Source organism: Gossypium hirsutum, chromosome A01 (assembly GCF_007990345.1).
Source record: "Gossypium hirsutum isolate 1008001.06 chromosome A01, Gossypium_hirsutum_v2.1, whole genome shotgun sequence".
Classification (NCBI taxonomy): Eukaryota; Viridiplantae; Streptophyta; class Magnoliopsida; order Malvales; family Malvaceae; genus Gossypium; species Gossypium hirsutum.
In genome coordinates this window covers 31450439-31522527 of record NC_053424.1, presented here as the reverse complement: position 1 = coordinate 31522527, position 72089 = coordinate 31450439, and the positions used below count along the sequence as shown (strand labels likewise).

General features: G+C 36.5%; 3 non-coding genes across 3 annotated transcripts; 1 reads left to right on the top strand and 2 right to left on the bottom strand.

Moving 5' to 3' along the window:
• Window positions 1–29445: 29445 nt before the first annotated feature.
• On the top strand, window positions 29446–29552 carry LOC121208004 (small nucleolar RNA R71). Its single transcript, XR_005903051.1, has one exon. It is a non-coding gene; the product is annotated as a small nucleolar RNA R71 (small nucleolar RNA).
• A 16142-nt stretch (window positions 29553–45694) lies between these two features.
• LOC121206691 (small nucleolar RNA R71) lies at window positions 45695–45801 on the bottom strand. The gene has a single exon (XR_005901839.1). It is a non-coding gene; the product is annotated as a small nucleolar RNA R71 (small nucleolar RNA).
• A 17306-nt stretch (window positions 45802–63107) lies between these two features.
• LOC121207507 (small nucleolar RNA R71) lies at window positions 63108–63214 on the bottom strand. Its single transcript, XR_005902602.1, has one exon. It is a non-coding gene; the product is annotated as a small nucleolar RNA R71 (small nucleolar RNA).
• Window positions 63215–72089: the final 8875 nt, after the last annotated feature.

Below are 72089 nucleotides of genomic sequence, written 5' to 3'. Positions count from 1 at the left end.
TTGCTTCTAGAATCCAAGTTTTGCAATTTATTCAATTTAGTCCCTAATTTCCAATTGGACACCTTATGCTTAGAATTTCTTCATGAAACTTTAACACATGCATATACTCATATTCTAGGCCTCATAATAATCATAAAATAAATAATTTGGTGTCAGATTTGTGGTCCCGAAACTACTATTCTGACTAAGCCTTATTTCGGGATGTTACAAAATCCTTATTGCACCCATACTCTTCGGGAGGCTCGATCACTCAAGGAAAACTAGTTTGGGCTAGATCTTTTCTATTTTGAGATCATCGGATTACTTGTTCGGGCTAAATCATTTTTTGCAGCACATGCAGGACTCATGTCATGTAAGCCATAATTTATCCATCGGATTTCCCTTTTTATTTCAACGGGGACATTCATCATCCTTTTCAATTACACCACCACATTTCATGGATTATCATGCAATGAATATCTAAATTTTCATACATTCAAGAACACATATATTTAAGTATATTAAGAGTTTACTTAGGGTTATACGAACTTACCTGGTAGTCGTTTCGGATCCGTGTCTTGGTTATTCCAAAACCTTTTGTTTTTCACGATCGACCTCTGGAATTGGTTCCTCGGGGTATATATCAGTAAAAATAAATTATTAATACTTCACATTGTTCATTTTCAGCTTAAGACTCACCCTCAGGCAAAATGACCAATTTGCCCCTAACCTTCCACACTTTTACAATTTAGTCCTAAGGCTCGTATAATGAAATGCATGAAATTTATAAGTTAGCCAAGCCTAGCCGAATGTTTTTCTTGCCTATAGCAGCCCACATTTTCTTCCATTTCACATTTCTACCCCATATTTTATACCTTTTTCAATTAGGTCCCCTTTTGGTGTTTTCATGAAAAATCACCTAGCAAAAGATGTTTATATATCATCTGTAACACCCCGTACCCGAGACCGTTGCCGGAGTCAAACACGAGGTGTTAACAGACTTATTTCATTGTAAAACACAGTTCATTTAAAATTTCCAGACAAGGTGGCTAACTGCGTCACTGTCACCTTAAAAATCATATCTCGAGTTCCAAAACTCGAAAACAAGTTCTGTAAATTTTTCCTGAAACTAGACTCATATGTCCATCTACAAATTGTTTTCTAGAATTTTTGGTTGAGCCAATTAGTACAGTTTATTAGTTAAAGTCTCCCCTGTTTCAGGGTTCGACTGCTCTGACCTTCATGCATTACGACTTATTTATCTCCCTGTACAGGGCTTCAATACTTATGCCGTTTGTTTCTAAGAAAACTAGACTCAAAAAGGAGTCTATAAATATATGGAATGACCTCTAATTATCTCTGGTTAATTTATAGTGAATTTCCAAAGTCAGATCAGGGGATCCAGAAATCGCTCTGGCCCTGTTCCACGAAAACTTAAATATCTCTTAAAATATGACTCATATGATTGTTTCGTTTCTTCCATGTGAAATTCGATTCATCAAGGTTCGATTACATAATTTATTAACTATTTAATTCCATTCCTACTAGTTTTAGTGATTTTTCTAATACACACCACTGCTGCTGTCAGCATCTGTTTTTAAGGTAAACTTTACCTATTTCATGGTTTTCCATGAATCAACTAGAATTTGTCATACAAAGCACCAAAATGATCATGATTAACCATTCCAATGGCCAATCATTGCCAAGCATATCCACACCTCTCATTAACCATATACATACAAAATGATTATAACAATATGCTCAAAATATATAAGCCATTTTCGCATGGCTATCCAAATATATACAACACCAAGGTACTTGACTAACAACAAAAGGGTAGTCCTATACATGCCATTTTCAGAGTTCAACCAAAAGTGTACCAAAAGGGCTTTGATAGTGTGGACGACTTCGACTTCGATAATCCCGAGTCCGATAGCTGACGAACCAAAATCTATAAAACAGAGAATCAAAGAAACGGAGTAAGCATTTAATGCTTAGTAAGTTTTGAGCAATGAAATTAGGCACAATTGAAGTATAGCATTCATATGACTAAACGGATAATTTCATATACACACATTCCCAAAATCATAGCTACTTCACATTACCAACCCTTATACTCATACATAAGAAATCAACTTAACCAAAAGCCGGAAGCTCATTAATCGACTGAGCGAATACTATTTAAAAGGAATTAATTAATTTAATGCATATACGAAACATACCTCATCGTTGGGATTTTACGAGCATATCAATTGAAATTATTACAGCAAGATCGCTCATTCCCAAACCAAGTACCTTCGGGATTTAACCGGATATAGCTACTCGCTCAAATGCCTTCGGGACTTAGCCCAGATATAGTAGCTCGCACAAATGCCTTCGGGACTTAGCCCGGATATAGTAACTCGCACAAATGCCTTCGGGACTTAGCCCGGATATAGTAACTCGCAGAAATGCCTTCGGGACTTAGCCCAGAATTAGTCACTAGCACAAATGCCTTCGGGACTTAGCCCGGAATTAGTCACTAGCACAAATGCCTTCGGGACTTAGCCCGGAATTAGTCACTAGCACAAATGCCTTCGTTATCATCCGAATATTCATGCACATATCAGTAAATCATGACACATCTTTATTTCATTTTCATAACTAGAATTCAAACACAAATCAATTATTAAGCATTCCCATTTTCGGCTCAATAGCCACATACAAACAGCATGATTTGGTTTGCTTTGTGACATGATCTCTATGCACATACGGCTACCCATCATACGTATAGACTAATTAACTCAACATATAATTCAATAGAATCATTATATCACCGTATATTTGTTATGATTATACGTCATGACTTAATCAAATCGTAAACTAAGTTTCATTACTCGAAAACTTACCTCGGATGTTGTCGAACGATTTCGACGGCTATTCGATCACTTTTTCCTTCCCTTTATCGGATTTAGTTCCCCTTTGCTCTTAAGCTTAATTTAACAAATAAATTGATTTAATCATTTGAACATCAAAAAGAGAAACTCAAGGTACTTAACCCATATATACATTAGGCATTAGAGTTACATATATATGAAATCATGATTCAACTCAACATATTAGCCCACACTCTCTTTTAGCCGATTATCTAAGCCAAGATAAAAGCATCAATATGCTTGCCTCTAACAGAATACATGCAACATCAATCTACCTCATGTGGCCGAATATGCATGTCTATGTTGAGGCCGATTCTATACTTAATACATTCTACGAATATGGTTACTTGTATTGACTAAATACCATTTTGTTTCAAGTTCAAAACTCGGCTAATACCCATATATACACTAGCAATCAAATATTAACATTTGTACTTCACCTTAATAGCTAGCTTAGCAAACCTTAATTTAACATATAATTGTTCATAACACAATTAAAGCATCCTCTCCATTCCATCAATTCAAAACACATACATTAACCTAATATCAATTAACTAAGCACTTTAACAATTTTTTCTTTAACTACACACATTCGGCAATGACAAAGACAATTTAACAAACCTTAAATTCAACTTATAACAACATATACTCAATAGTCAAAGCATTTAACATCACTTCATCATGCTTTTACATCATGGCCGAATGCTCCTTTTAACCCATTTACCCTCACAAAGCATGAATTTCATCATCCAACTTACAAGCTTACAATCCCATGAATTTTAACCTCATAATATCTATCCAACTCTCACTCATTAGCTTCTATCATCAATCTCCAACAACACTAAATAAAAATATACTTTGTGGGTCTAAGGTAGAACCAAGAAAGGAACTCATAAATATCAAGATGTAAGCAACTACCATTGTTCATCTATATTTAGCATGAAACAACAACCATCACCCTTATTAATCTCCATAGCCGAAAACCTTACTCATTCCACACTCAAAATTTCAACATGGGTTACAAAAATAACTTGATATCTCACTCCATATCAACTAAAATTTCAAGAACTAGTATAAACTTTCTTACCTTAATATTGACCTAGGATAACCGAATGCTTCACTCCCTTCTTCCTCTTTTCATTTCGGCCAAGAAGAACCGATTTCTTTTTTTCTTTCTTCCTCAAGTCACGGCAATAGGGGGGAAACATGGATGAGACAACTTTGTTTTCATCACCCCTCCCTTTTCATTACTTTATTACTAACCTTTTATTTTATTCTTTCTCCCATAAAACACTAACACAAAATATTTATAATAGGCTTTAACTTATAGCATGGCCGGCCACCATCTTGTTCTTTGGTTAATTTGACATGCAAGTACAATTATTTTGCAACATGCATAAATAGGCCACTTTACATTTGCCTAGCACTATGACACCCCTAATTTGACCCTAGTCGGAAAGCGGTTTTGGGACCGCTAAACCGAGTAACCAAATTATTTGAACATGATATTTATTGTCTAAAATAAATGTGTGAAAATTTTAAGCTTCGATTTAGTAAATTTCATGTGAATTTAGTCAATAGGGCTTATGTGTGACATTTTTGAAATGTGATAGATCAAAACATAATGACCTATTAGTGCATGTTGAAAAAGGGGGGACTTGCATGTCAATTTCCCCCCCATCTAGTAGTGGCCGGCCATGACATTAGGATGGACAAAGGGTGATGGGCAAAACATGTCATAGACATGTTGTGCTGGTGCATCATGGGAGGAAACAATAAAATAAAGAGCATGGGCAATAAAATATTAGTGTTAGTAGGATGAGAAACAAAAAAAAGAAAGAAAGGATATGTGTGATTGTCCCCCCCTTGCCGTGAGTTGAAGGAAAGAAAAACAAAAAAAAAGTGTTCATCCTTTGGTTCATCCTTGGCCGAAAATTTTAAGGAGGAAGGAAGAAGAAAGATTGAAGAGGTTCGGCCATGCATGTAACTAGGCTAAGGTATGTTTGATGATGTTCCATGAGATGCATGCATGTTTTAGTTGTTAGCTTGAGTTCTACCTAGCCCATGGTCTAAATCTTGCTATGTGATGGAAATGACACTCGGCCATGGATGCATCATTCTTGCTTGGTGTTGATGTTGTGTTGGTGAGATATCAAGTTATTTTTGTGACCAAGTCGAGATTTGAATTTTTGGAATGAGTAAGGCTTTCGGTTATGTTGTTTTGTATGAGTAATGGATTGTTGAGTTCATGCTATTATGAATAAAATTGATTAAGAGAGGCTTGAGATAATTAAATATGCATGTTGGTGGTAAGATGAGCATTCGGTTTTTATCATGGAAGCATAGGAAGCTTGTTAAAGTTGAATTTTAGAAAAGTTAAATGTGTGTGTGCTTGTGCTAGTGCCGAATGTGCCTAGGGTGATTTAGCATTGAGTTTGGTGTTATATGAATTGAGTTTTATGGTTTTGGATTTTTAAGTGTTGTTAAATACTTTGAATAATATATATGTGGCTTTGAAATGTGAAACTCGGCCAAGTGGTTATAAGCATGATTTTAGAGATTCAATGATATTCGGCCGATTTGAATAATTCATGGCACCCCAAGCAAATTAGTTTAGATGTTAATAAATATTGAAATTATTTAAAAGCATATTACCGAATGTGATTTTAGTCAATGATTCGGTTATGAGTGCTGATTTGTTTTATAATTAGCCGAATGTGTATATGTATACTATGAGGTGGTTTAGCTTAAAGAAAATTAAGGTGCTCGGAAGGTGATTGTCGTGGATAGTTTAAGTAATGAAATTTAATTTCTGTTATGTAAAGTGATGACATTGCTGTTTGCAAATTTGAAGTTAAAAATTGTTGATTGAGCATCAAGAGCTTATGGAAACAAAGTCGGATCGTGGAAAAAGGGAAATTGGTCGAATAGTCGGAATTGACGTACATTAGCGATCGAGGTAAGTTTTAAGTATTAAAGCCTATAATGTGATTGAGTATGATATGTTAAGCACATATTAAAAGAATCATAACTCTATTGTAAATTTTTATGCATATAGCCTAATGGCTATTATGAAGTATAGGTAAGTTATTGATATGATATGTTGCCAAATGGATATGATATTATGAAGTGCTAAAAGGATATGTCAGAAGAGTAAAATTGTGATAAACCTGCTCAGGACAGCAGCAGTAACATGAATTTAGAAAATCATTATAAATTGTACAAAAATGGTTATAAGATAAAATTTATATGCTTAGACTCCTTAATGAGTCTAGTTTCAAATGAAATCAAATACAACACATTTTGAATTCTGTAAAATGAGAAATATGATTCGTAGTGAAGAGTGGTCAGATTAGTCAAACAGTGAAACAGGGGAAACTTTAAGAAAAATCTGGTATTGATTGGCCAAACCTAAAATTCTGGAAATTTATGGATGGAAGATATACGAGTCTATATCCAGGAAAAATTAACGGAAAGTGATTTGGAGTTTTGTAGCTCCAGTTATAAATGATTTAGTGACTATTGCTCAGGAAAAACAGCTTGTGCTGAATTTGAGATTGTGTTGTAAACCTTGATAAACTTGTTCTAGTTGCTCATAAGCTATTGATTAAACCCATACGTGAATTCTAAATTGTGATATTGGAAAATGATAGATGTAGATTCAGCCAAGACAGTGTATATATGTGATAAGGCCTAATGGCCGATGTGATGAATGTGAAAGTGTATATATGTGATAAGGCCTAATGGCCGATGTGATGAATGTGAAAGTGTATATATGTGATAAGGCCTAATGGCCGATGTGATGAATGTGAAAGTGTATATATGTGATAAGGCCTAATGGCCGATGTGATGAATGTGAAAGTGTATATGTGTGATAAGGCCTAATGGCCGATGTGATGAATGTGAAAGTGTATATGTGTGATAAGGCCTAATAGCCGATGTGATGAATGTGAGAGTGTATATATGTAATAAGGCCTAATGGCCGATGTGATGAATGTGAAAGTGTATATATGTGATAAGGCCTAATGGCCGATGTGATGAATGTGAAAGTGTATATATGTGACAGGGCCGAGTGGCCAACGTGATGGATGTGAAAGTGCATAAATGTGATAAGTCCCGAAGGGCATTTGTGTCAGTACTATATCCGGGTTAAAACCCGCAGGCTTTATGCGAGAATATTATCACTGATTAATGTCCGTAAGCTTTGTGCTCGTACTATATCCAGCTCTAAAGACCCGATGACTACGTGTGGAGATTATGTCCGGGTAAGACTTCATAATAAGAATTGCTTATAAATATATTCAATGCGAAAGGTTAAACAGGTATGTACTCCAAGTTTATATGTGAGCTTGATTTGCACTAAATCATAAGGTAGTTATGTGATGCATACGAGAGCAATCTATGAGACTATTCCTATGATTATATGACATCGGATCAGTGTGAGAGGCGATGTGAAATCATACGATATATCTATGTCACATGAGCTCACTTTTATGTGAAAGTTTATCTGCCTATTGTATATGATGAGATGTGCATATTCGGTAAAGGGATGGTATGCCCGAAGGAAGAGTGAAATAAAAATACGAACAACTATGTTATAATTTGATTGTTATCTGTTGACACTGCTTAAAACTTACTAAGCATTGTAATGCTTACTCCGTTTACTCTGTTTCCTCTGTTTTATAGATCTCATTGCGAAGCTACAGGCTCGGGGATCGTCAGCAACTAGTCACACTATCACTATCCACTGTTTGGTACTGCTATGTTTTGGATTATCTTATGGCATGTATAAAATAGACTAGTGGCGGAAGAATATTTTGGTTAATGTATATAGCCATGCGAAAATGGCTTATATATGTTTGAGCATAATGTTATAATCATTTGGTATGGAATGGTTAATCACTATCATAATTTGTGCTATTTATGCTAAAAGGGCTAGTTGAATCATGGAAACTATGAAATAGGTAAAGTCTACCTTAAAGGCAGATGCTGGCAGCAGCAGTGACGTAGATTTGTAAAATCACTAAAAATAGTAGGATTGGAATTAAATAATGAATAAATTATGTAAACGAACCTTGATGAATCTATTTTCATAAGAAAGTAACGAAACAATCATATGGACAGTATGTTAAGAGATATTCAGGTTCTCGTGAGACAGGGCCAGAACGGTTTCTGGATTCCCTGTTCCGACTTTGGAAATTCATTATAAATTAACCAGAGATAATTAGGAGTCATGCCATATATGTATAGATTCCTCTATAAGTCTAGTTTCTATAGAAACAAACGGAATCAGTATTGAAGCTCTGTGCAGGGAGATATCCAAGTCGTAATGCGCAAAGGTCAGTGTAGTCGATCCCTGTAACATGGGAGACTTTGACTAATAAACTGTACTAATTTTCCCGACCAAAAATTCTAGAAAAAAATATGTAGATGGGCATATGAGTCTAGTTTCAGGGAAAAATTACGAAACTGATTTTCGAGTTGTGAAACTCAAGATATGATTTTTAAGGTGACAGTGTCGCAGTTAGCCAACTGCCTGGAAAATTTTAAAATGGACTGCGATAGTAAGCGAATTTAGTCTGTGAACCCCTCGTGTCCGACTCCGGCAACGGTCTCGGGTACGGGGTGTTACAAGCACATTTCTAAATTTTCCCACATAAGTCCTATTTAATAAAATTCACTTACAATTAACAAAATTCCAATATGAAATTTTTATACATGCATACATACATATAATAAGCATCAACTATGACGGTTAATTATTTTTATGACTCGGTTTAGTGGTCCCGAAACCACTTTCCGACTAGGGTCACTTTAGGGCTGTCACATCATCTAACTTTCATAACCCTCTATAAATCATCAAAGAACAACCATCTCATACATGGGTTAAATTTCTAACATGAACCCTAGCTTGAAATATGGATATAAATGGATAGAGCATGTTACGAGGGTTTCAAAAATACGAAGAACATTAAAAACGAGGCTAGGGAACACTTACTATTGAGCTTGAAATGTTGGAAAACCCTAGCTATGGTGACTCCTTCAAATTTGGCAGCATGGAGAAGAAAATGAGTGAATTTTTGCTTGATTTTTCTCTTTTTATTTCATTAATTAACCAAATGACCAAAATGCCCTTCCTTACTAACCTTTCCAAATTTTCCATGCATGCCCATTTTGTCCAAAAACTTAGAAGTTGGGCAAAGTACTCTTTAAGGACCTCTAATTAACATTCCAAATAAATTTCATACAAATTGCTTCTAGAACCCAAGTTTTACAACTTATTCAATTTGGTCCTTAATTTCCAATTAGACACCTTACACATAGAATTTTTTCATGAAAATTTAACACATGCATATTTTCATATCCTAGACATCATAATGATCATGAAATAATTATTTTAACATCGGATTTTTGGTCTTGAAACCACTATTCTGACTAGGCCCTATTTCGGGATGTTACAAAAAACAAGACTAAATTTGACGGAAGAAACTAGGTTAATGCTTCTGTGTCTTTAGCATGTGCTAAAGGGGTCTATTTATAGCCTTCAAGTGGCCGTTGTCCTTAACCCTAGGTTAGCTGACGTTCCTGGGCTTAAAGTTCGATTGTGTAGACTAGAATGCCCCTACTTCGTGTTTTATTCTCGTAACAGAGTTAATGTCTCGACACACTAGGACCTGTGTCATGACATAGCAACCAGTATGTTCCTATGTAACCATCTTCAAGGATATGTCACAACACCCTCAGCCTATGTGGTGACATTGAAGGTAGTTTCTCACTTTCTCTATTCTGCTCTCTATGTTGCGACATCGAATCCCCCATGTTGCAGCATAGTGTCCGATATCGACCCAAAATACCTTCTAATGGTCTCCTGCACGCTCATGAAGTATGTTAGCTCTCCCTTAGGCCTCATTTAGCCCTTAATATTATTGAAAGACTCAATGTGCACATTTTATTGAATGTAAATAAAACTAAAAAAACTTAATTAAAACATAATGAAAATGCATGTATTCAAGCTCCTTAAATGTGAAAACTAGTTTAATTTGCTACATCAAATCACAACAGATCAAATTCCCTCACATTTAAGTCATTGATTATCCTCAAGGAACATAAACAAAGATGACAAAATAAAAATGATGACCTTTGAGTAAGTATGGTCAAGTATTAGTTTCGAAGCATAAGACTTAGAAATTTCATGCTTACTAATAATTTCAACGTGATGAGTAGTCGACTTACCACTTTTGATCACAAACATCTAAGTTTAGTATGTTACAAAATGTATAAATATTAATTTTCTCACCTATATAAATCCATCAACAAACCAATCAAGTACATTGATTATCTGAGTAGAATACAAGTAGTCATTTATACTATGTTCAGTATGATGTCCATTCATGTATAAGGATACTTAGGTCACATAGGGCTTTTCGGCATGTAATGGTGATGTGAACCAATCGTGATAAGTTTTGTAATTTATAAATCATCGTTCTTGAAAACTAACTATTATCACGACAAAGGCAAGCGCACCTATCGAACAGTAGTATAGCTTATGGCAAGACCGGAATGTTAAACCCGAAGGAACTAAAAGTACTAGTATTAACTTTTTTTATTATTATTATCTAGCCTAAAAATAAAGGGATTTGTTTTATCTAAACTAATTACTAAACTAAGAATGCACAGAAAGTGAATTGGGGAAATAACTTTTGGGAAAACTGAATGATTTGGACAATACCTAAGGAAAAATCCACCTAGACTTCACTTCTTATTGACTCTAAATTAGACGATTTATTCATTTGACTTGATCCATAGAAATCCCTAATTTATATTATTAAATTTATATTATTATCTCTCTCGAGACTAACAACGTCTAACCCTAGGTTGATTAATTAAAATCTCTTTCTAATTAAAACCCTTAGTGTTGCATTAACTCGATTTATGGATTCCCTTATTAGGTTTCACCCTAATTCGACAAAATTATGTCACCCTATCTCTAGGCGTGCAATCAACTCCGCTTAATTATGTTAAATCTACTCTTAGGTAGGGACTTTTGCTACTCTGAATAAGCACATCAAAACTTGAATTAATATCCTGGAATATCAAAGCAAGAATTAAGCACACATAATTAAGAACAAATCAAATATTTATCATATAATTCAGATAATAATAACAAGATCCGTCTTAGGTTTCATTCCCCTTAGGTATTTAGGGGGTTTAGTTCATATTTATGAAAGACAAAATCTCAAAAGAATAGTGATAACAAAACATAAAGAAAACCCAAGAACTCTTGAAGGGAATTGAAGGGAGATCTTTAGTCTTGAAGGTGAATCTGGCTTTTGAGATGGATCAATCGGCTTCCTTCGAGTAATTCCTTGCTTCCTACCCTCCGTCCCTTTTCTAGGTACCTATTGGGGTGTTTATATAGGCTTTAGGATGCTTCAAAACCCTCAAGAGTGGCCTTTTCTGAATAGGACTAGACATGGGCTCGATAGGGACACGCCCGTGTGCAAGTGCTTCAACCCGTGTTCGAGTCTGTTGAATAGACACGAGTGTGTGGTCTACCTGTGTAAGGAAGTCCAGGCCGAGTTGATTTCCCACGTTGGCCCATTTTCTCTATTTTCGACCCGTTTCTCGCTCTTTTTACTCTCTTAAGCTCACCTAAGTATAAAACATGAAATTAAAGGATTAGGAGCATTGAATTCACCAAATTTAAGGAGAAATCATCCATAAATGCTTTAAGCCTGGGATAAAAATATGTATAAATTACGGTTTATCAAATACCCTCACACTTAAGCGTTTGCTTGTCCTCAAGCAAAATCCTCAACTCACAATTAAGAATTCATTTTTATCAACTTATAATTCCTTTCAATAATATCTCAGAATAATCCATAAGTAATCATACATTGAGAATTCGACTAAAAGAACATCAAAGTTTCAAGCATTCCAAGTTCAACATTTTATCACGAAAATATTAGGCGTCTCCTCTCATCTAAGAAATCACTTTTGATTCAAAATATCACATAATTCAACATCCTGACTAAAGATTCACTCAAATCACTCGAGGTGTTTAAGGACAACAAATTAAGCACTCATCAGTCAATATGAAAAGTTATTACCATAAGCTTGCGTGAAAAATCAAATCTCCACTACTATATATTGAGATGATACATTAATCAAAAGATCTTTAGAGGGTTGTAACTTGGCATGGGTTAGGGGATGTGGTCACAATCTAAAAGAAAGGTTAGAATCGAGATTGAATTGAAAAATTACCTACTAGAAAAATACTACGATTGACAATTTACATTCCTAATTGAGCTTTTCTTCATGGATAACATCGTTTTAATCTAAGCATTACATAATTTCATAATAATTTTTTTAATAATAAGTCAAATATTATAGAACTTTGCTAAAAATAAAACATAGCTAAGCAGTTTATTCAATTCAAATCTCGACAAAAATAGGGATCAAATTAATTGGGGGGATTTCAACAATAATGGGTTATGGGTTAATATTAAGGGTAAAACAATGAATGGTTTGTTAGGCTCAAGGGGGGTTCACTGAGGGTTAATTATAAAGGTAGGCTTTTATAGAGTGAGTGGGTTAAACCTAAGTGCCTTTATCAGCTTGACATATCAAATCAAAGGTGTGGTCTTGACATGCATAATCAAGCAAGTTCTAGAATAACAATTCGATATTGAAGCACTCAAAGCAATAATAAGAGTGAGCATGAAAGAATAATATATGCTTTAAAGGTTCAAGATCTCACAAAAATTATTGCTTTTTGATGTTAAACCTGTGAATTTCAACTCAAGATAATACCTAAACTTAGGGAAACAACCTAAAAATTTTTAATTTTCAAGAATCAAGTTATCTTGCTTGATTCTCTAATTCCTTAAAGTTTAAACAATCAATTCATGAATGCCTATGTTTTAATCCAAGAAATATCAATAAAAATCATAAGTTAATCAAAATTCATTTCAATAGTGATATGAGTAGATTATTTGAGAACAAGATAAAATTCAGGGATTTTTCTGATAATGATATAAATAACCCCCCACACTTAAGATGTACATTGTCCTCAATGTACAAAGATATATAATAGTGATATAAAGATAGTATTGAAAGATAGGAAGAGAAGTGAAACTCCCTGAGATTGTGGATGAAATCCTTGGATTAGCTAGAGCGATAACTAAAGATAAAGCTATAGGAAAGGCATGATTCTGAGGGATAAATGAGAAGACACTACTATGAAGGAGAATTAAGGGAATAATTCGATGATTACCATAAAGATAGGTAGAGTTTAAAAAATATAAAACATGAGTCTTCAAAAATAAATAGAAATAAAAGTAAAAAATAATTATAAAAAGAGTTTAAAAAGAGGCACGACTGTGTCACCCAACACTGGTCTCACACGGTCGTGTCACATGCCTATGTGGCTCGCGTCCAGCCCGTTTTTATCACGAAATGAGGAATTGCCACACAGCCTGAGGACACGCTTGTGTGTCTAGGCCGTGTGGTCACATGGTCGTATCGTACGACCGTACGCGATGTGGTTCGCTTCTCCAACGCCCGTGTATATATGCGCACGCCCGTGTTCTCTTGACAGTCTCGACCATAGGTGGTGACACGGGCGTGTCGTACGCCCGTGTTAATTTCTTAGTTTCTTCCGTGGGTGTGACGCACGCCCTTGTTATTTTGGCAGGATTGCCTACGGTCATGGTAATGTATTGAATCCCGTGCTTTGGGAAAATTTTTGCTCTGTTTTCACACGGCCGTGTCACCGCCCATGGTATGAGCACTGCCTAAAGCACGCCCGTGGCCTAGGCTGTGTTTGCCCCTGTCAAATGTCAAAATTTCCTACAGTTAAACTATGAACAGTTAAAGAAAAATTAAACCCTATTTAGTGAGGTTAGTGCTTGGGTTGCCTCCCAAGAAGCGCTTATTTAGAGTCTAAGCTCGACTATACCTTGTGGGTATATTTAGGGAAGTTCATGGAGCCATAGCTCCTCTCTATCGTCTTTGAAATTCTCATCGTTGTAGAGTTTGAGGTGATGTCCATTTACCTTGAAAGTGCCTTGTGATGGGTGACTTACCTCTACTGTGCCATATGGAAAGATAGTTTGGACTACGAAAGGACCTGACCATCGTGATTTAAGCTTCCCAGGGAACAATTTGAGCCTCGAGTTATATAACAAGATGAGATCTCCAACTTCAAGTTGCTTGTGTTGTCTTAAACGAGCGTCGTGATGGCGCTTCGTTGCTTCCTTGTATAGGCATGAATTTTCATATGCATTGGTTCGCCACTCATCTAACTCGTTTAATTGCATCAACATGTTTTTACCTGCAAGTTTGGGTACAAAGTTTAGAAATTTTATAGCCCAGGATGCCTTGTGTTCTAACTCAAATGGTAGATGACAACTTTTTCCATAAATAAGTCTGTAAGGGGATATTCCTATGAGGGTCCTAAAAGCAGTTCTATAAGCCCATAAAGCATCATCTACTTTCATCGCCCAATCTTTCTTGTTTGATTCTATTGTCTTTTCTAGGATACGTTTGAGCTCTCAGTTTGCTACTTTGACTTGTCCACTAGTTTTAGAATGATAGGGGGTAGCTGTTCTGTGGTGAAATCCGTATTTCTTAAGGGTCTTATTAAATTGGCCGTTACAAAAATGAGTACCCTTATCACTGATAATTGCTCTTGGTGTTCCAAATCGAGAAAAAAGTTTCTTAAGGAATCGTACTACCACTTTAGCATCATTAGTAGGTAAAGCTTGGGCTTCCACCTATTTAGACATATAATCGATGACTACTAATATATATTTATTCCCAAACGAGATGGGGGATGGACCCATGAAATCAATACCCTATATATCAAATATTTCACACGAGAGCATGTATGTTTGGGGCATTTTGACACGTTTAGAGATATTACCTGTTTGTTGGCTATTATCACAAGTAGCAACATACCTGTTGGCGTCCGTGAAAAGTGTAGGCTAATAAAAACTTGATTCGAGTATTTTATGTGCGGTCCTATTTCCATTGTAATGTCCTCCAGTTGGTCCTGAGTGGTAATGTTCCAAGATATTCAATGCTTCTGACCTTGTAAAGCATCTCCTAATGACTTGATCTGCACATATATGGAAAAGGAAAGGGTCTTCCCAAAAGTAGTTTTCACATCAAAAAAGAATCGCTTCTTTTGCTGATGTGTCAACCCTTTTCGGATAATGTTAGCGGCTAAAAAATTCACAATGTCTGCAAACCAAGGTACCTCTAAATCAGATATAGCAAAAAATTGTTGTTCAGGAAATGAATCATTTATTTCAACTTCATCCGGCTCTTTGGTACTTGAATTTTCGAGCCTGGAAGGATGGTCAGCTACGAGATTTTCAACTCCTTTCTTATCCTGAATCTCCAAGTCAAATTCCTACAATAACAAAATCCATCGAATGACTCGATGCTTTGCATCAGTCTTAGTTAAAAGGTAGTGAAGAGCAGAATGGTCAGTATAAACGACAACTCTAGACAATATTAGATATGGCCTAAATTTATCGAATGCAAAAATCATAGCTAGCAGCTCTTTCTTCGTGGTGGTGTAGTTTTCTTGTGCGGCTGTCAAAGTTTTGCTAGCATAATAAATGGGTTGAAAATGCTTGTCTCTTCGCTGTCCCAAAACTACACCTACTGCAAAATCACTCGCATCGCACGTTAGTTCGAAAGGTAAATTCCAATTAGGTGCAATTATAATTAGAGCTTTAGTCAATTTATCCTTTAAAGTATTAAATGCTTCTAAACATTCCTGATCGAAATTAAAAGGCACATCTTTTTCTAGTAATTTAGTCAAAGGCTTAGCTATTTAAAAAAAATCTTTAATAAATCTTCTATAAAACCCAGCATGTCCTAAAAATCTTCTAATAGCCTTAACCGATTTAGGGGGAGGTAGTTTCTCAATGGCCTCAATTTTAGATTTATCAACCTCAATCCTTTTACTAGAAATTTTGTCTTAACACAATACCTTCTTGAACCATAAAGTGACATTTTTCCCAATTGAGTACAAGATTTGTTTCCTTGTATCTTTTTAAGACTCGTTTTAAATTTTTAAGGTAAAGATGGAAAGAGTTACCAAAAATCGAGAAATCATCCATAAATACCTCCATGATGTCTTCTACGAGTTCATCAAAAATGGCCATCATGCAACAATGAAAAGTAGTAAGAGCATTACATAATCCAAAAGGCATTCTATGATAAGCAAACATACCGTATGAGCATGTAAATGTCATTTTTTCTTGATCTTCAGGAGCTATTGGAATTTGAAAGTAGCCAGAGAGTCCATCTAAGAAGCAGTAGTACATGTGCCCTAATATTCTTTCCAACATTTGGTTAATGAATGGAAGGGGGAAGTGATCTTTTCTAGTGGCATCATTCAGCTTCCTATAGTCAATGTAAACTCTCGAACCTATGACTGTCCTTGTTGGGATTAATTCATTCTTCTCATTGGCTACAACAGTCATGCCTCCTTTCTTAAGAACAACCTGCACTAGACTTTCCCAAGAACTGTCAGAAATAGGATAAATAATTCTAGCATCTAGGAGCTTAATTACCTTAGCTTTAACAACTTCCATCATGTTGGGGTTCAGTTGTAACACCCCATACCCGAGACCGTTGCCGGAGTCGAACATGAGGTGCTAACCGACTTAATTCATTTACTTTCACAGTCCATTTTAAAAATTTCCAGGCAGTTGGCTAAGTGCGTCACTGTCACCTTAAAAATCATATCTTGAGTTCCAAAACTCGAAAATCAGTTTCATAATTTTTCCTTGAAACTAGACTCATATTTCCATCTACAGATTTTTTTCTGGAATTTTTGGTTGGGCCAATTAGTACAGTTTATTAGTTAAAGTCTCCCTTGTTACAGGGTATGACTACACTGACCTTAATGCATTACGACTTGGATATCTCCCTGTACAGGGCTTCAATACTGAGGCTGTTTGTATCTATAGAAACTAGACTCAAAAATGAATCTATACATATATGGCATGACTTCTAAATGTCTCTGGTTAATTTATAATGAATTTCCAAAGTCAGATCAGGGGATCCAGAAACTGTTCTGCCCTGTCCCACAAAAACTTTAACATCTCATAATATACTGTTCATATGAACGTTTCATTACTTTCCTATGAAAATAGATTCATTATGGTTCGATTAAATAATTTATTCACTATTTAATTCCATTCCTACTATTTTTAGTGATTTTTCACATCCACATCACTGCTGCAGCCAGCATCTATTTTTAAGGTAAACTTTACCTATTTCATGATCCTCCATGGATCAACTAGAGTTTGTCATACATATACCAAAAGTGATCATGAATAACCATTCCCATGACTAACCGTTACCAACATTTCCATACCTCTCGACGGACAACATACAAAACGATTATAATGCTATGATCAAAGTATATTTAAGCCATTTTCGCATGGCTATCCAAATTTACACAAAACCGAAAGGTACATGACCAACAACAAAAGGGTAGTCCTATACATGTCATTTCAAAGTTCAACCAAAATATACCAAAAGGAGCTTTGATAGTGTGGGCGAATTCGACTTCAAAAATCCCGAGTCCGATAGCTGAAGGACCAAAATCTATAAAACAGAGAATTAAATAAACGGAGTAAACATTAAATGCTTAGTAAGTTTTGAGCAAAGAATTTAAGCACAACTGAAGTATAGCATTCATATAACTAAATGGATAATTCCATATATACATATTCTCAAATCATTCCTACTTCACATTCCAACCCCTATATTCATACATAAGGGATCATCTTAGCCAAATACCGGAAGCTCATTACTCGACTGAGCGAATATTATTCGAAGGGAATCAACTATTCCAATGCACATACGAAACATACCTCATTGTTGGGATTTTACAAGCGTATTAACTGAAATTTTTACAGCAAGATCGCTCATTCCTGAATCACGTACCTTCGGAATTTAACCGGATATAGCTACTCGTTCAAATGCCTTCGGGACATAGCCCGGTTATAGTAACTCGCACAAATGCCTTCGGGACTTAACCCGGATTTAGTAACTCGCACCAATGCCTTCGGGCTTAGCCCGGAATTAGTAACTCGTACAAATGCCTTCGGATCTTAGTCCGGATATAGTCACTTAGCACAAAGCCTTCGGGACTTAGCCCGGACATCATTCGAATAACCATGCACATTTATCAATAAATCATGACACATCCGTATTTCATTTTCATTACCAAAGCTCAAACACAAGACACTTATCACACTTGCAATTTCGGCTCAATAGCCACATACAAAGAGCATGATTTTGATTTGCTTAAAACATGATCTAATCAAATCATAATCTAAGTTGCATTACTCGAAAACTTACCTCGGATGTGGTCGAACGATTTCGGCGGCTATTCGATAACTTTTTCCTTTCCCTTATCCAACTGTGGTCCTCTAAGCTCTTGAGCTAATTCAAACAAATTTAACTTATTAAAGTCTCATTATGCTAGCTTATGGCCGAATATGACAAGGAGTTTAATAGGTCATATGGCCACCCTTTAGCTCAAATACACAATGGTCATGCGCATTTTTAATCACATTAAGCAATTTAACACAATTCATTTGAACATCAAAAGAGAAGCTCAAGGTACTTAGCCCATATATACATTAGACATTAGAGTCACATATGTACGAAATCACGAATCGAATTCAACATATTAGCTAATATTCCCCTTAGCCGAATTTTCTAAGTCAAGATAAAAGCATCAATATGCTTGCCTCTAACTGAACACATACAACACAAATCTATTTCATGTGGCCGAATATACATGTCTAGGTCGAGGCCGATTATATGCTTAATACTTCCTACAAATATGGTTGCTTGTATTGACTACATACCATTTTGTTTCAAATTCAAAACTCGGCTAATACACATATACACACTAGTAAATCAAACATTAACATTTGCTCTTCACCTTACTACCATTTCTCATCCAAATAACGTGAATAACAACCATATTTCTCCTCTACTTTCTACTATGGCCGAATGCATCACAACACCATACCATTTCAATTTTGGTCATGGTTAAACAAAGAACTTAATGTCTCACTCAAAAATGCTAAAAAGAAGATTCAAGAGTCATCAATCCACCATCACATGCATCATTACAAAGCTTCATTTTTAGCATGTAAATGACATCAACACCAATCCACTTTAGCCGAATACCATCTCCATGACATAGCAAATATTTGAACCATGGGCTAGCTAGAACTCAAGCTAACAACTAAAACATGCACGAATCTCATGGCACAACATCAAACATACCTTAGCCTAGTTACATGCATGGCCGAACCTCTTCAATCTTTCTTCTTCCTTTCTGCTTAAAATTTTCGGCCAAAGATGTTCAAGGATGAACACTTTTTTTTTGTTTTCTTTTCTTCAACTCACGGCAATGGGGGGGAACAATCACACACATTCTTTCTTTTTTTTTTCTCATCCTACTAACACTAATACTTTATTGCCCATGCTCTTTATTTTATTATTCCTTACATAATGCATTAACCCAACGTGTTTATGACATGTTTTTAGCCATAACATTTTGTCCACCCATGCTCATGGCCGGCCACTACTAATTAGGGGGGAAAATTGACATGCAAGTCCTCCCTTTTGATTACATGCACTATTAGATCCTTGTAGATTAGCCTATCACATTTCAAAAGTGTCACACAAGTCCTATGTACTACATTCACATACAATTAACTAAATCGAAGCTTAAAATTTTCAGACATTCATATTCACATATTTTAGACCATAAATATCACATTCAAATAATTTGGTGACTCGGTTTAGCGGTCCCGAAACCGCTTTCCGACTAGGGTCACTATAGGGCTGTCACAACTCTCCCCCACTTAAGAAATTTTCGTCCCCGAAAATCTTACCGGTAAATAGGTTTGGGTATCGTTCTTTCATGGCATTCTCGGTTTCCCAAGTAGCTTCTTCGATCCCGTGTTTGAGCCATAACACTTTCACTAACGGAACCCTTTTGTTTCGCAACTCTTTCACTTCACGAGCTAGGATATGAATCGGTTCTTCTTCATAACTCATATCAGCTTGAATTTCGACCTCGGAGGGGTTTATTACGTGTGAAGGATCGAATCTATAACGTCGAAGCATCGAAACATGAAAAACGTTGTGGATCCTTTCGAGTTCAGGGGGTAAAAGCAACCTATATGCAACTGGACCAACTCGTTCGGAGATTTCGTACGGCCCAATGAATCTCGGGCTCAACTTGCCCTTACGGCCAAATCTGAGTATCTTTTTCCAAGGTGAGACCTTAAGAAACACTTTGTCTCCCACCTGATACTCAATATCTCTTCGTTTTAAATTCGCGTACGACTTCTGACGATCTGATGCTGCCTTCAGACTTTCACGAAATATTTTTACTTTCTGTTCAGCATCTTTAATCAAATCCACTCCGAAAATTTTACTTTCACCGAGCTCGGTCCAAAACAATGGTGTACGCCATTTACACCCGTACAAGGCCTCGTAAGGTGCCATCTTAATACTTGATTGAAAACTATTGTTGTAAGCGAATTCAATCAAAGGTAAATACCGCTCCCACGAACCACTGAACTCGAGGATGCAACATCTCAACATATTCTCAAGTATCTGAATTATCCGCTCGGATTGACCATCGGTTTGTGGATGAAAAGCGGTACTAAAATGCAGCTTGGTACCCAAAGCTTCTTGTAATTTCTTCCAAAATCGCGAGGTGAATCAATTCGAAACTCTGATTCCATGTTCGAAACACATTCAGCCCGTTTTGCAACCAATTCATCGTCGACTTTCTGAGCTTCACGAATTTGATGAATCAATAATGTCTTGGCCTTTAATTCAGCTACTAACACGTTGTCGGGTAAAACAGACAAGTGTACATTCATCGCTCGTAAAGCAAACAGTGATTTTCGGCTTAAGGCGTCTGCAACCACATTAGCCTTTCCCGGGTGATAATCAATGACAAGCTCATAATCTTTCAACAACTCAAGCCAACGCCTTTGTCGCCGATTCAAGTCTCTTTGAGTCATCAAATATTTGAGACTTTTGTGATCCAAAAATACATGGCACTTCTCACCAAATAAGTAATGTCGCCATATTTTCAGGGCGAATACGATGGCAGCTAATTCGAGATAATGGGTCGGATAATTTTTCTCATGTGGCTTTAATTGTCTCGACGCATAGGCCACAACTCGACCTTCTTGCATCAATACGCAACCTAACCCAAGTAGGGAGGCGTCACTATAGATGACAAACTCTTTGCCTGATTCGGGCTGCACTAAAATTGGAGCTTCAGTCAAATAAGTTTTCAGTTGATCAAAACTTTTCTGACATTTTTCCGTCCATTCGAACTTAACATCTTTTTGAAGTAGCTTCTTCATGGGTGTGGCTATCATCGAGAAACCTTTTACAAACCGTCGGTAGTAACCGACAAGTCCCAAAAAGCTCCGAACCTCAGTAATATTTCTCGGAGGCTTCCAGTTAAGTATGGCTGAAATTTTGCTCGGGTCAACTCGAATACCTGATGCGGATACCACATGACCCAAGAAGCTAACCTCTCTTAACCAGAACTCACACTTACTGAACTTAGCATGTAACTGCTTATCCCATAAAATTTGCAATACTAATCCCAAGTGTTCAGCATGATCGGTTTCATTTCTCGAATAGACCAAAATATCATCAATAAAAACAACTACAAACCGATCCAAATACGATCTAAAGATCCGATTCATCAAATCCATAAATACCGCAGGGGCATTAGTGAGCCCAAATGGCATCACTAAGAATTTGTAGTGACCGTATCTCGTTCTGAAAGCAGTTTTGGGTATATCCGAATCTCGAATTCGCAACTGGTAATAACCCGATCTCAAATCTATCTTTGAAAACACTGAGGCTCCCTTTAGTTGATCAAACAAATCATCAATACGCGGTAACGGATATTTATTCTTTATCGTCACTTTATTCAGCTGACGATAGTCAATGCACAACCTCATGGTTCCGTCCTTCTTTTTCACAAACAATACTGGTGCACCCCAAGGTGAGAAACTTGGTCGAGCGAAACCTCTATCCGTCGATTCTTGCAACTGAGCTTTCAACTCTTTTAACTCGGTTGGTGCCATACGATACGGAGCTATCGAAATCGGCGTAGCCCCAGGTACAAGCTCAATACCAAACTCTACCTCCCGAACAGGTGGTAAACCCGGTAATTCTTCAGGAAAAACATCCGGGTATTCACAAACCACCGGCACAGATTCGGGTTTCTTTTCTAACTCTTTGTCATCAAGTACATACGCAAGGTATGCTTCGCACCCCTTTCTTACATATTTCTGGGCCAACATTGCTGATATTACAGCTAGCAACCCCTTTAAGTCCGTAGACTCAACTCGGATTATCTCATTATTTGCGCACCTCAAATCAATAGTCTTGTTTTTGCAATTCACAACCGCATCATGCACGGTCAACCAATCCAAACCAAGAATAACATCAAATTCATCAAACGAAAAAAGCATCAAGTCCACCGGAAAACAGGAACCTCGAATTACTAGGGGGCATTTCTTACACACTTTGTCGACAAGCACGTAACGACCCAAGGGATTTGACACCCGAATTACGAACTTAGTAGACTCAATAGGTAAAGTCTTACTGGATGCTAAGGTTTCGCATATATAAGAATGAGTGGAAACAGGGTCAATCAAAGTAATCACATTAGTATCAAAGAGAGTAAAAGTACCGGTAATAACATCTGGCGAGGAAGCATCCTCGCGTGCGCGTATAGCATAAGCCCTAGAAGGAGCACGAGCCTCAGATCTGGTCGTAGCATCTCTAGATCCTCTCTGACCACCACTAGCATTTCCCGTGTTTCTAGATGGTCTACCTCGAGCAGTGGTAGCACTCGGTTTCCCACTCTGATTTACATTCTGTTCAGACAATCTCGGGCAATCTTTGATAAATTGGTCAACTGACCCGCACTTGTAACAGGAGCGGTCATGGAATCTACAACTTCCAGAATGCCATTTGCCACAATACTGGCACTCCGTTCTGTCTCGACGATCATTTCCAACACTGGCAATGGAAGTGACTCGTGCGCTCACAGGGGGGTCGATCGCGATCTCGTCTAGAAAAGCCCGAAGTGTCTCTAGACCGGCCTAAGCCATCTCTAAACTTCTTCGATGACTGTGGGAAGGGCTTCCCTGAAGACCTCTTACGAAACTCCTTTGCTCCCACCTCAGCTTTTCTTTTCTCCATACTGAGCTCTTCGGCTTTGCAAGCTCGCTCGACAAGTGCCACAAATTCTCGGATTTCCAAAATGCCAACATACAGCTTTATATCATCATTCAGCCCATCCTCGAAACGTTTACACATCACGGCTTCTGAAGAAATGCATTCTCGCGCGTACTGGCTAAGCCTTACAAATTTTCGTTCATAGTCGGTAACCGACATGGAACCTTGTTTGAGTTCAAGAAATTCCTTCTGTTTTTGGTCAATGAATCTCTGACTGATATACTTCTTTCGAAACTCGATTTGGAAGAACTCCCAAGTTACTTGCTCTCTGGGCACGACAGAAGTCAACGTGTTCCACCAATAGTAGGCAGAATCACGTAGCAAGGAGATGGTACACTTTAGGCACTCATTGGGTGTGCAAGATAGCTCATCGAGTACCCGGATAGTGTTGTCCAACCAAAATTCCACTTGCTCGGCATCATCGCTGTCCGTAGCTTTAAATTCAGTAGCCCCGTGTTTTCAGATTCTGTCAACTGGGGGCTTATTGGACCTTATTTGGTCAGTTACCGGAGGTATGGTAGGTGCGGGGGTGGTATTTGTCGGGAATGGAGGTTGTGGAACAGCCGTATTAGTTCGAATGTATTGGTTGAACCAATCATTCATCACGCTATAGAAAGCTTGTCTAGCTTCATCATTCGGATTACTAGCAATAGGTTGAGAGTCCACCGGAGCTGTCCCCTGTGCGGGAGCAGGCGCTACACTCTCAAGATCATCAGCTACCGCTCGGTCGGGATCGGGATCCATTACTATAAACACATTTGCAAATGTCAGAAATCACCACACTATCAAATAATCACATGAGAATGGCATGTATAGCTAGACCCAAACGTATTACGGTAGTCCTAGAATCGACTAAACCGTAGCTCTGATACCAATTTAGTTGTAACACCCCATACCCGAGACCGTTGCCGGAGTCGAACACGAGGTGCTAACCGACTTAATTCATTTACTTTCACAGTCCATTTTAAAAATTTCCAGGCAGTTGGCGAACTGCGTCACAGTCACCTTAAAAATAATATCTTGAGTTCCAAAACTCGAAAATCAGTTTTGTAATTTTTCCCTGAAACTAGACTCATATTTCCATCTACATATTTTTTTCTAGAATTTTTGGTCGGGCGAATTAGTACAGTTTATTAGTTAAAGTCTCCCCTGTTACAGGGTGCGACTACACTAACCTTCATGCATTACGACTTGGATATCTCCCTGTACAGGGCTTCAATACTGATGCCGTTTGTTTCTATAGAAACTAGACTCAAAAATGAATCTATACATATATGGAATGACATCTAAATGTCTCTGGTTAATTTATAATGAATTTCCAAAGTCAGATCAGGGGATCCAGAAACTGTTCTGCCCTGTCCCACGAAAACTTTAACATCTCATAATATACTGTTCATATGAACGTTTCGTTACTTTCCTATGAAAATAGATTCATTAAGGTTCGATTAAATAATTTATTCACTATTTAATTCCATTCCTACTATTTTTAGTGATTTTTCACATCCACATCACTGCTGCAGCCAGCATCTATTTTTAAGGTAAACTTTACCTATTTCATGATCCTCCATGGATCAACTAGAGTTTGTCATACATATACCAAAAGTGATCATGAATAACCATTCCCATGACTAACCGTTACCAACATTTCCATACCTCTCGACGGACAACATACAAAACGATTATAATGCTATGATCAAAGTATATTTAAGCCATTTTCGCATGGCTATCCAAATTTACACAAAACCGAAAGGTACATGACCAACAACAAAAGGGTAGTCCTATACATGCCATTTCAAAGTTCAACCAAAATATACCAAAAGGAGCTTTGATAGTGTGGGCGAATTCGACTTCAAAAATCCCGAGTCCGATAGCTGAAGGACCAAAATCTATAAAACAGAGAATTAAATAAACGGAGTAAACATTAAATGCTTAGTAAGTTTTGAGCAAAGAATTTAAGCACAACTGAAGTATAGCATTCATATAACTAAATGGATAATTCCATATATACATATTCTCAAATCATTCCTACTTCACATTCCAACCCCTATATTCATACATAAGGGATCATCTTAGCCAAATACCGGAAGTTCATTACTCGACTGAGCGAATATTATTCGAAGGGAATCAACTATTCCAATGCACATACGAAACATACCTCATTGTTGGGATTTTACAAGCGTATTAACTGAAATTTTTACAGCAAGATCGCTCATTCCCGAATCACGTACCTTCAGAATTTAACCAGATATAGCTACTCGTTCAAATGCCTTCGGGACATAGCCCGGTTATAGTAACTCGCACAAATGCCTTCGGGACTTAACCCGGATTTAGTAACTCGCACCAATGCCTTCGGGCTTAGCCCGGAATTAGTAACTCGCACAAATGCCTTCGGATCTTAGTTCGGATATAGTCACTTAGCACAAAGCCTTCGGGACTTAGCCCGGACATCATTCGAATAACCATGCACATTTATCAATAAATCATGACACATCCGTATTTCATTTTCATTACCAAAGCTCAAACACAAGACACTTATCACACTTGCAATTTCGGCTCAATAGCCACATACAAAGAGCATGAGTTTGATTTGCTTAAAACATGATCTAATCAAATCATAATCTAAGTTCCATTACTCGAAAACTTACCTCGGATGTGGTCGAACGATTTCGGCGGCTATTCGATAACTTTTTCCTTTCCCTTATCCAAATGTGGTCCTCTAAGCTCTTGAGCTAATTCAAACAAATTTAACTTATTAAAGTCTCATTATGCTAGCTTATGGCCGAATATGACAAGGAGTTTAATAGGTCATATGGCCACCCTTTAGCTCAAATACACAATGGTCATGCGCATTTTTAATCACATTAAGCAATTTAACACAATTCATTTGAACATCAAAAGAGAAGCTCAAGGTACTTAGCCCATATATACATTAGACATTAGAGTCACATATGTACGAAATCACGAATCGAATTCAACATATTAGCTAATATTCCCCTTAGCCGAATTTTCTAAGTCAAGATAAAAGCATCAATATGCTTGCCTCTAACCGAACACATAGAACACAAATCTATTTCATGTGGCCGAATATACATGTCTAGGTTGAGGCCGATTATATGCTTAATACTTCCTACAAATATGGTTGCTTGTATTGACTACATACCATTTTGTTTCAAATTCAAAACTCGGCTAATACACATATACACACTAGTAAATCAAACATTAACATTTGCTCTTCACCTTACTACCATTTCTCATCCAAATAACGTGAATAACAACCATATTTCTCCTCTACTTTCTACTATGGCCGAATGCATCACAACACCGTACCATTTCAATTTTTGTCATGGTTAAACAAAGAACTTAATGTCTCACTCAAAAATGCTAAAAAGAAGATTCAAGAGTCATCAATCCACCATCACATGCATCATTACAAAGCTTCATTTTTAGCATGTAAATGACATCAACACCAATCCACTTTAGCCGAATACCATCTCCATGACATAGCAAAGATTTGAACCATGGGCTAGCTAGAACTCAAGCTAACAACTAAAACATGCATGAATCTCATGGCACAACATCAAACATACCTTAGCCTAGTTACATGCATGGCCGAACCTCTTCAACCTTTCTTCTTCCTTTCTCCTTAAAATTTTCGGCCAAAGATGTTCAAGGATGAACACTTTTTTTTGTTTTCTTTTCTTCAACTCACGGCAATGCGGGGGGGGGGGGGAAACAATCACACACATTCTTTTTTTTTTCTCATCCTACTAACACTAATACTTTATTGCCCATGCTCTTTATTTTATTATTCCTTACATAATGCATTAACCCAACATGTTTATGACATGTTTTTAGCCATAACATTTTGTCCACCCATGATCATGGCCGGCCACTACTAATTAGGGGGGGAAAATTGACATGCAAGTCCTCCCTTTTGATTACATGCACTATTAGATCCTTGTAGATTAGCCTATCACATTTCAAAAGTGTCACACAAGTCCTATGTACTACATTCACATACAGTTAACTAAATCGAAGCTTAAAATTTTTGCACATTCATATTCACATATTTTAAACCATAAATATCACATTCAAATAATTTGGTGACTCGGTTTAGCGGTCCCGAAATCGCTTTCCGACTAGGGTCACTATAGGGCTGTCACATCAGTCGTCTTTGGGCTTGCACACATGGCTTATATTCATCTTTCATTAAAATTTTGTGGGTGCAAAAAGAAGGGCTGATCCCTTTAATGTCAGAAATTTTCCAAGCTATGGCCCTTTCATGCTCTCTTAATACTTGGAGTAATTTCTTTTTCTCCTTGGGTTGCAAGTTGGAGTAATTCTTCTTTCTCCTTGGGTTGCAAGTTAGATGCAATAATTATCGGTAATGTAGTATTATTTCCAAGGAATGCATATTCCAAGTGATTCGGTAATTGTTTAAGTTCCAGTTTGGGAGGTTCTTCAATAGAGGGTTTTTGCTTAAATTCTTCGTTTACCTTAATACCCTCATATTCTGCTGGTCTTAGAGGTTTCATTGGAATTTAGTTCGGTTTCTACCTCAGAGTCATCATCCAACCCCTCTCCTTGGGCAAGACATGGTTCCATCGTGTCCTTATGTACAATTTCCTGAAAAGAATCTTGAGTAGCATGATCAATAGAGTCAATAAAATAACATGAGTCATCCTGTTCCCTAGAAAATCTCATGGCATCATAAATTTTAAAAATAATCTCTTCGTCACCTACTCTAAGTACCAATTTACCATCACCTATATCAATAACAGCCCTAGCAGTGGCTAAAAATGGTCGACCTACTACTAAAGGCACTTCAACATCCTCATCCTTGTCAAGCACAACGAAATCAACAGGGAGTATAAATTTATCTACTTTTACAAGTACGTCTTCTATAATTCCCCCAGGATATTTAATACATCTACCAGCTAATTGAATACTCATCCTAGTGGGTTTAGGTTCCCCAAGACCAAGTTGTTTAAACATTTTATATGGCATCAAATTAATGCTAGCGCCTAAATCAACTAGTGCCTTATCAACATTCAAACTACCAATTAAGCAGGGAATAGTAAAACTTCCTGGATCTTTCAATTTGGTTGGCAGTTTATTTTGGAGTATGGCTGAGCACTCATCATTAAGTTCAACTATAGATAGGTCTTTAGACTTCCTTTTGTTTGTTAGAAGCTCCTTTAAAAATTTTACATATGTAGGCATCTGTGATATAGCTTCAACAAAAGGTAAGTTAATATGCAATTGTTTAAAAAGTTCAAGAAATTTACCGAATTGTGCATCCATGCGGTCTTTCTTCAACTTTGCTGGATATGAGATTGGTGATTTTTATTCCTTTGGCATTGGATTGTCATTGTTTTCGAATTTTACCTCCTCTCATTTGTTTCCGTCAACTTCTTGTAGTGGCTTCTTTTCAGATTCAGCTAGCACTTTCCCACTCCTTAGTGTAACTGCTTTTACATGCTTTTTTCGTTTGGGTTCGGTGTTACTAGGTAGACTTCTTGGTGGTCTTTCTAAAATCATCTTAGCCAGCTACCCAATTTGATTCTCAAGATATTGGATTGACGCTTGCTAATTTTTAAGTGCAGTTTCAGCGTTCTGAAAACAGGTTTCTGCTACTGAAATAAATTTTGACATTATCTCTTCAAGGTTCGGCTTTTTTCTCTTACTGGTAAGGTTGTTTTTGGAAGCCTGGAGGGGGTGGTGGTCTCTGACTCCCTTGGCCTCCCCATAAGAAATTTGAGTGGTTTCTCTAACCTGCATTGTAAGTGTTACTATAAGGGTCATTATGAGGTCGAGGATTATTACCCATATAGTTTAATTGCTCGTTTTCCATATTGTGGCCATAGGGTGGGTATCTTGAATTGCTCGTTCCACCTCCACTTGCATCGCATTGCATTACTGGATGAACCTGTGAAGAGCCAAGTAAACCATCAATTTTTCTTTTCAAAAGTTCTACCTGATTAAAGAGCATAGTGACTGAATCGACGTTAAAAATGCCGGCTGCTTTCGTCAGTTTTGTCCTCATGACTTGCCACTGATAATTATTCAGTGACATCTCTTTTATAAATTCATAAGCATCTTCAGGTGTTTTATTATTGATAGTTCCACCAGTAGCTGCATCAATCATCTGTCTAGTCGAAGGATTAGGCCATTGTGAAAAGTTTGAACCTATAGCCAGAGTGGTAACCCATGGTGAGGGCACATTCCCAATAGATCCTTATACCTCTCCCATACATCATAGAGTGCTTCTAGATCCATTTGCAGAAAAGAAGAGATATCATTCCTCAACTTAGCCGTTTTAGCCGGTGGAAAATATTTAAGTAAGAATTTTTCGGTCATTTGCTCCCAAGTAGTAATTGACCCTCGTGGTAATGAGTTCAACCACTATTTAGCTTTGTTCCTCAACGAAAAGGGAAAAAACCGAAGGCGAATGGTATCGTCAGAAATGCCATTGATCTTAAACGTGTTGCAAAACTCCAGAAAATTTTCCAAATAAGTATTTGGATCCTCATCCTGCAAACCATCAAACTGAACAAACTTTTGTATCATTTGAATTGTGTTAGGTTTCAGTTCAAAATTATTTGCAGCAATAGTAGGTCTAACCATGCTCGATTTGGCTCCTGTTAAGGTAGGTTTAGCATAATCATACATAGTACGAGGAGCAGGATTCTGATTTACTGGATTAGCAGCAATCGCAGGAGGTAGTGGATTTTCTTGATTTTCAGCCATCTCCTCGGTTGTGGTGGAAATATTGTCCTCCTGTTCTTTCTCTGTGTAGCTTAGGCTTCACCTTATTTCTCTTCGGTTTTTGCGAGCTGTGCGATCAACTCACTGTCAAAAAGCAATGGTCCCAACGGGTTTCTTCTAGTCATAAACTATAAAAACTTGCCAGAAGGAAAAAGAAAATTTAGTAACAAAAATCAAAATAAAATTTAAATTGCAATAAAATAAATGGCTAAAGTAATAAAACTTAAGTGTTCCTAATATCTTAGTTCCCCGGCAACGCGCCAAAAACATGATGTGAACAAATCATGATAAGTTTTATAACTTATGAATGACCGTTCTTGAAAGCTAACTATTATCACGATAAAGGCAAGCGCACCTATCGAACAGTAGTATAGCTTACGGGAAGACCAGAATGTCGAACCCAAAGGAACTAAAACTACTAGTATTAACTTTTTTATTATTATTATCTAGCCTAAAAATAAAGGGATTTGTTTTATCTAAACTAATTACTAAACTAAGAATGCACAGAAAGTGAATTGGGGAAATAACTTTTGGGAAAACTGAATGATTTGGACAATACCTAAGGAAAAATCCACCTAGAGTTCACTTCTTATTGACTTTGAATTAGACAATTTATTCATTTAACTTAATCTTTAGAAATCCCTAATTTATATTATTATCTCTCTCAAGACTAACAACATCTAACCCTAGGTTGATTAATTGAAATCTCTTTCTAATTAAAACCCCTAGTGTTGCATTAACTCAATTTATGGATTCCTTTATTAGGTTTCACCCTAATCCAGAAAAATTATGTCACCCTATCTCTAGGCGTGCAATCAACTCCGCTTAATTATGTTAGATCTACTTGTAGACAGGGACTTTTGCTCCTTTGAATAAGCACATCAAAACTTGAATTAATATCCTGAAATATCAAAGCAATAATTAAGAACACATAATTAAGAACAAATCAAATATTTATCATATAATTCAGATAATAATAACAAGATCTATCTTAGGTTTCATTCCCCTTAGGTATTTAGGGGATTTAGTTCATATTTATGAAAGAAAACATCTCAAAAGAATAATGATAACAAAACATAAAGAAAACCCAAGAACTCTTGAAGGGAATTAAAGGGAGATCTTCAGTCTTGAAGGTGAATCCGGCTTCTGAGATGGATCAATCAGCCTCCTTCGAGTAATTCCTTACTTGCTACCCTCCATCCCTTTTCTAGGTACCTCCTAGGGTGTTTATATAGGCTTTAGGATGCTTCAAAACCCTCAAGAGTGGCCTTTTCTGAATAGGACTAGACTTGGGCTAGACAGGGACACGCCGTGTGCAAGTGCTTCAACCCGTGTTCGAGTCTGTTGAATAGACACGGGCGTGTGGTCTACCCGTGTAAGGAAGTCCAGGCCGCGTTGATTTCCCATGTTGGCCTATTTTATCTGTTTTTAGCCCGTTTCTTTCTCCTTTTACCCTCCTATGCTCACCTAAGTATAAAACATGAAATTAAAGGATTAGGAGCATCGAATTCACCAAATCTAAGGAGAAATCATCCATAAATGCGTTAAGCCTGGGATAAAAATATGTATAAATTATGGTTTATCAAATGTTTTGCTGCTTGGGACAGGTATGGAATTAAAAAACATTAAGCATCAAAAGGTTACAAACATAAAAATAGTCTGACATATTGTATTGATTCCTATTCTTCCTCCCTTAATGACCCTTACCTGCTCGCCGCCTTATTTCTCCTCCTCTCATCTTCCTTGTCTCTCCATATATATGAAATCATAGCATGACATTATAACTACGGCTAGCCTACAAGTTTTGGTGCACTAATGAATGAATTTTTTTTTATTGTTGTAACTTTGTCACTATTCATTTTCAATTTTCTTTCAATTAAGAATGCTTTTGGCTTTTTAGGTACTTTTTCTACTCGTATAGACTTTTTTTCTTCTTGCTTTGCACTTTTAGGCTAACCTATAACTCCCATATCACAGTAATATTTCCTATTTCACACTAATTTTATAGCCTCTACCATGATGTATCTACTTAATCCTCAATACGTATGGCCAGACACCTATAATCATGCAATATAGGACAAAAAAAGGGCATATACAAATTAACGTTTTTAAGCTTGAGGTTTGTAATGTGGTTTATCAAGAAGTGTCAAAAGGCTCAAAATTGGTACTAAAGGTGAAGTATAAATAGGATAACTTTTTGGCTTTGGATGTGTTCCAAACAATGCCTTAGGTCATCCTTAAATATCTCATCATGGACAAATTTAATCAACCAAATAAACACAAATTCAACCATTTATCATTCATTCTAGTATGCTCGTTTCCTTGTATTTTCTATATCACTTGGTACAAATGATAGCTTAATACCTATTTACAGTGTACTATATAGAACTTAGTTGTGACAGCCCAAAATTGACCCTAGTCGGGAAGTGGTTTCGGGACCGCTAAACCGAGTCACCGAAAGGTTTGAATGTGATGTTTATTGTCTAGAATATGTAATCATGAATGTGTGAAAATTTCAAGCTTCGATTTAGTCGATTGCATGTGAATTTAGTCAATAGGACTTATATGAGAAAATTTTAAAATGTGATAGGTCAATGCATGAGGACCTATTAGTGCAAGTGGAAGAAAAAGGGGACTTGCATGTCAAATTCCCCCTCCCTAAATGGTAGTGGCCGGCCATGACAAAGTGGATAGGCAATTGGTGATGGGTAAAACATATTATAAAAAGTTTATGACAACATGTTGTGTTAAGAACAATAAAATATAAGGGGAGTGGGAGGAGAAACCAAAGTTGTTTCATCCTTGCTCCCCCATTTTGCCGAAACTAGAAGAAAAAAAAAGGCTTCATCCTCTTTGCTCTTCTTGACCGAAAAATCAAAGGAAGAAGAAAGAGTTCTCTTGCTTATGTTCGGTTTGGATGAGGATTAAGAAGAGGTAAGTACCTTGAAACCCTTGGAAAATTTTGTATAAAGAAGATGGTTAGTTCAAGTTCTAATCATTCCATGGCTTAAGTTTTGATTGTTAGGAGGGTTGATGTTTGGCCAAGTAGGTTGATTTGAGCTTTCGGTTGTGGTTGTCAAGGGAGGAAATGAGATTTTGTTTGTCTTCAACAATTGGTTGGTAAATAAGTGTTAAATGTGAGAAAATTTTGTTTGGGTAATTGAAATAAATAATTAGAGGCTTAATTATCAAAAGGTTTCGGTTTGATATCATTTTTATAAGCATAATTAGTTCAATTTGATAATAAGGTATGAGGTGATAAGTAAAATTTTCATGGTGGTTTAGGTTTAATGACATTCGGCTATGGATTAAAAGTGTTAGCTAATTCGGCATAAGAGTATAAATGTTAATCACTTTATATTTGAAGCCTTGAAGAATAGGTTGTGGAATATTAAAGTGTTGAAGGTTAAATCTTTAAGCTTGGTTAATTTGGACATTCGGCTATTCTTATGACATTAGATACAAGGGTATGAAAGGTTATATATATATATAAGTTTAATTTATTCATGGTAACGTGGCATGTGGATTGGATATATGTTAGTTAATACATGCATTTGGAAGTGATGTGTTTAATAATTAGGTATACGGTTTGGTTTCATTATTGAGTATAAGGGTTAAGTGTTTTAAATTGCCTTTGATGTATACATGTTTATATTGAAATATTAAGGCTATGATAGCCAATTGAGGGTTTCGGCCAAAATATTCAAATAGATTGGTGTGAATGTTTGAGTGATGAATTTGACTCTTGTGTCGAGTTGGGATGATATGTGTATTTTTATAAATAACTAGCAAGGTAATTAAACTAGTTGATTTATTTATTTAAGCTCAAGAACCTAAAGGAGAGGCGTCCAACAAGGGGAAATCGAAGGTCATCGAGTAGCCGACTCGGAATTATTTTACCCAACATACAGTAAGTCATTAAGCATGTAGTTGGTATTATTTCAAATGGTCATAATGTTTATGTATTGATGCTGAATGGAATGAATAAATATACATATATATATATATATATGCATGTACGTATGTGATGATGAAATTGTTGAATGAAAAGAAAAGAGGTAAGATGTACTGAGTTGTTGATCTCGGCACTAAACGTGCGGGTATAACCATTTATGACCATGAGATTGGCGCTAAGTGCGCGGGATTAAATTGTACAGCACTAAGTGTGCGATTTGACTATGTTGCACTAAGTGTGCGAAATGAATATGATGCACTAAGTGTGCGAATTGACCATGCGGCACTAAGTGTGCGAGTTTGACTATGTAGCACTAAGTGTGCGATTTGATTACGTAGCACTAAGTGTGCGAGTTGATTATATAGCACTGAGTGTGCGGACTAAATATACATTCGTGAATCATTATGGACACTATGTGTGCGACACTATTGAGTAGATCGCAGACAGCGGATCGGGTAAGTGTCTTGAGTACATGGCTAATAGGTGCTATGCTTATACTTGGTGTTGAGCTCGGTAAGTTTGAACCTATGTGACAAATATACTTGAAGTCACGTACATAAAATTTATCGTAGGATGGGTGAAAGGCCGTTTAGTCGTTTGATTGTAACGAAAATAAATTGATTTATGAAAATGCTTCAATGTCCTATTGATGAGTATTTGGAATGTGAATGCATGAATTGATATGAAACTGAATCGATAGGTTGGAGGAACTATGGTATGGTTCGGTATGGATGGAGTAAATTGTCTCGTTCCATTTTGTTTCCTCTTGTGATAATGTTATTGATGGATGGTAGTGCATTGCTTATGACTTACTGAGTTATAAACTCACTCGGTGTTTCCTTGTCACCCATTATAGGTTGCTTGGACTCATCTATTTTTGCGGGGTCAAGCCGTCATAGAAGTCATCATATCGGATAGCAAGTTTTGGTACTTTCTTCTTAGTTGGCTTAGAAGAACATTTTGGCATGTATAAGCTATTACATTGTGTTTGAACTTTGGCATGTAAACTTTAAGCCATGCGAAAATGGCACGAATGTTCGATTGAGTTGGATCAAGGGTAGGCATGAAATGGACCTAGTTACTTTCGTAACAGATGCTGGCAGCAGCAGTGTCATGAGATTGAAAAATCACTAAAAATAGTAGGAGTGGAATTAATTGATGAATAAATTATGTAATCGAAGCTCGATGAGTCTGTTTTCATGAGGAAGTAACGATAAGATCATATGGGCAGTGTCTGGAAAATAAATTTTGTAAGGGGTTAAAGTCAGTTAACACCTCGTGTTCGACTCCGGTGTCGGTTTCGGGTTCGGGGTGTTACATTTGATTGGTATCAGAGCTATGGTTTAGTCGGTTCTAGGACTACCATAGCGCGTATGAGTCTAGCTATACATGCCGAATGTTAATGTTTAAATGTGTGATGACTCCTGACGGTTGAAATGTTTTTGTTTTGATTAGTAAATGGACCCCGGTGAAGAAAGAACCCTAGCGGATGACGTTGAGAGTGTAGCGGCTGCTCCTGCACAAGGGACGCCGCCTGTTGAACCTCAGTCATCTGCGAATAATCAAGGTGAGGGGGCTAAACAAGCCTTCTTTACCATGATGAATGAGTGGGTCGCGCAATATGCCCGAACCAACCCGGCTGTCCAACAATTCCCAAATTTGAATAATCCACCCCAAGAGCCTGTAATGCCATCAGTCGCTGATCCTGTGAGGCTGAGTAAGCCACCTGTAGACTTGATTAGGAAACGTGGGGCCGAGGAGTTCAAGGCCATAGTAACTGATGATGCCGAAAGGGCTGAGTTCTGGCTTGATAACACCATTCGGGTGTTCGATGAATTGTCATGCACACCCGACGAATGTCTAAAATGTGCTGTATCTTTGTTGCGAGACTCAGCCTACTATTGGTGGAGGACCTTGATTTCCATAGTCCCGAACGAGCGAGTAACTTGGGACTTCTTTCAAACGGAATTCTGAAAGAAATTTATTAGCCAACGGTTCATTGATCAGAAGCGTAAGGAGTTCTTGGAACTCAAGCAAGGCCGTATGACTGTATCGGAATACGAACATGAATTCGTAAGACTTAGTAGGTATGCCCGGGAGTGTGTAGCTGATGAGGTTGCTATGTGCAAAAGATTCGAGGAAGGATTGAATGAAGATTTAAAGCTACTAATGGGTATTTTGGAAATAAAAGAATTCGTAACACTAGTCGAACGAGCCTGCAAGGCAGAAGGACTTGGAAAGGAGAAGAGGAAGGCTGAATTTGAAGCTAGAGATTATCGTAAAAGATCGACGGGTAAAGCTCCGTTCTCAGCTGTAAAGAAGTTCAGGGAGGACATTAATAAGTCGAGGGCGACTGCGGGAATTTGCATCTGGGCAAGACCATCGATGGGCTGCCGAGCTACTTCGGTAGCTAGTGTGGGCAATAATCGTCACGAGAAACCTGAATGTCCCCAATGTGGAAGACGACACCTAGGTGAATGTTGGGGCAAGTCTACTAGCAGGGCCTGTTACGGATGCGGTTCGAAGGACCACTTCATTAGATATTGCACGGAGCTGGATGAGAAGAATAAGATTCAAGGTGCAAGACCTAGTGGAGTGACATCTAGAGGTAGACCACCGAGAATTTTAGGAGGCAGGGGTGGTAGTCAGAGGGGGGCCTCTGATACGGCCGATCGAGCCGAGAACCGTACTCTTGCTAGAGCATATGCCATTCGCGCACGAGAGGAGGCATCCTCCCCCGACGTCATCACTGGTACCTTCACTCTCTTTGATACTAATGTGATTGCATTGATTGACCCTGGTTCTACTCATTCATATGTATGCGAAACCTTAGCAACCAGTAAGACTCTACCTGTTGAGTCTACTGAGCTCGTAATTCGAGTATCAAACCCTTTGGGTCAATGCGTACTTGTTGATAAAGTGTGTAAGAGATGCCCTCTAATAATCCGAGAATCCTATTTTCCGGCCGATTTGATGCTTTTGCTGTTCGACGAGTTTGATGTTATTCTTGGTTTGGATTGGTTAACCGCGCATGATGCGGTTGTGAATTGCAAAAGCAAGACTATCGATTTGAGGTGCGCAAATAACGAAATAATCCGAGTTGAGTCTGCGGACTTAAGGGGGGTTGCCAGCTGTAATATCAGCAATGTTGGCCCAGAAATATGTAAGGAAAGGGTGCGAAGCATACCTCGCGTATGTACTTGATGACAAGGAGTTAGAAAAGAAACCCGAATCGGTGCCGGTGGTTTGTGAATACCCGGATGTTTTTCCTGAAGAGTTACCGGGTTTGCCACCTGTTCGGGAGGTAGAGTTTGGTATTGAGCTTGTACCTAGAACTACGCCAATTTTGATCGCTCCGTATCGTATGGCACTAACCGAGTTAAAAGAGTTGAAAGCTCAGTTGCAAGAATTGACGGATAGAGGTTTCGCTCGACCGAGTTTCTCACCTTGGGGTGCACCAGTATTGTTCGTGAAAAAGAAGGACGGAACTATGAGGTTGTGCATTAACTATCGTCAACTGAATAAAGTGACGATAAAGAATAAGTATCCGTTACCGCGTATTGATGATCTGTTCGATCAATTAAAGGGAGCATCGGTGTTTTCAAAGATAGATTTGAGATCGGGTTATTATCAGTTGCGGATTCGAGATTCGGACGTACCCAAAACTGCTTTCAGAACGAGGTACGGTCACTACGAGTTCTTAGTGATGCCGTTTGGGCTCACTAATGCCCCTGCGGTGTTTATGGATTTGATGAATCGGATCTTCAGGCCGTATTTGGATCGGTTCGTAGTTGTGTTTATTGATGACATCTTGGTCTATTCAAGAGATGAGACCGAACATGCTGAGCATCTGAGGCTAGTGTTGCAAATTTTGCGGGATAAGCAGTTATATGCTAAGTTCAGTAAGTGTGAGTTCTGGTTAAGAGAGGTTAGCTTCTAGGGTCATGTGGTATCCGCATCGGGTATTCGAGTTGACCCGAGCAAAATTTCAGCCATACTTAACTGGAAGCCTCCGAGAAATGTTACCGAAGTCCAGAGCTTTCTAGGGCTCGCCGGTTATTACCGACGATTTGTCAAAGGTTTCTCGATGATAGCCACACCAATGACGAAGCTACTTCAAAAGGATGTTAAGTTCGAATGGACGGAGAAATGTCAGAAAAGCTTCGATCAACTGAAAACTCATTTGACTGAAGCTCCAATTTTGGTGCAACCCGAACCGGGTAAAGAGTTTGTCATTTATAGTGACGCATCCCTACTTGGGTTGGGTTGCGTGTTGATGCAAGAAGGTCGAGTTGTGGCCTATGCGTCGAGACAATTGAAGCCACACGAGAGAAATTATCCGACCCACGACCTCGAACTAGCTGCCATCGTATTTGCTTTAAAAATATGGCGACATTATTTATTTGGTGAGAAGTGCCATGTATTTTCGGATCACAAAAGTCTCAAATATTTGATGACTCAAAGAGACCTAAATCTGCGTCAAAGACGTTGGCTTGAGTTGTTGAAAGATTACGAGCTTGCCATCGATTACCACCCGGGAAAGGCTAATGTGGTTGCGGACGCCTTAAGCCGAAAATCGTTGTTTGCTTTACGAGCGATGAATGTGCACTTGTCTGTTCTACCCGACAATGTGTTAGTAGCTGAATTAAAAGCCAAACCATTATTGATTCATCAAATTCGTGAAGCCCAGAAAGTTGATGATGAATTGGTTGCAAAACGGGCTGAGTGTGTTCCGAACAAGGAATCGGAGTTTCGAATGGATGATGATGATTGTTTGAGGTTTAGAAGTCGTTTGTGTGTTCCAAGGAATTCGGAACTTATTTCGATGATTTTGAATGAGGCTCATAGTGGCCGAATGTCTATCCACCCGGGTAGTACTAAAATGTACAACGATCTGAAACGTCAATTTTGGTGGCATGGTATGAAACGAGACATCTCTGACTTTGTTTCGAGATGCTTAATATGTCAACAAGTGAAAGCAGAACATCAAGTGCCTTCAGGATTACTTCAGCCGATCATGATACCCGAGTGGAAATGGGATCGAGTCACAATGGACTTTGTGTCCGGGCTGCCATTGTCAGCAAGTAAGAAGGATGCGATTTGGGTTGTTGTCGATCGACTGACTAAGTCGGCTCACTTTATTCCCGTGCGTACGGATTTTTCATTGGATAAACTAGCCGAATTGTACGTCTCTCAGATTGTGAGATTACATGGAGTACCTATTTCTATCGTGTCGGATAGAGATCCAAGATTCACCTCACGATTTTGGAAGAAATTGCAAGAAGCTTTGGGTACCAAGCTGCATTTTAGCACCGCTTTTCACCCCCAAACCGATGGTCAATCCGAGTGGATAATTCAGATACTTGAGGATATGTTGAGATGTTGCATCCTCGAGTTCAGTAGTTCATGGGAACGGTATTTACCTTTGATTGAATTCGCTTACAACAATAGTTTTCAATCAAGTATTAAGATGGCACCTTATGAGGCTTTGTACGGTCGTAAATGCCGTACGCCATTGTTTTGGACCGAGCTTGGTGAAAGTAAAATTTTCAGAGTTGATTTGATTAAAGATGCCGAACAAAAAGTAAAGGTAATCTGCGAAAGTCTGAAGGTAGCCACAGATCGTCAAAAATCGTATGCGGATTTAAAACGAAAGGACATTGAATATCAGGTGGGAGATAAAGTGTTTCTTAAATTGTCACCTTGGAAGAAGGTACTCAGATTTGGCCGTAAAGGCAAGTTGAGCCCGAGATTCATTGGGCCGTACGAAATTTCCGAACGAGTGGGGCCGGTTGCATATAGATTGATTTTGCCCCCTGAACTTGAAAGGATGCACGATGTCTTCCATGTTTCAATGCTTCGACGTTATAGATCCGATCCGTCACATGTGATTAATCCCTCAGAAGTTGAAATTCAATCTGACTTGAGCTATGAAGAAGAACCGATTCATATCCTAGCTCGTGAAGTGAAAGAGTTGCGAAATAAAAGGGTTCCGTTGGTTAAGGTGTTGTGGCTCAAACACGGGATCGAGGAAGCAACCTGGGAACCTGAGAGCTCGATGAAAGAACGATATCCAAACCTATTTACCGGTAAGATTTTCGAGGACGAAAATTTCTTAAGTGAGGGAGAGTTGTGACAGCCCAAAATTGACCCTAGTCGGGAAGTGGTTTCGGGACCGCTAAACCGAGTCACCGAAAGGTTTGAATGTGATGTTTATTGTCTAGAATATGTAATCATGAATGTGTGAAAATTTCAAGCTTCGATTTAGTCGATTGCATGTGAATTTAGTCAATAGGACTTATATGAGAAAATTTTAAAATGTGATAGGTCAATGCATGAGGACCTATTAGTGCAAGTGGAAGAAAAAGGGGACTTGCATGTCAAATTCCCCCTCCCTAAATGGTAGTGGCCGGCCATGACAAAGTGGATAGGCAATTGGTGATGGGTAAAACATATTATAAAAAGTTTATGACAACATGTTGTGTTAAGAACAATAAAATATGAGGGGAGTGGGAGGAGAAACCAAAGTTGTTTCATCCTTGCTCCCCCATTTTGCCAAAACTAGAAGAAAAAAAAAAGGCTTCATCCTCTTTGCTCTTCTTGACCGAAAAATCAAAGGAAGAAGAAAGAGTTCTCTTGCTTATGTTCGGTTTGGATGAGGATTAAGAAGAGGTAAGTACCTTGAAACCCTTGGAAAATTTTGTATAAAGAAGATGGTTAGTTCAAGTTCTAATCATTCCATGGCTTAAGTTTTGATTGTTAGGAGGGTTGATGTTTGGCCAAGTAGGTTGATTTGAGCTTTCGGTTGTGGTTGTCAAGGGAGGAAATGAGATTTTGTTTGTCTTCAACAATTGGTTGGTAAATAAGTGTTAAATGTGAGAAAATTTCGTTTGGGTAATTGAAATAAATAATTAGAGGCTTAATTATCAAAAGGTTTCGGTTTGATATCATTTTTATAAGCATAATTAGTTCAATTTGATAATAAGGTATGAGGTGATAAGTAAAATTTTCATGGTGGTTTAGGTTTAATGACATTCGGCTATGGATTAAAAGTGTTAGCTAATTCGGCATAAGAGTATAAATGTTAATCACTTTATATTTGAAGCCTTGAAGAATAGGTTGTGGAATATTAAAGTGTTGAAGGTTAAATCTTTAAGCTTGGTTAATTTGGACATTCGGCTATTCTTATGACATTAGATACAAGGGTATGAAAGGTTATATATATATATAAGTTTAATTTATTCATGGTAACTTGGCATGTGGATTGGATATATGTTAGTTAATACATGCATTTGGAAGTGATGTGTTTAATAATTAGGTATACGGTTTGGTTTCATTATTGAGTATAAGGGTTAAGTGTTTTAAATTGCCTTTGATGTATACATGTTTATATTGAAATATTAAGGCTATGATAGCCAATTGAGGGTTTCGGCCAAAATATTCAAATAGATTGGTGTGAATGTTTGAGTGATGAATTTGACTCTTGTGTCGAGTTGGGATGATATGTGTATTTTTATAAATAACTAGCAAGGTAATTAAACTAGTTGATTTATTTATTTAAGCTCAAGAACCTAAAGGAGAGGCGTCCAACAAGGGGAAATCGAAGGTCATCGAGTAGCTGACTCAGAATTATTTTACCCAACATACAGTAAGTCATTAAGCATGTAGTTGGTATTATTTCAAATGGTCATAATGTTTATGTATTGATGCTGAATGGAATGAATAAATATACATATATATATGCATGTACGTATGTGATGATGAAATTGTTGAATGAAAAGAAAAGAGGTAAGATGTACTGAGTTGTTGATCTCGGCACTAAACGTGCGGGTATAACCATTTATGACCATGAGATTGGCGCTAAGTGCGCGGGATTAAATTGTACAGCACTAAGTGTGCGATTTGACTATGTTGCACTAAGTGTGTGAAATGAATATGATGCACTAAGTGTGTGAATTGACCATGCGGCACTAAGTGTGCGAGTTTGACTATGTAGCACTAAGTGTGCGATTTGATTACGTAGCACTATGTGTGCGAGTTGATTATATAGCACTGAGTGTGCGGACTCAATATACATTCGTGAATCATTATGGACACTATGTGTGCGACACTATTGAGTAGATCGCGGACAGCGGATCGGGTAAGTGTCTTGAGTACATGGCTAATAGGTGCTATGCTTATACTTGGTGTTGAGCTCGGTAAGTTTGAACCTATGTGACAAATATACTTGAAGTCACGTACATAAAATTTATCGTAGGATGGGTGAAAGGCCGTTTAGTCGTTTGATTGTAACGAAAATAAATTGATTTATGAAAATGCTTCAATGTCCTATTGATGAGTATTTGGAATGTGAATGCATGAATTGATATGAAACTGAATCGATAGGTTGGAGGAACTATGGTATGGTTCGGTATGGATGGAGTAAATTGTCTCGTTCCATTTTGTTTCCTCTTGTGATAATGTTATTGATGGATGGTAGTGCATTGCTTATGACTTACTGAGTTATAAACTCACTCGGTGTTTCCTTGTCACCCATTATAGGTTGCTTGGACTCATCTATTTTTGCGGGGTCAGGCCGTCATCGAAGTCATCATACCGGATAGCAAGTTTTGGTACTTTCTTCTTAGTTGGCTTAGAAGAACATTTTGGCATGTATAAGCTATTACATTGTGTTTGAACTTTGGCATGTAAACTTTAAGCCATGCGAAAATGGCACGAATGTTCGATTGAGTTGGATCAAGGGTAGGCATGAAATGGACCTAGTTACTTTCGTAACAGATGCTGGCAGTAGCAGTGTCATGAGATTGAAAAATCACTAAAAATAGTAGGAGTGGAATTAATTGATGAATAAATTATGTAATCGAAGCTCGATGAGTCTGTTTTCATGAGGAAGTAACGATAAGATCATATGGGCAGTGTCTGGAAAATAAATTTTATAAGGGGTTAAAGTCAGTTAACACCTCGTGTTCGACTCCGGTGTCGGTTTCGGGTTCGGGGTGTTACATTAGTAGTCTAATAATCGAAGGTTTAGAATCACCTATCATCATGCCAGATTTATTCTTAAACACAAGAAACATATGTACATGCTCCTAACCAATCACTTGTATTTCTACAAGCTCAAGCACACCAAAAAACATAAAAATTTAAAAACAATCTATGTTACCCTCACGCTTTAGTTGACACATTGTCCTTATTGTGTAGCCTATCAAAAGATAAGGAAATAAGTTACCTGATTTATTATGATTGTTTTAACTGCTACTAGTGGGTGCTTCCTCCTTTGATCATGTGAAGTTTAGATATGTTTGCGCCTCCTTTGTGTTGGGTTCCTACATAGAAAGTTTAAACAGAATGCAACATACTAAAATTTACTTATTAATCCTACTTCTACAAAGTCTAAATTAAAATTATCCAAAAATTAATACAAGTCTATATAAAATTAAAAATATTTCAATCATCCTCATCCTTCCTTGTCCATCTCCTTATCCCCTTCATCCTCCTCTTATTCTTCTTCCTCTTTGCTTTTCGGTGCTTCTTCTTCTTGTTCTATACTCGTCGAACCAAACATATCTAGTGTATAATTAGGGAATCGAATGTTATTTTTCCTAACAAACTCTTAAAAAATTGGTTTTGATTCTTGCTTCTACTACATCATCCAGTCTAACTTTGGATGACTATTCTCACTAACGTCTTGTTGAGCTCGTGCCAACCTTTTTCACAAAGTGGGTGTAACTATCATTTCTTGTTGTTGTTTGTTCCAATATTTTATCTGTTTGTCCCGTAGCTCGATGTATTGTTGGAACAAGGTGTCCCCAATAATGCTTTAGGATGGTTTCAACGATTGCTTAGTGGATGTCATAGGTACACCCGCCTTTTTGCATAAAGCCTTCACTAAATGGAGAGACAAAACTCCCACCTTCTGGCTATTAATACATCTTCCCATGTTCTGGTGGATCCGTTTTCCAACACATACCTGCTTTTTCTGTAGAATAGCATAGAGTAAACTGCTCTAAAGGTATTAACTTTAGAAACATTTAAAATAGGTACAATTTCTGTGATAACGAATTGAATCCACATCTTAGCTTCAGGAAACATAATAGCTTGATAGAAAGATACTGGGATATTGGTACTTGATAACTCTTGAAAAGAGTTATATTTCATACTTTTACACTTAATTAATTGCTTGTACTTAAGTAAAATTAGCTTCAGTTTAGGTAATTGCATGATTATTTCTAGTCAATAGAGCACTGCATCTAAGAACTTGATATGGTGATTACTTTATTTTGCATCTTTACTTTTAATTGCTTGTGGAAAGGTCTTGTTAAGGTTGAATGACAGGTTTAAGGGAGAAGAATAGTAGAGGATGGAGGTTTTTCAAGGCACTATGAGAGGTTGCCATTGTAATGCTGGTGAAGAAAATGAAAAACACCTAGTCAACAATGAGAGCACTCAACATTTTGTCCCCTACATGTACGTGTAATGGAGAATATTCATCTCAAAATTAGGGAAAAATCAATCATTGGCTGGCGGCTTTTACCCTAAAGAACAACCTAAGTATAAAAGGCAATAAAAAGGGGAGAGACAAAAAAACGATAATTTTTCTAAGCTTGGGTAGAGGTCTTATTGTGGTAAGAAGGGAAAGTTGAGCTAACTGTGAACTTTGGTGAAGAAGAGCAACAAAACACAGAGTTGGGGGAATTTGAGTTTCGAAACCCAAATTTCTTCCTCTATATTTTGTTTCAATTCTTCTATTCTAAACTAATATTTTAGGATATCAATGATTTATTTCAATTGTAATCTCTACTAGTATACTCCATTACTCTCACTTCTACTGTGTTAATCCCAATTTAACTTTATTAAACATCATTCGATACATTTATTTTTTATGTTCAATTATGATAACTTAGACAAAGAGCACTCATCCAATCCTCATACGAATGATACTATAACTTAGACAAAAAGCACTCATCCAATCCTCATAGGAACGATACCCACTCATCACTTTATTACTTGATTCGACGTGTACACTTAAACAATTCTCACATCATATTCACACACGATAAGTTTTTGACACCGTTATTGGGGATTGGCGATTGGTAACTTTATTTTTTGTTATTATAATTTTTATAGTTTTAGTTGCTTTTTTATATGTTCCATGATCTCTACAGGTCTATTACTAGCTATATGCATTCCTGCTGAAAGACTCTATCCTTTAGATCCAAAAATTGAATGGACTTTGCTAAGAAGGAGAAGATAACAAAGAGCAATGAATTAAGATGGTAACAATCCACTTGCTATGAATAAGCAACTTAATCTAGGAGCTCAAAATATTAATCCTCCTGTTGCTCAGATGTTTGATGATTGGGATAGGCCAATTTGAGAGCATGTAGTGCCTATCTTAGAAAACCTGAATCCTGAAATAGTCAGGCCATAAATTTAAGCTCCACACGTTGAATTGAAACCTTTAATCTTTTAGATGCTTTGATCAATTGGTCAGTTTGGTGGTTTGCCAACCGACGATCCCATATTACACTTGAGACTTTTTTTGGAGGTTTGTGATTTTTTCACACAACAAGGTGTCCTTAAAGATGCCTTAAAACTCAAATTGTTTCCTTATTCTTTAAGTGATCGTGCTAGAACATGGCTCAGCTCTTTACCATCTTGAATAGTAGAGTCATGGGATGATCTTTGTCAAATATTTATGCTGTGATATAACCCACCCAATATGAATGCCAAACTGAGAAATGACATAACATCCTTTAAGCAACTAGAGGATGAAACACTATATAAAGCATTGGAAAGGTTCAAAGATTTGCTTAGGAAACATCCTATGCTTGGATTTTAGCATTGGACCCAAATGGAGATGTTCTACAATGGTTTAAATACACAGACACAAATGATGGTTGATGCTTCAGCTAATAGAACTTTGTTGGATAAATCCTACAATGAGGACTACGAGATTTTGGAGAGAATTGCTAATAATGATTATCAATACCCCACAAGAAGATTTGGAATTGGTAGAACAGTGGCTAGATCATTTGAACTTGATGCTATTACCTCGTTTACTACTCAAGCATCTTCTTTAGCCAACATGATAAAGACCATGCAGAAGCCTAGTGAGGTTAAAAAGCTGAAAACAGCTGGGTTATCTTGTGCTTATTGTGGTGAGGATCACGTGTTTAAAGAGTGTCCCTCGAACCCTGCATCTGTTTACTATACGGGAAACTTCAATAGGAACAACAATACTTATTCCAACATATATAACCCTGGTTGGAAACAACTCTCAAATTTTGGGTGAAACAATCAAGGAGCTAGAAATTCCAACACGGCTATTAGACCCAACGCCATGACTGTTCCACTTGGTTTCACTCAGTATATACCGCCTTAATAATGAGTTCAATAAGAAAATAATCATCTTCTTCCTCATCTATTGAGTCTTTACTGAAAGAGTATATGGACAAGAGCAGTGCTGTGATCCAGAGTCAAACATCATTATTACGAACTTTAGAGAACTAAATAGGACAGATAGTTAATGCTTTGAACTCAAAAACCCAAGGAACTTTGCCTTCTGATACTAAGCATGCAAGATCACATGGGAAAGAACATTGTAAATCAATCACTCTTAGAAGTGGCACATAGCTAGATAGAGTAGTCAATAATGTTCCTCTTGGACTAATGGATTCAGAAACAATTACGAGAAAAACCCTTAAATAACCCAATAAGAGCACCACAACTGAGAAAACAGGACCAAACAATGCCGAAGCAAACTAAGATAACACTGCCAAACTCAAAGCCTAGACAAAATAGTCATTACAACCTGAAGTTTGCCCACCCCCACCATGTCCTCAATTCTTTCAAAATCATGAAAAAGGCCAACATTTTAGGAAATTCTTGGATGTCCATAAGCAACTTCACATCAATATACCTTTGGTGAAAGCCTTGGAGCAAATACCTAACTATGCCAAGTTTATGAAAGACATACTTTCAAAGAAAAGACAATTGTGAGAATTTGAAACAATTTGAAGGACATACTTTCAAAGAAAAGATGATTGTGAGAATTTGAAATAATCACACTCACTGAAGGGTGCACCGTTATGTTGATAAATAAATTACCTCTAAAGTTGTAGGACCTACGAAGCTTCACAATACCTTTTTCAATTGGAAACCAACATGTTGGGAAGGCCTTGTGTGATTTAGGTACGAGCACAAACTTTATGCCCATGTTTGTAATAAAAAAATTGGGAATTGATGAAGCAAAACCTACCACTGTAACCTTGCAATTGGCAAATTGATAATATGCATACTTAGAAGGTAAAATCGAGGATGTTTTGGTAAGGGTAGATAAATTCATTTTTCCTGCTAATTACATTATGTTAGACTGTAAAGCTGACAAATATAATCCTATTATTCTGGGCCGACTTTTCTTTGCAATAGGTAGGACTGTGATTGTTGTTCAAAAGGGAGAATTAACTATGAGGGTGAAAGATCAACACATCACTTTTAATGTTTTCAAGGCTCTAAAATGTGATAATGATATTGAAGAGTGTCATGCTGTCAGTTTGTTAGATTCCGTCGTGGAAGAGGAATTTGAGAAAGGATACCATGAAAAAGAGCATAGTGAATAAGGTTCAATTGATATTGATGATGAAGAGCCATTAGGAAGGCCTAACTAATTCTCAGTAGACTTGGAAAGAGGTTTGACATATTAGATTTATCTACTTGAACTTTCAGACCTTCTAAATTGTCCATAGAAGAACCACCCACCTTAGATTTAAAGCATCTACCTTCACAATTAAAGTATGCATATTTAGGAAAGGATAACATACTACCCGTGGTTGTGTCTACTGAGCTGACTGATGAGCAAGAGGTCAAGTTGTTAGCTATACTTAAGAAATTCAAAAAGGCATTAGGTTGGACAATCGCAGATATTAAAGGAATCAACCCCACATTCTGTATGCACAAAATTTTGCTGAAAGACTGTTACGACAATTTTATTGACCAGCAAAGGAGGTTGAACCCCTTTATCAAAGAGGTGGTGAAAAAAGAGATAATCAAATGGTTGGATGCTGGCATTATCTACAAAATCTCTAACAGCTCTTGGGTGAGTCTAGTCCAATGTGTGGCAAAGAAGGGAAGGGATGTGTCATCGTGGTTAGTAACAACAATAATAAGCTTATACCTAAACGAACTGTCACGAGATGGCAAGTATACATGGATTACCGTAAGCTCAAGAAAGCCACAAGGAATGACCATTTTCCACTGCCTTTCATTGACCAAATGTTAGATCGATTAGTTGGAAAGGACTTTTACAGTTTCTTAGATGGATAATCTAGGTATAATCAGATTGCAAGTATAATAGCCCGATTTAGACCCTATTTGAAATGGTGGTTTTGGGACCACGAATCTGAGTCAGAAAAATTTTTAAAAATTATTTTTTGTGTTTATTATATGTGAATTTATATGTGTGAAATTTTCGTGATTAAATTTTGTCTTTTGAGTGCTTGATCAAATAAAATGGCTTAATCGCGTAAAATGGAAATTTTATGGTTAATTGAAAAAGGGCTGAAATGAATGTATCTTTATATGTTGAGGCAGTTAAAATGTAATTAGACCATTAACATATGGGATGGACGGTTGTAACCTGTTGTTATAATGGTTCCATATTTTATAATAAAGGTTAATTATGTAAATTAACTAATATGTTAATATATGTTATAATATCACATAATTAAAAAGCCATTGTTCATACTTTTTCTTTGACCGAATAATAAAAAGAAAAGAGAAAAATAAAATCTTTAGGTATTCAACCATTCTCAAGCTTGATTCAAGGTGAGTTCTAGCTCAGATTTTCATAATTTTTATGTTTTTGAGATTGTTGCTATGTTATCTACAAAGCCCATACTCGAAGTTTTGATTTTGATGAATATTTTGAGTTATGTCATTGTTGAAAACTTGTGATTTTTTTGTTTGGTGATGGAAAATAAAAGATATGTGATAGATTAACATGTTTTGTATTGGAATTTTTGATGATTTTGAATAGTTAGGACTAAATTGCAAAAATAATAAATTGAGGGACTAAAATGTGAAACAAATGAAATGTATGGACTTGTTTGAACACTAGGAACATTCAGTCTAAGCATGGTGTGTGCAAATTTTGCATGTTTTGTGTTTTATGCAATTTGGACTAAATTGTAAAAAGTGTAAAATCTCAGAGGTAAAATGATAATTTTCCCATTTATGTGTTTTTGGACTAAATTGAATGAAAATATGTTTGAATGAGTTTAATTTTAATATGTTTAGATCAATAACCAAAGAAATCGAATTTGGATCAGGGAAAAACTAAAGTTTTCGACTAATCGTCCCGTTTCGTTTTTCATCATCCGAGGTAAGTTTATAAACAAATATACGTTGTTAATTTTAATTAAATGTGAGTTATATATGCTGAAATGAAATATGTGAATATATATATATATATGAGTTAGTCGAATGTGTACAAGCTTGGCAGCTATGTTTATGAATTCGTGTCGACTGAGTTATGACTTCCGGAAGCCCCGTATGAACCATAGGATTCCGATATGTGATTTCGTGTAAGACCATGTCTGGGACATTGGCATTGATATATGTGATTTCGTGAAAGACCACGTCTGGGACATTGACATCGATGTATACGGTTACGTGTAAGACCATGTATGGGACATCGGCATCGTATTTGATTCATGTAAGACCCTGTCTGGGATAGTGGCATCAATATGAGATAGCATGTAAGAACACGTTTGGGACATCAGCATTGTATGGTATATGTGATTATCCGAGTATCCTATTCAATTCCGAATGGTTTAACGGGCAATGATAAGTTGTGAACGAAGTTGTAAATCGAGCTAAAATGATCAGGTATGAGTTAGTTAATCACCTATCTAAAAATAAGGTAAGTTGGCCATTTAATATGTTGTCCAAATAATACAAGTTACTAATGTAAACATATGTGCAATTGGTGGTATACTCGGCCATATAATATAAATATCTATGTGATTATTATACTCTGATTTATGAATATATGCATATAGGTCTATATGTACTTGTTATGATAAAGATATTTTGGCTTGGAATTTGAATGGTAGTTTGTTAATGTATATATATGTTCATTCGACCATGAATAATTTATATGGGAAAGTACACGTAATACATGAAATTGTAAGCTTAAGATTTAAAGTGATTATGATAGTATAATTTGGTTTAGTTTAAATGAATTGATTATGTCAATTAGTTGTTTATTTGCTTAAGGCTTACTAAGCTTAAATAGCTTACAGTGTGTATTCTTGTTTACCTCTGTTTTATAGATTTTGGATTCAAGTTACGAGGTCGGGGATCGTCAGTAAAGTCTATCACACTATCGACTGTTTTCGGTATTTTTATAAGTGAACTTTCGAATCTATGGCATGTATAGGCTAGATTATACTTTTGAAATGTTGGATTTTGGTTTATGTATAATTTAAGCCATGTGAAAATGGCTTAACATCTATGCTTGAATTTAGTTATGTTTGATTATGGTTTAAGTTCATTTTGGTTATAATGATATGGGCCATGGATGAATGGTATTTGTGATATGTGTTTTGTGCATTGAAGTTGGTTGATGATTTTGGTTGTGGTTTGAGTGAATCGACTAAGATATATATAATAGTATGAATTATGTTTGTTATGCTACCTTTGGTTTATATGATTTGATTATGTTTTATATGTGTTAGTAATGGTTTAAAATTAGTTGACGAGTATATTTGAATAAATGTTGAAATGAGATAATGAATATATTTGATTAATAGTTCGGCATTTGTGTGTATATTTACATTCTTGCATATGATGCATTAGTTTGACATATACATTATTTCAAAGTAAATATATATTGAGGTGATTGGTCATGTGTTTTGGTAGTGAGTTGAATGATGATTGTATAGAGAAAAAAATATTTTAGTTGTGGTTTTATATTGATGTATTGGGAAGATGTGATTTGCATTATAAGTAGTTCAAGTTAATGAGCTCAATACAAAGAACATATGTGTTTGATATGTTTGTTATATAATTCGATAAAGAAGTTATGTTAGTTATAATGTATATTCAGTTATGTTATTAAATATTTTGATGTGTTTTTATGGCATATTTTATGAGATGAATTGGTATGCTTCTTGTGTATATATATTTGGTGATTTAAATTATGACCACTTGAATAGTAAAAAGAAATGTAATGTTAACATTATAATCGAATGGCCATAAGTAAAATTAAGTATATTGATCAATGATATGAGAATGTAAATTTGGTTATATGAGTGTTAATTATGTATGAAATTAGCATGTGAATGGGGTGTATCATGGGTTGTATTTTATGTTTAATTAATGGTTTATAATGGTATACTAAAATGTGTATTATATATTGTATTAAAAATATATTTGTTATTTATTAATTTAAAGTGACATGTTAGCATGTATTTGATATATGTATCTAATGTCTTAAGATATGTGCATGAAACTATCATATAATAATCTATGTTATAATTTTTTTTAATAAATTGGATGTTAAAGGAAAAGCACATTTGATTTGTATAATTGAAATTGTATTATCTTAAACATGAATAGTAATGTTTAACTTACTTAAGCTGTGTACGGTTTGGTAATGCCTCATAACCCCACTCTGGTGATGGATACGGGTTAGGGGGTGTTATAGCAAGTTCCCTAGATGAGAAAGAAAAGACAACATTCACCTATCTGTATGGTACATTCGCCTTCAGAAGAATGCCCTTTGGTCTGTGTAATGCTCTAGCAACATTCCAAAGGTGCAGGATTTCCATATTCTCGGATATGGTTGAGAATTTCCTTAAAGTGTTTATGGATGATTTCTCAGTACATGGGAATGATTTTCAAGGTTGTTTGCACAACTTAGAATTGGTACTTCAACACTGTGAACCTCATCTTAAAATGGGAGAAGTGTCATTTCATTGTAAGAGAAGGCATTGTCCTAGGGAATCAGGTTTCCCATAAAGGAATCAAAGTTGACAAGGAAAAAATCGAAGTGATTGAGAAGCTGCCACCTCTAACGAGTGTTAAGGGAATGGAATTTCTTAGGCCATGTTGGATTATGTAGGAGATTTATCAAAGGCTTCTCCAAGATAAACCTTTCATCTTTGATAAACCTTGTTTGTTAGCTTTCGAGGAGTTAAAAAATTGACTAGTGGCTGCACCGATTGTAATAGCTTCTGAGTGGACACTACCAGTCGAGCTCATGTGTGATGCTAGTGATTATGCTATGGGCGGATTATTGGAGTAAAGGAAAGGCAAAATATTTCATGCGATCAATTATGCTAGTTGGACTCTAATTGATGTGCAGCTTTACACCACCACTGAAAATGAACTATTGGTTGGTAGTTGTATTCGATAAATTTTGATCATAGTTAGTTGGTACAAAAGTCACATTTTACATAGACCATTGTGCCATTAGGTATTTAGTAACTAAAAAATATGCAAAGCCAAGACTAATTCGATGGATACTCTTGCTGTAAGAGTTTGATTTGGAGATTTGAGACAAAAAGGGAACCGGAAATTGAGTGGCAGATCATCTATCAAGATTAGAAGCTGGAAATGAAGATGACAATATCAAGCTTATTAAAGATGATTTCCTAGAAAAGTAGTTGTTAATTGCCATGGCATTGCATTCGTATGTTGATATTGTAAACTTCTTAGTCAGTGGACTATTGCCATCTAATCTGAATAGCTAGGGCAAATGGAAATTCTTGAATGATGCAAGGTTCTACTATTGGGATGAGCCTTATCTATATAAGTAATGTGATGATCAAATAATTCAAAGATGTATTCCTGATGAAGAGATGAATAGTGTATTGCAGCATTCTAATTTAGCCCCGTATGGAGAGCATTTTGGAAGTGTAAGAATCGTAACAAAGGTACTCCAATTTGGGTTCTATTGGCCTAATTTGTTCAAAAAAGCTCATGAATTTTATAAGACATGCGATCATTGTCAAAGAACATGCAACCTATTAAGGAGGCATGAAACGCCATTGCTAAATGTTTTAGAAATCAAGTTGTTTGATGTTTGGGGGATAGACTTTATGGGTCCATTTCCACCCTCATTTAGCAATTTATTCCTACTTATGGCAGTAGACTATGTCTCCAAATGGGTAGAAGCCATAGATCTACCTGCCAATGATGCCAGATTAGTGATGAAGTTACTGCACAAAAACATCTACACGAGATCCGATATGCCTTGAGCCATCATTAGTGATAAGGGATCTCACTTCGATTGCAAGCTAGTTGCCAATGCCCTGCAAAGTGGAGAAGTGGACATTGAAGCAAGATAAAATATGGGTTGGAAAGAGAGAAAAATTCAAAGGAAAACATTTTGAATAGCTAGACTCTATCCTGATTAGGAAGCCTATGAAGAAAGTGCCAAAAATTTTTAAGGCTAGGTCATTCTAGGGTTCCCTCCAAAACCGTTTTTACTTTTCCATCTCCCCTCATTTTCACACTACTTACCCTGTAAGTTTCTACAAACTACCCAACCCATTACCCCCATTTATGTCTCTCCAACTGCCAACACTTTTTCATTTACTTGTAGTTACATAGTGTTTGTAACACCCCAAACCTGGCCTAGACGTTAGGGCCGAATCTGTGATGTGACATTAGAGTGTTTCTCCAAAACACAAATCGAAAAAAGATCCACTTTTCATTATAACTTATATAGACTCTAAGTAAAAGGTTAGGATGACTAGTTCCTTGTGAAAACTCAAATTATTTAATAAAAATATTAATTATACTAGTTTCTCAAATTTTAAAACAGGGATTGTTGCGGAAGATTTTAAAATGTATGGCGTAAAGCGTGATGGTTTTAGAAAAACATTGGTTTGTGCTTTCTTGAAAATAAGGGTCCTATTAATAATAGGTAAAATTAAAGTAATTAAATCCCCAAATTAAAATAAACTTTAAAAGGCCTTATTACATAACGAAAACCCAATATCAAATAAAATCTAACTTATAATATTTTAAATAAATTAACTACGTCGAGTCCTCCGTCGCCTCGATCCGTCTAAGCCTAGGGGATTTTCTGCATAGATAACAGATGGGTGAGTTTACGAAAAATCAGTGTGTGAAATCCCAAAGTAACAAACAATCAGAGTAAACGCAATCTAGGCCTAGGCCTGTTAGTTCTAGTTAGGGCCTTAGCCCATTTTTCAGAAATAGTATCAGTCTGGGCCTGAGCCCATTTCAGTACCGGAGGTAGTCTGGGCCTTAGCGCATTTTAGTACAGTATACAAACAAAGATTCCTACCCAATCCATCCGCTACACACCACCTCCGTACCAGCCCTACACACCATGTGGGGATAAAATCGATCCACTGAACCCTACACACCAAATCGTACCGATTTCGGTACTAAAAACAGTATTTGCAGTAGAGCTGCCAGTAATAGGCTTATAGCCTTTCAGTACACTTCCTTCAAAATCATAAATCCCACCCCATGTAATGCAACATAATAACATACGTGTATGCAGAAATATCATGCTCAGAAAACAGGCATACATAATACAGGGGTATTTCAGTCGATTTACCTCACAGGGGTATAATGGTCATTTCATCAGTATAGGGTCTAAGTATACTTACCGACCCAACAGTAGGTCCACAGTCATGTTAGACGACCGGTGCAACCTTAATAGTCATCCACAAGTAATGGGCCTACGGCCCATTTTGCGGGTCCATGTGGGCCCACATGCTCGTATGGCTTACATAGCCTAATTCGGTCCAGATTGCCCCAAAAATGTTCTGGCCGATGAAAGCGCTCATGGCCATCTCGTTGACCACATGGCCATGTTTCGTTACACGGCCTGCCACACAGGCGGCCACACACCTGTGTGGTGTCGACATCCCTTTTTTCGACTTTTCGGCTTTTGCTATCATACATCTACTAGTAGTGTGCACACACATGTAATGAAACTATTGTCGCAACACCTCCGAGATCAAAGCACCTATGATTCACAATGATCCACCATTAGTCACATACGTGGTAAATCCAAAACCGAAGTATTAAAATCACTCTAACTTATTAATTGCTACTTACCAATCCACCAATCATCGGACCCTTCTTGCTCCACACTCCACGAACTCTCTCCCAAAACTTTAACCTTTATCTAAAATAGTTAACCTATTCATTAGAAATTATAATCCATTGTAAATATAAATAATACCTAAAGTACTTACCATGAGTGACAGGATTACTTATTGTAAAAGGACAATCGGCCTAATCCCTCTTAGCCATGGAGATCGCGCCCCTAGCAACATTCAGCAACCACAGAGTTAAGTGACAGTCATTAAGTTGAAATAAGGGTGAATGAGTAGGATACATTCAGCCTATAAAACAAAAAGAAATCACATACCTAAGAAGAAAAAAAAAACTAACCAATAATCGGCCTAGACTTCAATCTAGATATTGCACGAGTAACAAAAGAGATATTCGATTTTAACAAGAGAAAATAACACGATTGGGAAGAGAGGAAGAAATGAGTCAGCTACAACCCAAAAAGAGCAAGCAGAAATCAGCCCCAAGTATCTGAATGGAAGAAGGAAGAGAAGGTGCAATCGGTTAGGAGGGATTGATTGAGAAGAAAAAAGGGGAGAAGAGAGGGGAAATGAAAGTTCGACTAATACCAGAAGAGTGATGGAGAGAGGGAAATTTTATCAACATAAGTACCTTACTGTAAGATAGAATCAAGGTAGGTTAACCCGAAATGTACCCAAAAGATCACAAACAAATTTGGCTATCACATAAACAATAGAGAAAGAGGAGAAAAAGAAAGAAAAGTCACCGGTAAAGAGTAAGAACTAAACCCATTTGACACTTAGTGCCTATGACCGATTTTAGCTCAAAAAGAGTCACATTTTCAACAGACAACTCCTCACTCCCCTATTCCACGATTCACTCCTCAATTCTCTCATCAAAACTCTCCTTTGAGCAATTAAAACTCTCTCAACCACTCCTAAATTCAGCTACACACTTTCCACTTCCCCCAACAGTCTCAACTGCCCCAAGAGCCATGGTCTCCCACTATCAATCAACCTCTTACATGACCAAAAACAAAAAGAACACCCTTTGCATGACATAGGACTCGAACTTTGGTCTCCTAGCAGAAGTAACACGCCACCTGCCACTAGACTAGCAGTCGTCTTATGTTCTGCAACCTTCACATAATTTTAAAAGTCTACTGGCTAAGGACAAAGGTTTACTCAAATAGGAGCAAAAAATTGTTCAAGGCAAGGCTTGAACCCATGCCTTCCTAGACAATCCCAGAGTACTAAACCACAAAGTCAGTCACACATCTATGGCACAACACACAAAAATAATTTAACATGGGTTTTTAAGATTTGGGACGTTACAGTGTTTCCCTTTTCATCTTTTTTAACCTCCATTGCAACCCTTCTTGAACTCTAAACCTCCTCCCACTAACTTCTCTTGAGTAGTTTCGCAAACCATTTTCCTATTTCGATTATAGAAAACTCACAAGGATTCTTCAAGACTAATCAATGGCAAGAGTCAAAACAACTTCTAAGGGAGCCAAAATCTTCTCACGCAGGTGCTACCCAACTAAAAACTTTCTTCAACAATACTATTGCATCGAAATATGACAAAAAAATTTCAAGGAGAGCATTCTACTTTGAGCAAGGCTATTTTTTTAAGGATGGGCCACACATGGGTTATGACAAGTCAGTTTCATCTATTGTGGAAATACACAATTGGAAAATCTTCTGCTTGCACCCAGACGATGTCTTAGGAATAGTTGTTCGAGAATTCTATGGATATATAACTTCCCCTGATAACCCTTTCATTTATGTTCGAGGAACATCGATCCCATTTGATGAGGGTAGAGTCAATGCCCAATTTGGGCTGGCAGATTGTAAATTGAAAAATATATAGGATTTTTCCTATGTAATTTATCTTCTTTTTACTTAAATTCATTGTTAAAACTAAGTAATTGTTTAATAAATTAATGAAATATGTGAAAATATGAAATTAGGACATAAAAATTATTAAAATGTGATTTTATGCTTTATTATATAGTCTTCTTGCATAAAATGGCTTATTTTATATTGATTTGAGCATATTATATTTTTAAGACATAAAATAGGCCATGCATGATTAAATTAAATAATAAGAATATAAAATTATATTTAATAATTCATTTTAAAATATTTCATTAATAATTTGGGTTTTAATTAATTATTTAAATTAGTAAAATTTTATTCTTTGGTCCTTTAACTTATTAATTTATTTTGGATAGGTCTAATAGCTTTGTTGGATTACAAAACTGTCCAAATTGAAGACCAAGTCAACCTAAATTCAGCTACACATGATTGTTCTTTTAAGTCACTTTTTGGTTTAATTACACAAGGTCCTTGCATTGTTGAAGAAATTAGAGATTTTCCCGAAGATTTACGATTGATTGAGTCTCAGTCCTGAGTTATTATGGCATTTAATTTGCTTAAAAATCAAGAAAAAATCAGCTCAAATTCCACTAATTGTGGCCGGCCATCCAAAGAAGAGATTTGAAGAGACTAGACCTACCTATTTTTAGCAAACTACCCAGCTCTCTTCACCTATAAATATGACCCCTTCATTCCCTCATCCATCATCATTCTATCTTCTCTCTCAATTCTCTTAATGTAACACCCGTTACCCGTATTCGACGCTGAAACAGGGTACGAGACATTACCGGACATAAACTCACACAATCATACAAACCAAGACATGAATTTCCTTCAAAATTTAAAACTTTTCATTCACATGCATATCGTACCTATTACGGGCTTACGAGGCCCAAAACATGCATTGGAGGTGGATCGAGACTAAATAAAGAACTTTGGAAAACTCAGAAAATTTTCATCAAAATAGGGGTCACACGCCCATGTTATTTGGGACACGCTTGTGTGGGTAGGCTGTATGATCACACACGCACGTGTCCTCAACCCTTGTAACTCTCTGTTTATGACGTCATGCACAATTTGGGGTCACACGGTCAAGTCACATGCCCAGGTTCCTTCACACGGCTGAGACACATGGCCGTGTCTCTGCCTGTGTGGCCAAGAAAGTGACTATTTACCAAGCCATTTGCCACCCTCATTTACACACTCACACACTTTCAATGGCACGTAACATGGCACAATTAAGCTACCAACACAACCATAATCAAGGCTTAAACATATCAAAACAATTATTTACTGTTCATAACAAAACTGTCAACTTGAGTCATAGTCACTAAATTATTTATATATTCAACTACAAAACTCAAAATTAAGATTTTCTTGATTTTTTCCAAACTAGACTCAAATATATTCCTACCATAAAATTTTTAGAATTTATGGTTTAGCCAATAATTACAGTTAATTCTTCAAATTCATCCCTAATCTGTTGCTTGACAGTTTCGACCTTTCTTCACTAAAAATTAATTATCTCTTAGTACAAGATTCAAATGATGTTCCCATTTATTTCTCTTGAAAATAGACTTATTAATAATTTAAAAATATAAATTTTAACCCCTAAGTATTTTTATACAATTTTTAATGATTTTCCAAAATCAGAACAGGGGAACCCGAAATCATTCTGACCTTGTCTCATAAAAATTCAAATATCTCATAAAATTAAATTCTTTTGCTTACAACGTTTTTTCTATGTAAAACTAGACTTAATAGGATTTAATTTCATTTTTTATTCAACCTCCAATTTGATTTCCAAAATTTATGGTGATTTTTCAAAGTTATATTACTGCTGCTCTCCAAAACTATTTTAATGCTAATTTTAGTCTTCCATGATTCCCTTGTATGAACTTTCATTAACATACCATTATAGACCACATCACACAATGACACTGTCATAGGTATATGAGTAATTAATATACTTGCAACCCATTAGCTAATATAAGCCAATTTATATGACTACATACCAAATCAAATCTTTATTCATTATAAGCCAATACATTTGGCCATATCATAATGACACATACACAAAATCACTAAGTCCCTATACATGCCATAAACTTAAGAGGTTTGTATTCATTTTTACCCACGATGATAGTTTCATAGTATGATGGCATCTCCGATGGTCTCCAACCCGAGCTAGTTAAATTAACCTATAAGATATGGGAAAGGAAGTATGGGGTAAGCTATATAATATAGCTTAGTAAGTGCATATGAAAATAATAAACAACTATTAACATTCATTTACTTTATCCATCCATAGGACTACTATAATTTCAATTGGCATTAGATTTTAAGATTTCAACTTATTCATTCGTAATGTACTCGTTTAACTTCTGCACACCATTTACATGTCTTGGCATTAGCCTAGCCACTATAGTCTTCCCATTATAACATATCACATTAACTAACAAGTTATTTCCATCCTCTTAATCACATGCACATTTTTTGTGAGTAATCATAATTTCAACATATAGTTACAACCACCTTTCACTTGTCTAAGTTCGTATCTTACTATATTCTCATAATATCTTTATTCAGCAATTATACCTATCTTTGCTTTCCTCATATCCAAAGAGACACAATATAAATAAATGAACTGTAAAATATTACAAATCAATTAGGCTCCTAAGCCTATCACATGATCATTCTCAAATCTTATCATGCATCCATTCATCATAAATATAGATCATTTGTCACAGGTTATCAATATTTCACAAGTATAACTTGTTCATATACATTCTCACCAAGAATTCACCATATACCAAACTCACTTCACATGAGTTCTATGTATATACCTATACCACTCGAAAAGTGTAACATACATTCTCATTCTTAACATACCCATTGAAATACAATTCAAGCACATAATCATATTAGATCACATCTCAGTTCGGCCCAATAGCCTAACACGTAATCATCGTTTATATTTATCATATATCCAACATCACAAGTATGTGCACTATCCATCACAATGGGTAATAAACAATTATTTCCATAATAATCATGAATTTACAATTATAGGCTTACGTACATGCCTGTTTACTCATAGTAATTTCATTCTCATACTCATCTTTGATTTACCCGTTGAACCACATTGGAATACTAAGGATGCTCATGGATCTTATGCCATATCCCGGATATGGTCTTACATGAAATATCATATCGACGCCATGTCCCTGACATGGTCTTATACGAAATCACATACTGATGCCATATCCCAGATATGGTCTTATTCGGAATCTCGGCAGCCTTAATATCATGACATTTGTATTTTACCCTTGAGGTTAAATCAAGATTCCTCATTTCTCGAAACTTTGTCAAAATCGTCATTAATAAATTTCATAAAAACAAATGTATACAATTCATGCAATATCAAAATATTAAATATATAACATAAGGTTGCATTATTTACGCATGAACTTACCTTGACACCAAAATGGCAAAAGGGACCTAACCATCAATTTCTCGTTTTTCCCCTGTTCTAGGTCTGAACCTCATTTTCTTTGATCTTTAATGTCACATTTAGTCTATTTATTAGTCATATTAGTCAATGTGATCCAAAAATCATACTATGGCAAAATTATGTTTTTGCCCCTAGGCTCATAAAATGATTTTTATTCAATTTCTTTGCACTTTAAGCCTAGCCGAATCATTTTCATAACTATAGTAGCCCACAATTTCCACTAAATCACACTTTTATGACAAATTTTATAACTTTTACAAATTAGTCATTTTTAGCGTTTTCACTGAAAACTTCATAGTAAAAGTCGTTTAACACACAACAAACATTCATATTCCTCCCTTAAACATCAAAATACACACATGAAACACATGGGTAAATTTTTAAACATCATCCCTAGCTCAAATAAATGGTAGAAATAGATAGATCTTGTTACGGGGATTGCAAAAACGTAAAAATCATTAAAAAAAGGGGCTAGAACAGACTTACAATCGAGCTTGGAAGCTTGAAAAACCCTATCCATGGTTTCTCCATGCAAGTTTTAGCCAAGAGGTTGAAGATGGACAAATATTGGCTTTTAATTTTATTTTTAATTCATTTTAATAACTAAATGACCAAAATGCCCTTAATGAAAAACTTTGGAAACACTTAACCAATGGTCTAATTACCATATAAGGACCTACAATTTAAAATTTCATAACAATTGGACACCTCTAGCATGTAGAACTCAACTTTTGCACTTTTTACGATTTAGTCCTTCTGACTAAATTGGGTGCCCAAACGTCAAAATTTTCGAAAAAAATTTTCACGAAATCATTTCGTGAAATCGTAAACCATAAAATATAATAAAAATAATTTTTTTTACGTTAGATTTTTGGTCTCGAAACCATTTTTTTGACTAGACCTTAAATCGGGATGTTACACTTAGCATTTTCCATTTCCCACGCCTAGCATCATCTCTTCAAAGAGATTTTTGCAATTAAATCCTCTTAAAAAGCCTTGGTCGACCACCTTGGACAGCCATCAGCAAAAGAGCAAAGTGAAGAAGCGAATGAGCCTCGTTAGTCAGAGTCTTGGGTGGCAGCCACTATGACTTAGGTTTAATCTTTCTTTTCTTTAATTTAATCTAAAAATGTTTGCTATGTGTTCTTTGTTCTTGTTTACAAAAATTTTAGCTTAATTTTATTTAAGCTAGGATGATTTCTTTGATTAAATAATATTTATTTGATTCATGCTTATAATGTTTGTGCCTCAATCGATCATGTTTTCAATTAAAATCAAGTTTGTATTTCGTTCATACGTGATTGAAATGCACCTAAATTAGCTGAGTGATCCTAACCAGACGACGGTTAGTGGACACATAATTGAAATGTGCATGCTCAACTTAGATCCTAACCCGATTAAATTGCAGGTTGCATAACAACTCTAACCAAGCTCTATTATTTGCATAGTTTTTAGATTTGTGTGATTAAACTGTTTCAAACCTAACAAGTCCCTATTACCTCACACGAATACTAAGAAACCCTTAGTAAATAAGGATCAATAAAATGCGTATTTACTAAGTAAAGGATTCCGAAAGGACCTAATCTGGTTTCCAAACTCATGAAAGATCGAGTTGCCATGAATTGTTTTTCTGAATGTTATTAAGCGTGCTGATAATAAGTTGAGTTTAATTAAAGTAATTGTCCTAGTTTATTTATAATGTTGCAAATTGTGTTTAATTTTGCTAAAATCGATTTCAGACATATAGTTTTCATACTTAGGATACTTTGCATTGGGGATCAGTGCATTTAGTTTAATATATTTTAATCATCACTTATCAACTATATTGTATTTTTATTTACCAAATTAATAATTTAATTTTACAAATTAGGTGACTTAGCACAAATACAATCCTTGTAGAGACGATAACTCGATACTTTCTTATTACTTGATAACCATTGTGTACACTTGCCCAAACCTATGCGTTACAAGTTTTTGGCACCGTTGCCGGGGATTGTTAACTATTGCCATAGTTATTTTTTTGTGTGTGAAATTATTTACTTCCAATTTGGTTTATTTCTAACATTACCAACTTATTCTTTTTAATTTTGTGGTTTTTTTTCCAGGTGTTTATGAGCATAGCTTGGATTATTGATTTACTCCCTGTAGACCCTGAAATTGAGTGAACTTTCAGACAAAGAAGACATGAACGAATACCTCAAAGACAAGTTGAGATGGACCTTGGAAATTAGAATCAAGACCAAGGTAATGAAGCTGATCATGTATGAAATCCCATCCTCATTTTATATGATAGGGATCGATACATCAGACAATATGCTATGCCACTTTTCAGTGAGTTAAATCCAGGAATGAGAAGGCCAGATATTGAGGCAACCAAATTTGAATTGAAACCAGTGATGTTTCAAATGCTCCAAATGGTGGGCTAATTCAGTGTTATGCCCACAGAAGATCCACATCTCCACCTTCGATTGTTTATGGAGGTGAGTGGTTCATTCAAGATAGCTGATGTGACTGAAGATGCACTGAGGTTGAAGTTGTTTCCATACTCGTTGTGAGATTGAGCATGAGCATGGCTCAATTCATTGCCACCAATTTCCATATCTACATGGCAAGAATTAGCAAAGAGACTTTTGGTTAAGTATTTCTGGCCTAGCAAAAACGCTAAGTTGAGAAATGAAATCACAACTTTCCAACAATTGGATGACGAGTCTTTGTATGATGCTTGGGAGCGATTCAAGTTTTTACTTTGTAAGTGTCCTCATCATGGGATTCCTCATTGTATCTAGTTGGAGACATTCTATAATGGTTTCAATGCACATAAAAGATTGATGGTAGATGCTTCTGTGAATGGTGCAATTTTGTCTAAGTCTTATAATGAGGTTTATGAGATCATCGAGAGCATTGCGAGTAATAACTATCAATGGCCAGAAAATCGAACAACTTCAGGAAGACGTGTAGTCGGAGTTCATGAAGTTGATACGCTCACTTCATTATCAGCTTAGGTATCGTCTATTTCCTCTATGTTAAAATAGTTTACCGCTAATAGTGCTAATAATTTTCAGCTCAACCACTAAGTCCGTTGGAAGTAGTTTCCTGTTTGTATTATGGGGAAGGTCATTCTTTTGAGAATTGTCCATCAAATCTCGAGTCAGTGTACTATGTGGGGAACCAACATCAAAATAGGAGTGGACAAAGACCCCAATCCAACTTCTACAATCTTCATGGCGTAATCATCCCAACTTTTCTTGGAACAACCAAGGAAATAGACCGAATAACAACTTTTTGCAGCATAGACCCAACCAATCTCAAGGGTTTAATCAACAAGCTCCAAGACCACCTTAAGCTGAGACATCAAATAGTTTGGAGAAATTGTTGAAAGCGTACATGGCAAAGAATAACGCTTTGATCTAAAGCCAAGTAGTAACATTGAAAAATTTGGAAAACCAAATGGTTCAGCTAGCTACGGAGCTTCGTAATAGATCGCAAGGAACCTTGCCAAGTGATACTGAGAATCCAAGAAATTTGGGTAAAGAACATATCAAGGTAGTGGCTTTGTAAAGTGGTAAAATTCTAGAACCCCGATTAATTGATGTCAAAGATAAGCCCATTGAGAAGAATCAACCAGCTATTGAAATTCCTACACCAAAAGAGTCAGAATCTGTAAAGACTGACAAGGTAAATTTTAACTTAGTGAATTCAGATACTTTAACATCTTATTTGGATACAGATTTACCTACTCAGAAGAGTTATGCGGTTTAACTAAAACTTCCATCACCTCCATGTTCGCAAAGATTACAGCAACACAAGCAAAAATAGGAGGCCCAATTCAAGAAGTTTTTGGATGTTCTGAAAGCAGCTACACATCAATATTCCGTTGGTGGAGGCTTTAAATTATGTGAAGTTTATAAAGGATATATTTTCTAAGAAGAAACGACTGAGTGAGTATGAGATTGTTACCTTGACAAAGGAGTGCAGTGCATTCTTCCAGAACAAACTGCCACCAAAATTGAAAGACCCAGGAAGCTTTACTATACCCTGTAACATTGACGAATCTTACTATGGTAAAGCTTTGTGTGACTTAGGAGCGAGTATTAACTTGATGCCTAAGTCTATTTTGAAGATTCTGCAATAGGTGAAGTAAGACCTACAACTGTGATGCTTCAACTAGTAGATCAATCTTTAGCATATCCCGAAGGAAAGATAGAGGATGTTTTGGTAAGAATCGATAAATTTATTTTTCCTACTAATTTTATTGTCTTAGATTTTGGATCAGATAAGAAAGTGCCGATCATACTTGGGAGACCTTTCTTAGCCATGGAAAAAACGTTAATTGATATGCAGAAAGGTGAACTCACCATGCGAGTTCAAGATGATCAGGTAACTTTTAACATTCTTAAAGTGATGAAATTTCCCGATCCAACAGAAGAGTGTTCAGTTATGGAAGAAATAGAAACGTTGGTTTCTATAGAAAGCAATTTTGAAGAAGATCCGTTGGAGAAAGCCTTAGATCTTGACCCTTTTGAGGATAAAGAAGGTGAACAAAACATGGCTTTGATGGAAACCAATCTAAGGAATTTTATTCAATCCACATGGTTTGAACCGTTGGAGTTAGAAATCAGAGAATTTGTGCAACCCAAGTGTCAATTGAAGAACCATCTAAAATCAAACTAAAGGTACTTCCTTCCCATTTAAAATACATGTATTTAGGTGACTGTTCGACTTTGCCTGTGATTATTTCAGTAGAACTGACGAAAGATCAAGAGGAGCAACTAATTGTTGTTCTAAAGAAATTTAAGAAAGTAATTGGTTGGATCATAACTGATATTCGAGGTATAAGTCCTTCTTTTTGCATGCATAAAATTATTTTATAAGAAGGTTAAAGAGCTCGAATTGATGGGAAAAGGAGGCTCAATCCTATTATGAAAGAAGTTGTGAGAAGGGAAGTGATCAAATGGTTAGATACAGGAATCATCTGTAACACCCCGAACCCGAGACCGTCACCGGAGTCGAACACGAGGTGTTAACAGACTTTAAACCACTTATAAAAAAATTTCCCAGACACTGCCAATCTGCGTACTATTCGTTTTAAAAATCATATCTTGAGTTCAGAAACTCAGAATCCAGTTCCATAAATTTTCCCTGAAACTAGACTCATATTCCCATCTACATATTTTTTTCTAGAATTTTTGGTTTTGCTAATTAGTACAGTTTATTAGTAAAAGTCTCCCATGTTACAGGGATCGACTACACTGACCTTTGCGCATTACGACTTGGATATCTCCCTGTACAGGGCTTCAATACTGATGTCGTTTGTTTCTATAGAAACTAGACTCAAAGAGGAATCTATAAATATATGGCATGACTCCTAATTATCTCTGGTTAATTTATAATGAATTTCCAAAGTCGAAACAGGGAATCCAGAAACCGTTCTGGCCCTGTCTTACGAGAACCTGAATGTCTCTTAACATACTGTCCATATGATCGTTTCGTTACTTTCCTATGAAAATAGATTCATCAAGGTTCGTTTACATAATTTATTCACTATTTAATTCCATTCTTACTATTTTTAGTGATTTTCCAAATCTACATCACTGCTGCTGTCAGCATCTGCCTTTAAGGTAGACTTTACCTATTTCATAGTTTCCATGATTCAACTAGCCCTTTTAGCATAAATAGCACAATTTATGATAGTGATTAACCATTCCCATGGCCAATCCTTGTTAAGCATATCCACACCTCTCAATAACCATATCCATATCAAATAATTATAACATTATACTCAAACATATATAAGCCATTTTCGCATGGCTATCCAAAATTATACAAGTCCAAAGGGTCCATGACCCACAACAAAAGGGTAGTCCTATACATGCCATTTCGAAGTTCAACCAAAATTGTACCAAAAGGGGGGGGGGCTTTGATAGTGTGGGTGACTTCGACTTCAAAATCCCGAGTCCGATAGCTGGAGAACCAAAATCTATAAAACAGAGAATCAAGGAGACGGAGTAAGCAATTTATGCTTAGTAAGTTTTGAGCAAGGGATTCCAGCACAACAAAAGTTTAGCATTCATGTAGCTAAACGGATAATTTCATATGCACAATTTTTCAATATCATACTTACTTCACATTACCAACCCTTTTATTCATACACAAAGATCAACTTAGCCAAAGGCCGGTAGCTCATTTATCAACTGAGCGAATACTTATTTGTAAGGGCTCAACTAATTCAAAGCACATACGAAACATACCTCAATGTTGGGATGTTTCAAGCGTATTAACTGAAATTTTTACAGCAAGATCATTCATTCCCAAATCACGTACCTTCGGAATTTAACCGGATATAGCTACTCGTTCAAATGCCTTCGGGACATAGCCCGGTTATAGTAACTCGCACAAATGCCTTCGGGACTTAACCCGGATTTAGTAACTCGCACAAATGCCTTCGGGACTTAACCCGGATTTAGTAACTCGCACAAATGCCTTCGGATCTTAGTCCGGATTTAGTAACTCGTACAAATGCCTTTGGGCTTAGCCCAGAATTAGTATCTCGCACAAATGCCTTCGGATCTTAGTCCGGATATGGTCACTTAGCACAAAGCCTTCGGGACTTAGCCCGGACATCATTCAATTAACCATGCACATTTAACAATAAATCATGGTACATTCGTATTTTGTTTTCGTTAGCAAAACTCAAACACAAGACACTTATCATTCTTGCAATTTCGGCTCAATAGCCACACACAAAGAGCATGATTTTGATTTGCTTAAAACATGATCTAATCAAATCATAATTTAAGCTCTTTTACTCAAGAACTTACCTCGGATGTTGTCGAACGATTCCGATAGCTATTCGACCACTTTTTCCTTCCCTTTATCGGATTTAGTTCCCCTTTGCTCTTGAACTTAATTAAACAAATAAATTGATTTAATCATTTGAGCATCGAAAAGAGGAACACAAGGCACTTAGCCCATATTTATACATTAGACATTAAAGTCACATATGTACGGAATCATGAATCAAACTCAACATTTTAGCTAATTTTCCCCCTTGGCCGAATTTTCTAAGCCAAGACAAAAGCATCAATATGCTTGCCTCTAACCGAATACATGCAACACCAATCTCCTTCCTATGGCCGAATATGCATGTCTATGTTGGGGCCGATTGCAACACTTAATACATTCTACAAGTATGGTCACTTGTATTGACTAAACACCATTTTGTTTCAAGTTCAAAACTTGGCTAATACACACATATATACACTAGTAAAGCATCCTCTCCCTTTCCATCAATTTAACACATGCATTACTCATTAATATACAAAAATTATATTCGGCCTTAGCACACAACTTGCTAGCCGATTCTTCTCCATCTAGCAACTAATGCACATATGTGCTCACTCAAAAATGCTAAAAAGAAGATTCAAGAATCATCAATCCACCATCACATGCATCATTAACAAGCTTCATATTTAGCATGCAATGGCATTAACACAAAATCCACCTAGGCCGAATATCATCCCCATGACATAGCAAAGATTTGAACCATGGGCTAATTAGAACTCAAGCTAGCAACTAAAAACATGCATGAATCTCATGGCACAACCTCAAACATACCTTGATCTAGATACAAGTATGGCCAAACCTCCTCCTAATCCTCTTCCAAACCAAACATGAAGCAAGAACTCCTTCCTCCTTCATTAGAATTTTCGGCCAAAAGAAGATGAAAAAGGATGAACAAAATTTTTCTTTTCTTTTCTTTAACTCACGGCAATGGGGGGGGCATGGATGAGACCATTCTTTTTTTTTTCATCACTCCTCCCTTTCATTATTTAATTACCATGCTCATTATTTTATTGTTTCCACCCATGATGCACCAACACAACATGTCTATGACATGTCTTGCCCATCACACTTGGTCTACCATACTTGTCATGGCCGGCCACTACTAATAGAGGGGGGGGAAATTGACATGCAAGTCCCCCCTTTTTCAACATGCACTAATAGGTCCTTATGCTTTGACCTATCACATTTTAAAATTTTCTCACATAAGTCCTATTTACTAAAACTCACATGCAATCGACTAAATCGAAGCTTGAAATTTTCACACATTCATAATTACATATTCTAGACAATAAATATCACATTCGAACATTTTGGTGACTCGGTTTAGCGGTCCCGAAACCACTTCCCGACTAGGGTCAATTTTGGGCTGTCACATCATCTATCCTATTTCAGATAGTTCGTGGGTAAGTCCGATACAGTTGTGCAGAAGAAAGGTGGAATCACGATTGTTGAAAATGAGTGCAACGAGTTGATTCCAGTGAGAACTATTACTAGTTGGAGAATCTGCATTGATTACAGAAAATTGAATATTGCCACTTGGAAGGACCATTTTCCGTTGCCTTTTATGAATCAGATGTTAGATCGACTAGCAGGTAATGAATTCTATTATTTTTTATATGGCTATTCGAGATATAACCAAATAATTGTAGCTCCGAAGGACCAACATAAAATAACCTTTAATTATCCATATGGAACGTTTGCTTTTAGGCGAACGGCTTTTGGTTTATGCAATGCACTTGCAACATTTCAATGATGCATGATGGCAATATAACGATGCATGATGGCAATATTCACTGATATGGTTGAAAATTTTGTTGAGGTTTTCATGGATGATTTTTCTGTTTTTGGTGACACTTATGATACTTGTTTGAGTAATTTGGCTAAGGTACTAAAAAGGTGCGAAGAGACGAATCTTGTCATTAACTGGGAAAAATGCCATTTTATGGTTAAGAAAGAGATTGTCTTAGGGCATAAAATCTCAAAGAGAGGAATTTAAGTCGATAAAGCAAAGGTGGACGTAATTGAAAGATTATCGGCTCTAATTAATGTGAAATGAGTTAGAAGTTTCTTAGGCCATGCTGGTTTTTACCAAAGGTTTATCAAAGATTTCTCAAAAATTTCTAAACCACTATATTTGTTGTTAGAGAAAGATATAGTGTTTGATTTCAGAAAAGCATGTTTGGAAGCTTATGAAGATCTAAAAAAAGGGTTAATCTCAGCCCCAATAATCGTTACACCTAATTGGAGCTCACCTTTTGAGTTGATATGCAATGCAAGTGATTATGCTATTGGAGCTGTGATGGGTCAAAGAAGAAACTAAGTGTTTCACCCTATTTACTATGCAAGTAGACGGGAGCCCAACTCAAGTATATGGTAACTAAAAATGAACTCTTTGCTATAGTTTTTTTCTTTTGACAAATTCAACTTTTATCTTATAGGTACCAAAGTTACAGTATTTACTGACCATGCGACCATTAAATACTTGCTCATAAAGAAATATGTGAAATCGAGGCTAATTCGTTGGATATTGTTACTCCAAGAATTTGACCTTGAGACCCAAGATAGAAAAGGTGTCGAAAATCAAATAGCTGATCACCTGTCAAGGTTAGAACAAGATGAGGTAACTCGATCATGTGTGCCTATCAATGAGAATTTCCCAGATGAACACTTATTTGAGGTAAAACGAATTCATGAAACACCTTGGGTTCCTAATTTTACCAATTATCTTGCATGTGGAATAATTCCTCGAGAAATGACATACCAACAAAGGAAAAAGTTCTGTCATGATAGTTGGTATTATTTTTGGGAGGATCTATTTTTGTTTAAATAGTGTGCAGATAATATAATTCGAAAGTGTGTAGCTGAAAGTGAAATTGCTGAGATCTTGTATCATTGCCATTCATCTCCGAGTGGGGGACACTTTGGTGGTTCACATACTACGACTAAGATTTTTCAAGAAGGTTTCTTTTAGTCTACATTATTTAAATATGCTTATGCTTATGTGAAGAATTGTGATAAATGCCAAAGGACCGAAAATATATCAATGAGGAATGAGATGCCATTGATAAACATTTTGGAGATTGAATTGTTCAATTTATGGGGCATTGACTTCTTGGGCCCATTTCCTTCTTCGTATGGGAATAGATACATCTTAGTTTTTGTGGACTATGTATCCAAGTGGGTTAAAGCTGAAGCATACCCTTCAAATGATGCTAAGGTAGTTATGCGATTCCTACATAAGCATGTGTTTAGACGATTTGGGGCATCAAGAGCTATTATTAGTGATGAAGGTTCTCACTTTGTGAAGAAATGGCTTAAGTGGTTGGTTGACAAATATGATCTAAAGCACAAGATTACTACTTCCTATCACCCCCAATCTAATGGGGAAGTTGAAAGAGTGAACCGTGAAATCAAACGTATTCTGGAAAGGGTACTACACCTTAGCAGAAAAGATTGGTCTCGAAGGCTCAATGATGAATTATGGGCATATCGAACAGCATTTAAGACACCGTTAGGAATTACTCCTTATCGGTTAGTCTTTGGAAAGGTATGCCATTTGCCATTAGAGTTGGAGAATAGAACTCATTAGGCTTTAAAGTAGTTGAACTTCGATCTTAAGCAAGCCGGTGAGAGAAGGATATTACAACTTGATAAGTTGGAAGAGCTGAGGTTGTTTTCCTATGAGAATGCCAAAATATGTAAAGAAAGATCAAAGAGATGGCATTATAGTCATATACAACCTCGTGAGTTTAAAGAAGGTCAGAAGGTTTTGTTTTTTAATTCACGGTTGAAGTTATTTCCTGGGAAGCTTAAATCCCGATGGAAAGGACCCTATACCATATACCTAGTTTATCCTTATGGAGCTATTGGATTATACGACAATTGCAGGGGTGCTTTTAAAGTTAATGGTCAACGTATCAAACACTATTAAGAAGGTGAAGTTGAGCGAGTTGAATCCTCGTTCAAATTAACAGACCCTTAATTTTTCATGAACTCGTTTTGTAAATAAATAAATAAATAAAACTTATTTTTGTAACTTAGTACATTTAATTAATTTTGTCTGAGGAGATTGGAACTTAAGTGGGACCGTTGTGACCTCTCCAACCTTTCCTAAGAATTAATTTAATGTAATTTGTTAAGAAGAAATTTTCTAATTAAGATTTAAATTTTTTAAGTTTCATTTATTCTGTTTAAATTTAAAATTTTTATGTTAATAAAGGGGGTCAAATTTTGTCCAAGTACTAATTAGTTTTTTTTGAGTAAGTTTGTAGATACAGTCTGAGTTTGAAGCCCAAGACAGCAGAAAGGAGGAAAAAATCCATACCTTGCCGCCACTCCCATTGCTTGCCGCCCAAGTAACCTTAATGTAGCTAAATTTTTGCTACATGTTGCCCTAATTTTTCCCTATATAAACCTCTCTCCATTCTACTAATTTTCATATTTCTCAAAGCAATTTGCTTAAACCTTAAAAAATCCCTAAATCTCCTTTTTGTGTCGTCAACCTTAAATCCTGAAAGAAACCCTAGTTCTCTTCCCTTTTTTACCGAAATCACCTATTGCCGCCATAAGAAGATTGCCAAAACACCAACTTTTCTACCACACATCGCCATTGTCATCCCCACACATTGCCATTGCTATTGCATACTGTCGTTGCTGCCGCACCATCCTTGTCGTCGCACGATTTTTGCCATTGTAAGTCTTTACGACTTGCCGATTTTCAAGAAAAGATACCATGTCTCACAAAAGAACTAGATATTTAAAGACTAATCCTGAAAACCTAGTTTTTATTCGATGAAGAAGTG